A 60,458-nucleotide genomic window follows, 5' to 3' on the forward strand; every position below is an offset into this window, starting at 1 on the left:
TTTACACACTTCTTTATAATATAGATGATGGATGATTTTATACCATGAAACTGTTTTTGAGATATATGTACCTATGTTTGGAAAGATTATATTCAATGGTTTTGTGCGTAGCTAGTGGACACATATTGGCTTCGGGTGGGTGTTGTAGGAGCCTTTGACACGCCCCGATCCCGATATTCCTCGAATACCAAGATAGGCACGTGCTGGCCAACACCCAAGGGTGATAAAAGCCATTTATTGAGTGCAATTGCTGAAAACAAGGGATAGATAAGACTTATAAATATAAAAGAATAAGAAATATGCATTTAAGGAACGTGTTCAAAGCACACAACTAATCTAGAACACTAAAAGAATTAATATAAAATTGAATGAACAAAGGAATGAGTTTTACACCGAGAGGACTCAAAGATGCCGATGCGGAAGTGTCTTGACGCCGGGATTGTATGCCTCGATTCTAAGTCCTGAAGGGGGCACAAATCATAACTTGTATATATCATGGTAAAATAGGTTTTCCGAAACCTAGCATGTCGTGCAATGTCTCAAATCATAACTTGTATATATAATATTCACTAGTGAATTGTCTGATAACCCCTAGACCCCATGCCGGCTCCTCGTCTTTGAGTAGACATTCAGAGGAAAATACACTTCAGGCCTCATGCCGGCCCCCCGTCCCTATGCTAAATAGCCAGAGGAAACACACTCCAAGCCTTATGCCAACACCAAACCGTCACCTGGGACTAACCGAAATCTATTCCTACGTCCCGTGGCGGAAAGGACCACTAGGTAAGTACAAATCCATTGAACATAAAAATATTGAAAAGCAACTTCATAGTATAAATTCATCCATCATCTATACTATAAAGAGGTGTTCGAAACATGTTATAAATATCATATCGTCATCCATCAGATATTCTATAAGAACACGGGTTATAGGAAAAATAGTAGTAATTCAATATAGTCTCAGTAAGCATGTTATCTCGCAAAACGTTTCATAAAACATAATCATTAAATCATGTTTTTCATGTATGCATTTATACTATCAAAACATGCATTTTTAGAAGGGGCCCACTCACATATACTTAGCCGCTGAAGAGCCAAGCAAACTAGCGAACATGGAAACGTCATCAATAATTGCCCCTAAGCACATAAATGGTACATTTAGTTAAATTTTACTTAAACGATTGAATTTGGAAAAACGGATTTCAAAAACGGGTCCAAGACGTCGAAATTAGCCTAGGAGAGGTCCCGTACGAAAACTTGAAAAGTCAACGATCAAAGTCAACGTTGACTGTTAATCGGTCAAAGTCAAAGTCACCAGGTCATGGGTCTGGGCTTGGATCTGGGTTGGGCTTAGGTTTTAGGGTTAGGTCTAGTGGATTTGGGCTTAGTCCTAAGGCCCGCATGCCTGGCTTACTAAGGTTTAAGGTTTTAGGCAAATGGGCCGAAGGCCCTGGTTCTCATATGGCCCGAAGGCCTGCCTGAAAGGGCTTGAAGCCCTGGGTTACTCACACGAGCCTGGGTTCACAACGTTTCACAATTGGGCTGGGCTTTTAAGCCTAGCTTGATTGTATTTGGGTTTTAAGTAAATAAAACAATATATCTTAAAAAGGGTTTTGGGTTGGGTTTTCAAACAGGCTTAAGGCTCGAGTTCTAAACAACCTAAACGGCCTGGTTTGCTTAATCTCGCCGGGGAAGGAGGCCGGAGCCTCTCGAGCTCCGGTCGACAGTAACTAGTAACCTAGGGATGCGATCTAGGTATGAAAACAAAGTACAAGATGAAAGGAAGAGGTTTATACCCACGATTCACCGTGAAGAAGATTAGGGTGACCAAAAACTGGGCTTGCACACCCACGGCTCGCCTAAAAATGGGTTTAACACATCCGAACTGATTTCAAGTCCAACCTTCACCACAACAGGTATACAAACTCAGAAATTCGTACTAACATCCAACTTAAGATAGGGTAATATGATTATGAGGCCCACCTACTCGGAAATGGTGGAGTTCGCCGGAGTTTTCCATTGCACCCTTTCGGTGCTTGTCATGGCAAAGGGAAGAGAGAGAGAGAGAGTGAGAGAAACTTCAACGTGTTGATGATCTTAATGAGGGAGTCTCGAGGGTGATGGGTTCATCAGGGCTATAAAGGGTCGATGGTCTGCGTGCATGCGTGTTCGACGAGAAAAAGAGAGAACAAAGATAAAGACTAGGGGGAAAAAGAGGAAAATGAAGAGAGAGAAAGAGAGAGAGAGAGGGAGGGAAAGAGTGAGACCAAGAGAGAGATGAAAGGCTTGGACCCAGGGGATAACAAACAAAGGTAGGCCCCTTGGCACACCTATTAAGACCCAAAAACAATTTTTTAAAAGGAAAAATATCCCCAAACTTAGTGAAAATACAAAATTACCTTTTTTGTTCCGTAAATCCCGGGAAGGGTTGTTACAGCCTTCGAGTGATTGATACTATATATGCCTTCGGGTGGGTATTGTAGGAGCCTGCGGGTGATTGACACTTGTGAAGGAAGTTTCTGAAGGAAGAGTTCTATATGCCTTCGGACAACACTGATACTACTAGTTAGCACACTATATACGAGATATGTTTCATGAGAAGTTTTATGGCATGCTAAGGTTTTCGGAAAACCTGTTACTTATTATGCTATTAGTTTCCATAAAACTTTGGGGGTTAGTATGTTGATAACTGTTTTATTTTATATATATATATATATATCAACTTGGTCCACTCATGTTTGTTTTACGCCCCTTAGGACTTAGATTCGAAACGTACCCGGCGTCAAGACACTTCCGCATTGGTATCTTCAAGTCCTTTCGGTGTAGGACTCATCCTCTTATTCATTCAATTTTATATTATTCTTTTTAGTATTCTAGATTAATTAGTACATCAATTTAGACAATTGTTGGAAGTTTTTTATTTTTATTTTTTTATCTACACTAAAGGAGTGTGGGAATAGACCTTGTGAAATTAATTCCTACTTTTTTCAGATCGCATTGGGTGGGCCAATTTTTTGCTTACATGGGCACAATTTTGAATTCACCTTGAGCATTTTTCATTTCCATATATCTATTTGGATTATGAAATGACATAATTAATACATGATGAAAAGGTTATAGCTGAATCATTTGGTGTCGCGTTTGATTGCTATTGGAGTTGGCGAAACTAAGTGCCATTAACCAACAAAAATAGTAACCCTATTGAGTGCGCGACTGGTTTAGGTACAAAATCCTATCATGACGGACATGAGATCCAACTGACTCGACCACAAACGTTGGTTTTTCCTTCGTCAATTTATTAAATCTTGGACTTTTGACATCCAAGTCTAGCTTGCATACTCTGCCAATTCCTTCTACCATGAGGTTGATCGGCCGCTGCTACTCCGCAAGAAAGAGTTGGTTAGACAAAGTGTGGTTGTTAAACAAATGTCCGTTTTTAGCAGGGTGCAGATTAAGCCAAAAACACAATTTTTTTCGGAGTTACCAAACGAGGGGTAGGAGCGTAAACGAAAATACCCATCAGCACAATCACCTTGCTTCCCACTCAAACTCGAGCAATGTAACGAAACAAGCTAGCTGAATTTTGCACGACTTGTTCACTTCTTTGCGTGTTCATACAAACTTTTGAGCCACGAATGGGTTTATTCACAAAAGCAAATATTTCTAAAACTTAAAGTACTTCTTCAGCACATCTTGTAGGACGGCCCAGATTCCAACAGAGCCACAATTTTGTAATGTCAAGGTAGCCTGCCTCACGATCAAGTTTTCAGATTTTAAAGAGCTATCTGCAAACCTCTGCTTATGAGGTTCCATTTCATCCACGGCAGTTTCTAGATTCGCCATTGCCTCAGCTCGTTCCGTCTTTACTTGCGCCAGTTGGGCATTAACTCGCGCCAGTTCAGCCTCAAGTTCTGTAACCTTGGCATCATAATTGGCCACAATGTCTTTTCTCTCTTGGCATATCTGCATGGCCAGTCCCATTTTAACTTTTATATCTTCGTGTTCGACTGCAAAATTTTCAGCTTGGGCAAGCTCTTTTACTGCAGCCACATACTTCGGCATTTCACCCTCCAAAGACGAAAGAAGATCCTTGAGCATGGAAGTGATCGTTGAATGGATCATCCCTTGTTCAGTCAAGAGTTTCACGGCTGCTTTGAACTCCTCATATGCCCCATTCGTGCTGAGAGTGTCTAGGCTGCTCCTTGCATAGCGGCTCACAGTGTCTAATGCAGCCAAAGTCTCTACTGATGGTTCTCTGGCTGAAGTGGACTTCAATAGATCCTCTGCAGCAGAAAGTCTTCTCAGAGTTCGATCAACTGCTGGAGAAGCAGGGCCATCCAGGTCACCATTTTGCATTTCTCTGCTAGCTGTAACATTGCCGACATTAGACGCCATGGACTCTAAGGTTTCTTGGGCAGCCTGCATTAGAGTCCAGAGATCAGTACGAAGATTAAATTTAAAAAAAAATGAATGTGGGCTCGGTCGGATTCTTACGTCTTCTTGTGGAGTTGGCTCTGCCTGGCAAATAGAGGTCGGAAAAGAAATATTTACAACAGCACTTACTTGATTTGCTGCGTGAGCCCTCTTAGGAGCTTTATCAGAGTGCTCCAACCCAAGGTACTGCTCCCATGCACCATAAACATCTCTTCTCTGAAGAAAACAAAATTTCAAATGTTGGAAGTTAAAAAAGAAATCCACCTAGGCAATACCCATAAACATGGTTTAGATTGGCCTGCAGACATAATGTAAAAGAAAGGGGGACATGAGTTGCGATAGACCGTAGATACACCTGAAATCGGCTGGAAACAATGTCAGAATCCCGCAGGTACTCTGGACGACCAAGTGACAAGAATGCAAACTTCCACTGCACAACAAATGGGGAAATCGACAAGGAAGCAAAATAAAAGATCATTTATACTAGCGAAGGAACACTCTTTTTCCTCAAGTACCTTTGAGAACTCCTCATCCGGGACTTGCAATTTATTTTGTATCCTTATTTTAACTTCAGCTAAAGTTTCCCCTCCATGGATGACCAAGACGAAGGGTTTCCCAAAATTTTTTACTTGCTGTAAAATGTACAAATAATAAGAATATAAGACCGATTCGAAAAATGAACAGTATTTGGGTGAAACCTCTAACAGTAGTCAAATAGTTTACTTCTACCGTCTGGTTCAATACAGTGACTTTCGTGAAGTGGTAAACATGAATCAAGATATCATCGAGACCCAAGTTTTTCTCTTCTTCTGGAATCTGATACACAAGAAAGAAAGAAAAAAGGACAGCTGCATGAACAACAGAGGTACAATATGAATCCAATTCAATCCTGTACAATATAAGGGATGTTAATCCAGAACTGGAAAACAAAAAAACAACAACCAAGCCTTACACACTTAGCGGGGTCGGCTGGGAAAGGGAAAACAAACAAAATTACAAATCTTGCCCATAAAACTATATAAATTTTTTTCAACAGAATAAAACTAGAAACTCTTCAAAATAAAACTAAATAAAGAAGAGGCAAAAGGACTTGCCTCCTCTCCACGAATAGTCCAGTACTGGTCATTAATATTCTCAAATTTCTCACTGTTTGAGAAGATCTGAAATAGAACACAAGGAATTATGAGTGCTACATCAGACAAAATTACATCAGTCGTATACAGTATAAGGGATTCCGATACAATAAGATCCTTATGGAAAATATGCAAAAGCATCATGATACGAATCAGCATCACAAATGGGCCAGGCTACAATCACTTGAGACCAGAAAAAAAATAGCTAACATGCTGATACGTCAGGCATACCAGTAGTAATTACCTTGTAGATCTTGTGATCGAAAACCTCAAGCAGTCGGAGTTCTGCATTTGGATGAGACAGCTCTACCTGTTTCAGGTACACCACACTTTGAGAAATATCCGTTATAAGAAACTGTTTAAGAGGAGGCGATAACAATTTCTACCAATTTTGTCAAGTTATGATCACCACTGTAAGTTGAGTGTATCCATTATTGGCAACTATAAGAGACAGAAAGTACAAAAACCAGTAGAAGGGAGGGAAAAGACTAGTTTTCAATTAAAGGTCACATATTTTTACAAGCTCTGCAGCGCTAAAGTAATGTATCATAGCATCATTAGCATTCCTGAACAAACAATGAAAAACTGAAAACGCACAGAGGACTTCTCATACGATTGGCAGAAACTTTTAGATGGGAAGTGATGGATAATACATGGAATGCATAGATAGAGAGAAACTTCACCTTCGTTTTAAGTACATTAATCACATCCCCAACATTGCTCTGTTTGGGCAATATAATACTGTAAATCCCCACCTGTAAACAAATTACACAAGATTATGATGTGCACAATCGTCCATAAGCATAAGATGCCGACCAAATATTCACACGGACCTCATCTTTTGTAGCATGATGAAAAGCAATTTTTAGAGTTTTTAGGCCTAGCCTTTCCAATTCTGGCAGGGGAATGTCCAAGACTTCATAGTACAAAATATCAGAGCTCTATAGAAGGAAAAGCGTAATTAGCACCCCCGGGCCACGAAACAGGACGCTTATGAGAGTGAGAGTAAAACAACAGAGGAAGCTCAGTACGATGCCACTTACTTGGTTGTAATGAGTCAACATTTCTGTTAAATGCTCTACTCCCTGATATTTTATTGGTTGGGGCATAGGTTGTTGAGAATAGCAGTTATGTGCAGTGAGTCTGATTTTGGTGGGACTTTCCAAACCAATGTGGTGAGCTAATTTCTCCACCACATCATCGTAAGTGTGTAGCTTTGACCTAGAAAACAACAAAGAAAAAAAAAACAGTTATAGCATTAGCACCAAATAATAAAACAAAGATGGGCAGTCCAACTATGAGGGACAATGATTAAGTACTAACAATTCTAAACAAAAACCCTCCTCCATCGGTTTCTCCAAAGTATGGAAATGAACAAGCTGTATAGCATCAAATCATTCAATATCGTTAGGTTTAACATTTAACAAAATACAATTATAAAAATAAAATAAAAAAACACTGACAACGAAGTAAAAGGAGGTGAAAAACCACTGATGGAATAATGAAATCTAATTTAAACTAAAACAGAAAAGGTCGTACCCAGTGCACAAGGCTCCCGCTTTACGCAGGGTCTGGGAGAGGTGAATGTCGGCTAGCCTTACCCCCATTTATGGAGAGGCTGCTCCCAAGTCTCAAACCCGAGACCTACCGCTCATGGGCGAAGGCACTTGCCATCGCACCAAGTGCGACATCTAATTTAAACTAAAACAGAAAAAGAAAAAAAAATTCCGCAGCCTGTACCCGGCGATTGTGCACATAGTTCAAAAATGAAGGAACATCAGGGTATATGGCCATTTCAAGCGGAGTAGATTTCTGAAAGCATATAATGTCCCCATCTCCAATCTGGAAAAGCAAAGCAACAGATTAACTACCCACAAACCTATAAAAGCGTAAACCTTAAACACATATTTACAACATACCAAGCATGCAATATAGCAACAATTACCAGGTTCGACTGAAACGAGGACATCTTAACAATGCGATAGCACATGACAACAGGCTCAAATTTTACTTCCTGAATGTAGGACAAACACATACATTAGTTTTTGTATAAGAATGGTAAAGCGAAGCATGCAGCAAATTATAAACTTACATATACATTCTACATGTACGTATATATATTAAGTTAAAGACACAGCTGATGCTACGAAATTAATGTGAAACAACCTCATAAATTTCAAGTTCTTCATCAAGGGGAAAACCAGCAAATTGATTCAACTTTGCTAAAATATCTACTGGCTGTGAAGATTTCTTCACAAAAAGCCTGCCAACAAAACTGGAAACAGAAAAGAAACTTAAATCAGCAAACATGAGTCAAAGGAGAACTATTTGGCTGAGCAGAAAGAGCCATACCGTATTTCTTGTTTCTCAGGATCATAAAGCTTAAAAAAAAGCAGGATATCTTCGTTGGTTTTTTCAGGAGGAGGAATAGGATGTAGATTCTGGAGAGTTTATACAAGCAAGAAAATGTAAGAAATGATGTCTTTCATAAAGCAATTGGAACCACAATAAGCCTCAGAACACAGGCAATAACAAGAATATAGTAAGACTGGATTACCGGCCCAAACTCTACTTCCAAAAACAACTCTAGCATGTTATTTGATACCTTGCTACATTGTCCAACCTGTAAAACACAGGGGTCATCATTAGCTCTTCTTGGCACCGATGTACAGCTTAAACACTATCAATCATTTCAAAATCTGAGAGCAAATGTTTATCACTGCCCATCAACCTTTTCTGTACTATAACAACTTCATTTAAAATGCCTCGTCTAATACTGGAAGCATAATGAGCATCGGAATATGCATTAAGAACTTTTTAAAATCCAATTTTGCCAGAGAAATTGACAGTTATAAGTTATAACCGTACATCATTAGTTCATAAACTTGAAAACTTCAGTGTTGGACATAAGCGTACATCATTAGTTCATAAACTTGAAAAGTTCAGAGTCGGACGCAGCAAAGCAAAAATTCAGACAAAATGAGATTTATGAATTACGAAGGAACAAGGAGCAGTGCCTCCGAGTTTAAGGGGGCTTAATCAGTGAAGTACATACTAATTGTAATACATCCAAGTTCATGAATTACGAAAGGAACAAGGAGCAGTGGCATAATCAGTGAAGTACATACTGATTGCGATTCTTCCTGAGGTGTCAATGGTCGACTGGGGCGATATGTGTGGTTTTGTCTCTTGGCCCAAATCCAGAGACGCTGAAACTGCACTGGTATGCCAAACTCTTTTGCAACCTCCTCCTGTTAGCCATTTCCAAATTAGAAATTCTAATAATCAATAAAGCAGAATTCATAATTTTTTTTCCCTCAAAAGTCAGCCTGTACTAGTGTACCTTGAAAAGATTAAAGGGCATTTGTTTGTGAATACGGAATTTACGAACTTTGTCATGATCAACAAGGTCAAAATATATATCCCTTCCAATTTGTTCTGCCAGGTCCTTATCTCGAGCAACCTAAACATATCACTAAACACCAAATGACTGTACTAGCTCATCCGAACAAGCAATGGTGAAAACAGGATACTAGAAAGCTTTACCTTTATAATAGTGTAGTGGAGTGCTTCGTCCTCTTGCTGCTGGAAAGACAAACAGAATCAGAGCTCTGATCGACAAAAAACCTAACCCTAACCCAGTAACCCTAATCTACTGAATCATAACCCTAGCAAATCAACTACTGTAAACAAGTGAATTTTCAAAATTCAAGCAGGCTTGAAAATGCCGGGTAGAACAAGGAACCCTCGGCGATAAAAAACGAAGAATGAAGCAGAAATTTAATGAAAAAACGAGACAGAAAAAGTAGAGGAGGAGTCGGTACGTACATATGACGTTGCAGGAGTATTGATCGCCATTGCTGTCGAGCAGTAAGCAATCGTATCAGTGGAGCTGAGAGACGAGTGAAACGGTGAAAGAGGACAGCGAGAGAGAAGGAGAGTTAGAGGAGTCTTTGTCAAAATCAACTGAATTAGGATTTGACGTTGTAATCTCGTTATGAAGTTTATCTCTCACTCTTAGAATGAGATACTTACTTGTACACCAAGTACATATGACGTTGCAGGAGTATTGATCGCCATTGCTGTCGAGCAGTAAGCAATCGTATCAGTGGAGCTGAGAGACGAGTGAAACAGTGAAAGAGAAGGACAGCGAGAGAGAAGGAGTGTTAGAGGAGTCTTTGTCAAAATCAACTGTATTAGGATTTGACGTTGTAATCTCGTTATGAAGTTTATCTCTCACTCTTAGAATGAGATACTTACTTGTACACCAAGTACATATGACGTTGCAGGAGTATTGATCGCCATTGCTGTCGAGCAGTAAGCAATCGTATCAGTGGAGCTGAGAGACGAGTGAAACAGTGAAAGAGAAGGACAGCGAGAGAGAAGGAGTGTTAGAGGAGTCTTTGTCAAAATCAACTGTATTAGGATTTGACGTTGTAATCTCGTTATGAAGTTTATCTCTCACTCTTAGAATGAGATACTTACTTGTACACCAAGTACATATGACGTTGCAGGAGTATTGATCGCCATTGCTGTCGAGCAGTAAGCAATCGTATCAGTGGAGCTAAGAGACGAGTGAAACAGTGAAAGAGAAGGACAGCGAGAGAGAAGGAGTGTTAGAGGAGTCTTTGTCAAAATCAACTGTATTAGGATTTGACGTTGTAATCTCGTTATGAAGTTTATCTCTCACTCTTAGAATGAGATACTTACTTGTACACCAAGCATACGCATTGTATAAATATAAGCATACGTACATATGACGTTGCAGGAGTATTGATCGCCATTGCTGTCGAGCAGTAAGCAATCGTATCAGTGGAGCTGAGAGACGAGTGAAACAGTGAAAGAGAAGGACAGCGAGATAGGAGTGTTAGAGGAGTCTTTGTCAAAATCAACTGTATTAGGATTTGACGTTGTAATCTCGTTATGAAGTTTATATCTCACTCTTAGAATGAGATACTTACTTGTACACCAAGCATATGCATTGTATAAATATAAGCATTTGTATTTTTAGCACCCCTCACTCTTAGTGTAGATAATATCGTTTGTTAAAAAAAAAAAATCATTTAACAACTAATTGAATCACATTATTATGCTTATTCAAAAGAACTTTTTTAGAACCGGCACTACCCGCCTCTTAAAATGTTTTGAACGTGTTTAAAAATAGAGAAAATAATATTTAATAAACAACTAATTGAATTACATTATTTGTAGCTTATTGTGAGGTACTAATTAAAAAAATTAAAAAAAAACTGTACAAAAAAAAAAAAAAAATTAAAAAACACTGTTTATATGACGAAAATACCCCTACATTATTTCGGTTCCTTTTGAACTTTTTTGTTTGGGGGGGGGCATTTTTGTCCAAAACTTTTTGATAAAGCCCATGACCCCAAAATGTAACACCCACCCCCTAGTTATAAAAATATTGATGTAATTTAACCCCTCAACGTTTTTAATATATCAATTTGGTTCTCTTTGACTGCCCTATCAGGATCTAAGCTTTGGATTCTTTTTATTTTTCAAGCTGCCATGTGGCAGCACCCCAAGCAATTTCTTTCTTCTCTCTCTGTCCCCCCCTGTGAACTCTTCCTTCTTTCTTCTTCTTTTCTGTTTTCTTGTATGTCCTGTCTCTCTCTCCATCTCGGCTCTCTCTCATCTCTCACTTCTCTCCCTCTTCTCTGCACCGCACACGCATGCACACACCCATCGCACCTGGGTGAGGAAGAAGCATCACTCATCATCACCATCTCGTTCTTCTCTCTCCCTCTGTCCCGTGCTGCGAACCCAGAAACCTGGAAAGGAACTCCAGCGAGTTTCTATTTTTCCCGGTGAGGTAAGCTCCAAGCCTTCCATTTTTCGTCCTAGAATATGGTGAATGAGTTTTAAATGAGTGTATTTCGTGATTTTGGGAGGTTGTAGGACGAATTCAAGGCGGGTGTAAGCACACCCATCTCTGGCGAACTCGGGAGTATCGAGGGATTTTTCGGCCATCTCCGGCCGTTCCACGACGAAAGGAAGGTATAAAAACACTCCCCTCGTCTTGCTTTTCGTTTTGGTACCTAGATCGGGGTCTAAAACCCCTGTTTGCAGTCGATCGAAGCTGTTGAAGCTCCGGTGTTCGTTTCCAGCGAGGCCTGGCCCTCCATGCTGTTTCAGGGACAAACGGGCCTTAGGCCCGTGTGGTGAGGCCAGCCCAGGTCCTAACCCAGTTTCATTTTAATTGTTTTAGTAATTGTTAGTTGTTTTAGGACCAAAGGCCTTTGGGCCACTATATTTCAGGGCTCGACGCCCGTGACCAAAACCCAAAACCTTTTTAGGTTTTATTTATTTTCTCTTATAGAAATAAGGCCTTGGGCCATTTTCTATTTATGGCAGTAGGCCCGTGTGTGTTTAGCCCAAACAGATTAGGCCTTGGGCCAATCTGAATTGGGTTTTCAGCCCATTCCCAAACCCATTAGCCTTAGTTTAAAACCCAAAACCCTTAAGGCCTTTCGGCCCAACCCAAAACCCTAAGCCCAATCTGACTTTGACCTTGACCAGTTGACTCTGACTGTTGACTCGGTCAACTGTCAGAGTTGCCTTTGACTTTGACCGGTAAACGGTCAATGTTGACTTTTTGAGTTGACTTTTCGGGATTTCGTTCAGGACCTCTCCTAGGCTAATTTCGATGTCCTGAACTCGTTTTTGAAGTTCGTTTTCCCTAATTCAATCGTTTGAATAGAGTTTGACTAAAGGTACTCCTTTATGTGAATAGGTAAAATTATTAACGGTGATTCCGTTATACCTTTTTGGTAAAGCTTTGCACCATCGGTGTACAGTGAGTGGACCCCTTCAAAAGCATGTTTTAATAATAGAAATGCATACATGAAAAGCATGATTTAATATTTATGTTTTATAAAGTACTTTATGAGATAATATGCTTACTGAGGCTAGTTTGAATTATTACTATTTTTCCTATAACCCATGTTCTTATAGAATATCCGATGGATGACGATATGATATTTAGAACATATTTAGAACACCTCTTTGTAGTATAGATGATGGATGACTTTATACTACGAAGTTGTTTTTCAATATAAATATGTTCAGTGGTTTTTGGTGAAGCCCGTGACCCTAAAAGGGGTTGTTGACTTTATATATAAAGATATGCATTTTTATATGGTATCATGGTGCCCCACTCTACGACATCTTCTTTCTATGGCCTTCGCAACCGCTTCGTTCTCATCCTCTGTTCCCTTTCTTTCTATTGGACCAATGTGTCAACTATATTTCAATGAGGAAATTAAAATTACTAAGTAATTTTAAAATGACGGAAATTGAAATGACGAAATTTAATTTTTCAGAATTTATGAATTTCTTTTCTAATTATGAATTTTCTTATTTGGTTAACCTAAAAAACAATGGAATTTGAATACGTAATTTTTACTTTTAAACTTTCACTTTTTAAGGAAAAATTACACTTAGAGAATAATTTCAATACTTAATTATATATTGAGATTACACTTTTTAAATATTTCAAGGAGGGACATTTTTTTAAACCAGTGTAAGATGACATCATGTCCTATTTTTCCGTTAGAAACGGAATTACATATTTACCTTTCCCTTTTTTGTTAAACGTGATCGGCGGAGATTGACGGAAATATAGCTTTAGATTTACTCTCTTCTATTCGAATCATTCAATTTCTTTTTTTGTTTCTCTGCTATTTTTGGTCCTCTCTGAAGTTTATCTCTCAAGTTTGTTCGAAGGTAAGTTGTTCTTTTGGTTTTATATTTAAATTTTCTTTGGCATTAGTTTTACATAATCATAAAGAATCACTTTGTTACACCCACCCCTAATTTAAATTGTATTTTCACTAAATTTGAGTTTATCTTGTTTTTAAAATTGTTTTTGGGTCTTAATAGGTGTGCCAAGGGGCCCACTTTTGTTTGTTGTCCCCCGGGTCCAAGCCTTCCATCTCTCTCTCTCTCGGTCTCACTCTTTCTCTCCTTCTCTCTTTCCCTCTTTCTTCTCTCAACTCTCTCTGCACTCTTTCTTTCCTTCTACCCGAGCGCCACACACACACAAACATATGTACACCTAGACAGCAACCACTCACCACCATCATCTCTGGAACTTTCTTCTCTCTCTCCCCATCTCGGCGAAGCTCCGGGACACCCAGAAAACACCCATGTCTCCCCCGACGACTCCGGCGACTTTCAAGGAAATTTTCGGCCAAACCAAGGCAATTTGGTCAGCGTGCAAGATATCAATCTCTTCGTCTCATTGAGTACTACAACTTTCCTTTTTGTTTCACCCAATTTCGTTGAGTATTTAAGAAGTTATATCCGTTTGAATCTTACCCAGTTTTCGGCGACCTACGCGGCGTTCGAGGCATTTTTCGGCCAAACCACGATGAGATAGATGTTGTACAAGGTACTATTCTCTTTGTCTCTTCGAGGGCTACAACATTCATTTTTGTTTCACTCGATTTTGTTGAGTATTGACAAAGTTATTGATGTTTAAAGTTACCCAGAAATTCTGGCGGAAAGCCCAGTTTTCTCGGCGAACCCGTGCCTTCCAGGCCATTTTCCAGCCAACTCTAGCCACGATGACGGGAACCAAGGGTATATTTCGATTCCTTACCTTCGGGGCTTCAATTTTGGTATATTGAATGACATGTTTTGGTTGAGTTTTGAGCTCCATCGGAGCTTGGGAATTCTCCGGCTGAAATCCAGCCTTCTCCTCCCTTTGAATCCGGCGACCCACCAACCTAAGGCCTTTGGGCCTTTTCTGCCGAGCCTAACCCAAAACCCATTTCAGTTTTTATTATTTATTTTATTAATTGTTTTAAGTTAAAGGCCTTTGGGCCAAATTTAGCTAAGACCCTAAGCCTTTTTATCTAAAAACCCAAAACCCTTAAGCTGAAGGCCTTCGGGCCTTTTGAACCAGGGCCCTAAGCTCTCTCCTCTAAACCTAGCCCACCTAATTAGCTAAACCCAAACCCTTTATGTGGAATATTCTGCCAGGGAATATTCTCTGGAATATTCTAGGGATATTCTGTTGACATTTTACGAAATTTATCCAAGACCCTTCTTAACGTAATTCGACATTTTGAATCCGTTTCCAACGTCCGTTTTCCCAAATTCAATCGTTTGAGTAGAGTTTGACTAAATGTACCATTTATGTGCTTATGGGCAATTATAGTGGCATTTCTATCTTCGTCAGTTGCGTGGCTCTTCGACGGCGAAGTACTGTGAGTGGACCCCTTCTAAAAATGAATGTTTTGATAATAGAAATGCATAAATGAGAAGCATGATTTGATGACTACGTTTTATGAAACGTTTTATGAGATAACATGCTTACTGAGGCTAGTTTGAATTATTACTATTTTTCCTATAACTCATGTTCTTATAGAATATCTGATGGATGACGATATGATATTTAGAACATGTTTAGAACACCTCTTTATAATATAGATGATGGATGACTTTATACTATGAAGTTGCTTTTCAATATATATATGTTCAATGGTTTTGTACTTACCTAATGGTCTTTTCCACTACGGGAAGTAAGGATAGATTCCGGTCCGTCCCAGGTGACAGTTTGGTGTTGGCATAGGGCCTGGAGTGTGTTTCCTCTGGCTATTTAGCATAGGGACGGGGAGCCGGCATGGGGTCTGAAGTGTATTTTCCTCTGACTGTCTGCTCAGAGACGGGGAGCCGGCATGGGGCCTGGGGGTTATCAGACAATTCACTGGTGATTATTATATATACAAGTTATGATTTGAGACACTGCACATCAAGCTAGGTTTCGGAAAACCTATGTTTATCATTATATTTGTGTTTTCATAAAACTTGGGGGTTAGTACGTTGATAACTGTTTTATTATATATATATATATATATTTTAAATTGGTCCACTCATGTTTGTTTTGCGCCCCCTTCAAGGCTTAGAATCGAAGCATACAATCCTGACGTCAAGGCACTTCCGCATCGGCGTCTTCGAGTTCTTTTGGTGTGGGACCCATTCTTTTATTCATTCAATTTTATATTATTCTTTTAATGTTCTAGATTAGATGTGTGCTCTGAACACGTTTCTTAAATGCATATTCTTTACTCTTTTATATTTATAAACCTTATCAATTCCTTGTTTTCAGCATTTGCACTCAATAAATGGCTTTTGTCACTCTCGGGTGTCGGCCAGCACGTGCCTATCCTGGTATTCAGGGAATTATCGGGATCGGGGCGTGTCAGATTGGTATCAGAGTGAGGTTTTGTTCAGAGCATACTTAGGATCTTCTCTTACTCTAGTAGCGTGTCGGTTTTGACGTCATTTAGATGTCAAGACTTTCGAAGTTTATGCCATTCGGCGCAATTGTGCAAACCTTTCTCTGTTTGAATTGTCACATTCTGGTTGAAATACAAGAAATTCATGTCGGGATTGTGCCTCATCGGTGACGTGTGTGATTTGTTGGACGACTTTCAACATCAGATCGATACTCTGCGGCATGCATTCACTGGGAATGGTGTGCAAAGTCGGTGTTAATTAGAAGCGACGTGTTTTAGAAATCTCAGTTTGAGGAAGTCTAGTCAAGACCAACTGAAGATCCGAAATGGCGATGCCACTCTGCAACATGCGTTCCCTAGGAATTGCAGGCAGAGTCGGCTCTACATCGAAATCTTGGAAAACGGAAAATCTTGACGGTACAAGCTGGTTAAGACCAACTAGAAACCTGAAATGGTGATATCACTTTGCGACATGCGTTCCCTAGGAATGGCGGGCATAGTTGTATCTTTTGGAAATTACTCGAAACTTTCAAAGTGTGTGTTAGAGAAAGCGAGTAAGTGCTAGTTGTGATGACGGTTAGTAAGTGGTAGTTGGTGGGAGCAAATCAATGTTCTCAAACTCATTACCACTGAAGAAATTCGTGTGGATTTTTAGAACAATTCTCGGCGATTGTTCTATCGATTGCCTTCTTGCTTACTCCAACTACGAAGTCAAGCTCCCTAACCTTTGACCGTCAGCTTCACGTCAAATTCTTTGAGTGTTGACTTTGTTTACATTAATTATTTTTCTTGGGAAACTCCTCGGTAGCAGACGCTATTCTCACCAATTTCCAAACGGAGTTGCAATTTTTGTTGTTGTTGTAGTTGGATTTGGATGATGAAGATCCAGTCTGGGTTGGATAAACAGACTCCTTGAATTTCACCTGGGTTTGGTACTAGGTGTGTAATGGCTTGAGATTCCACCATATTCATCATTGTACGAAGATCGAGCTTTGCTCTGAATTTCTTTGGACTCATTGAGCTTTGGTTTGCTCAGAGGTATCACTTTAAGGTAGCTAATCGTGCCACTGCATGCATGCGCAAACTGCTTCATATCTTTGTTCTTCGTCATTCTATTGATTCATAGGTTCTATGTTTAATTTTTTAATGTTGAAACAGCTCTCACAAAGTATTGTGAATTTTCGAAATGTCTTTGGCCTCGTTAAATCTTATTGACAGTTCTTAACTATTCTTGAGCTTAGACCTATTTCCTTTTGGCTAAGAAATCAGTTGATCTTACTATGATGATTTACCAAATAATCAGAAACAGTGACTTCTATTTTTGTATCTTTACCTTCCTTCGCTTGTTTGTTTCTCAATGTAACTAGATCTTGCCGGAACAAAAAAAAAAATAAAAAAAAAAAATAAAAAAATGTTTGTTCTCGTCATGGTTTCTAGTTCAAATCTCGATATCTTGTACCCTAGATTTTAATATACTTGTTTTGACCCTCAAATTTTTTAGTGTTCTTTTAGCCTTCTCGACATGGTTTCTCTTTCAATCAGTGAGGAATTCATAATCTATCGATTCAGTGGAAGTGTGCGCCCAATTCTTATTGTTCGAATAGGAATATTTGGGGCATAACCTCTTCACAAGTTTACCATATTTACCAGTATGAGTTCCATGTGGGTATGATATTCAAACCGTCTTTTGGTAAGAGACTGGTGAAGATTGTAGTGCAAGTGATCAGCAGATTGTATCACTATCTTCACGCTGATTTGAATGGTTACCATTCATTATCCTGCTGCAATTCATCACCATCATATCGTACTATAATAGACCTTTTCAATGAAGTGATGTGTTCGCCTCAACGCAGCTTTCCATTACCTCGCACCAGGATCCTTTGGTTCGCGAGCATATGAGCTTGAGGTTTGAGCTGTCTTTTAGTAAGAGTTGGATGAAGGTTTTAGTACAGAAGGTCAGTGGATTGTATCACCATCTTACTATAATTCATAGGCATCACATCGGTCTTTTTCTAACGATATGTGCTCGTCTCAACGCATCTTTCCACTGCTTCACTTCTGAACTTTATTGTTGTGAGTATGTGGATGTTGAAATGCTTCTAGCAGATCTGTTTGGTGCACTCTGGAATGGCACCACAACGTAGTTGAGGTGAGAATCGGAAGATCTTTACACTTTTCTCGAATGGTGTGTGCTCTCATGGGGTGTTTAGGTTGATTACCGCGAGTCATTCTTCTTTCCACCAACATTGATCTTGTTTGACTAGAAATCTGCAACTAAGCAAAAATGGAAAGGTGGATTGAGCATTGCAACAACTTCTTAAGAAATACTGCTTGTTGGGAAAGGTGACTTCTCGTTTTCTGCTTGCCTGATTTGAGCTTTTAGTCTATTACTAACATGGTAGCCACGTCTCTTGAATCCCAAGGTACAGTTTTCAAACGGGTTCTTTGTTGGCATAACTCTGGAGTAGTTGGTTGAATTTGGAAGAATTGAGGAGGATAGTGTGTTTGGTGCTAGATGGAATCATTAAGACAACAGTTTTTGGTTTTGTTCGATTTGGGTATGGCACTTTTGTGACATGGTACGAGAGTTTCTACTTACAACACTAGTTGGCAGGGGAGTATTGTGAACTGGTATTCGGAGGATCGAATTTATGACGTGTGGAAATGTGCATCCTCAGGAAATTATTACTTGCTTATCGAGACAACAAATGTGTGGTCGATATTGTGGGCTGCAGACTGTGATATCGATAGCGTATTTGTTGGGTTCATTAAGCAAGTGGGCAGGAAGACCTGTCTTCAGCAGTGGTTACATATTTATTATCGTTGGGGCTCGACCCAAAGACGCATCTATTCTCGGGGTACGTGAGGTTACGAATTCTTGGGCGAGACCCACTCTCATCTTTCAGTTTTGATTTTCAATATAAGTACTTTAACTTCTTTTAATTTAGTTATTTGTTTTTTGTCGTTACAATGTTTTGAGGAAAGTGTTTTCCGTTTTCAATTTTAAGTTCAGCACGAATTTTCAACCTATATGTTAGTACATATCTATTTTGACGTTATCGTATTTTGTATACTTACTATCAACCTTAAGCTATTTTATGTTTTTGACTTTATATCTTATTAAAGTATGTTTTCTACTTTTACATTGATGGGGAAGAAAGTAAGAGCTTTGAGGCATAATAGAGGATTTTGCAACCCGCTTGCGACGGTGTGGCATATTCTCTTTGATGCACCCACTCTGACTTGATATCTCTTTATACATATATTCTTCTTACTATTTTCGAGTATTTCAATTTAGTAGGTGATTTTAAATTTCGGGGACGAAATTCTTTTAAGGGGGGTAGATTGTTACACCCACCCCTAATTTAAATTGTATTTTCAAAAAGTTTGAGTTTATCTTGCTTTTAAAATTGTTTTTGGGGCTTAATAGGTGTGCCAAGGGGCCCACTTTTGTTTGTTGTCCCCCGGGTCCAAGCCTTCCATCTCTCTCTCTCAGTCTCACTCTTTCTCTCCTTCTCTTTTTCCCTCTTTCTTCTCTCAACTCTCTCTCTGTACTCTCTCCTTCCATCTGCCCGAGCGCCACACACACACATACATATGTACACCCAAGCAGCAACCACTCACCACCATCACCTCTGGAACTTTCTTCTCTCTCCCCCATCTCGGCGAAGCTCCGGGACACCCAGAGAACACCCATGTCTCCCCCGACGACTCCGGCGACTTTCGAGGAAATATTCGGCTAAACCAAGGTGAGTTGGCCGGGGTGCAAGGTAGCAATCTCTTTGCCTCGTTGAGTACTACAACTTTCCTTTTTTTTTCCACCCAATTTCGTTGAGTATTGAAGAAGTTATATCCGTTTGAATCTTACCCAGTTTCCGACGACCTCCGCGGCTCTTGAGGCGTTGTCCGGCCAAACCACGGCGAGTTAGACATCATACAAGGTACCATTCTCTTCGTCTCTTCGAGGGCTACAACTTTTGTTTTTGTTTCACTCGATTTCGTTGAGTATTGACAAAGTTATGGATGTTTAAAGGTTGCCCAGAAATTCTGGCGGAAAGCCCAGTTTTCTCGGCGAACCCGTGCCTTCCAGGCCATTTTCCAGCCAACTCCAGCCATGATGATGAGAACCAAGGGTATATTTCGATTCCATACCTTCGGGGCTTCAATTTGGTATATTGAATGACATGTTTTGGTTGAGTTTTGAGCTCCATCGGAGCTTGGGAATTCTCCGGCCGAAATCCGGCCATCTCCTCCCTTTGAATCCAGCGACCCACCAACAAAAGGCCTTTGGGCCTTTCCTGCCGAACCCAACCCAAAACCCATTTCAGTTTTTATTATTTATTTTATTAATTGTTTTAAGTTAAAGGCCTTTGGGCCAAATTTAGCTAAGGCCCTAAGCCTTTTTATCTAAAAACCCAAAACCCTTAAGCTGAAGGCCTTCGGGCCTTTTGAACCAGGGCCCTAAGCTCTCTCCTCTAAACTTAGCTCACCTAATTAGCTAAACTCAAACCCTTTATGTGGAATATTCCACCAGGAAATATTCTCTGGAATATTCTAGGGATATTCTGTTGACATTTTACGAAATTTATCCAAGACCTTTCTTAGCATAATTCGACGTTCTGAATCCGTTTCCAACGTCCGTTTTTCCAAATTCAATCGTTTGAGTAGAGTTTGACTAAATGTACCATTTATGTGCTTAGGGGCAATTATAGTGGCATTTCTGTCTTCGTCAATTACGTGGCTCTTCGACGGCGAAGTACTGTGAGTGGACCCCTTCTAAAAATGCATGTTTTGATAATAGAAATGCATACATGAGAAGCATGATTTGATGACTACGTTTTATGAGATAACATGCTTACTGAGGCTAGTTTGAATTATTACTATTTTTCCTATAACCCGTGTTCTTATAGAATATCTGATGGATGACGATATGATATTTAGAACATGTTTAGAACACCTCTTTATAGTATAGATGATGGATGACTTTATACTATGAAGTTGCTTTTCAATATATATATGTTCAATGGTTTTGTACTTACCTAGTGGTCCTTTCCGCTACAGGACGTAGGGATAGATTCCTGTCCGTCCCGAGCGACGGTTTGGTGTTGGCATAGGGCCTAAAGTGTGTTTCCTCTGGCTATTTAGCACAGGGATGGGGAGCCAGCATGGGACCTGAAGTGTATTTTCCTCCAACTGTAAGCTAAGAGATGGGGAGCCGGCATGGGGCCTGGGGGTTATCGGACAATTCACTAGTAATTATTATATATACAAGTTATGATTTGAGACACTGTACGACATGCTAGGTTTCGAAAAACCTATGTTTATCATTATATTTGTGTTTTCATAAAACCTGGGGGTTAGTACGTTGATAATTGCTTTATTATATATATATATATATATATATATATATATATATATATCAAATTGGTCCACTCATATTTGTTTTGCGCCCCCTTCAGGACTTAGAATTGAGGCATACAATCCCGACGTCAAGGCACTTACGCATCGGCGTCTTCGGGTTCTTTTGGTGTGGGACCTATTTTTTTATTCATTCAATTTTATATTGTTCTTTTAGTGTTCTAGATTAGATGTGTGCTTTGAACACGTTCCTTAAATGCATACTCTTTACTCTTTTATATTTATAAACCTTATCAATTCGTTGTTTTCAGCATTTGCACTCAATAAATGGCTTTCGTCACCCTCGGGTGTCGGCCAGCACATGCCTATCCTGGTATTCGGGGAATTATCGGGATCGGGGCGTGTCACACTTGGCATTAGTTTATTAAATGAACAATGAATTAGCAACCAGTTAATGGATTATTAATCATTTTGGCATTTTGTGCAGCATCAATGTTACAAAATATTTGTACAGCATCAATTTTACAGAATTTTTGTACAACATCAATTTTACAGATTTTTCTTAAGTTTATCATTGTGAAACCTTTGTGCAACATCCGTTTTTATTGATGATTAGATTTACATTTTGAAATGAATGTATATATCTAATTATTTATGTGCTGCATCAGTTTAATTTTATGTTTTTGTTTTTTTTTGGTGGATCATGTTCATTGTTAAGGTGTTGAAGTGTGTATGAAAATTGTGCAGTAGTTGTGTCGCTTTATTTGCACTCTAGTTATGGGGATTTGTGTGGATAATTAACTTTTAGGCTTCCAAGTTTGTCATCATGAGACTTTTTGTTGAAATACTCATTATTCAGAGGCGAACCAAACTGTTTATTAGAATGCAACGAAGATATTCAGACGCTTCTATTGGTGAATAATTTGATTTCAAATCCAGTTGTTGATGTTTATATTCATGCTAAGAATGAGATGTTTGTTGTTCCTACTAGTAGTATGTCATATGTTTGTCTAAGTGAAACTACTAGTAATTGAGATGAGAACCAATATTTAGGTAAGTGTGGCTCTCATGGACCTCACCATTATGCAACAAATGAGTGGCACAATTATATTTCTTATGAGGGTCAAAGTTATGAAGATGGTGCAGTTAAGTTTCGAAGAAAACTTACACAATACTCTATTGAGGTTGGTTTTGTTTTCAAGTACACTATTCATATCTTTTGGAGCTTGTGTTAAAGGATTCTGATGGTGTAGACCAATGTTGTTCCTTGATGGTACTTTTTTGAAGGGAAGATATACCGGTACTCTTCTTGGTTGTTGTGCTAAAAATGCAAATAATGGTAAGTTTTTTTAATTGTTATAAATTAAATATTTGTGATATTGTTTTGAATTTCAATATTTATTTATTTTGGAGAATTAAGTTATTCTTTTTGTATGGATTTTGTTTATTAAAGTGCAACATCAGTTTATTAATGTGTAGCATCAGTTATTAATGTACAATGGATTATGAATCAATTTATGGGTTGGGGGAACCCCCATATACGTTTAAGAATTTCTACTTTTTTATTATCATTTGTGCAACATCTGTTTTACAAAGAACTATTAATGACTCAGTTTATTCTTTCTCTATAGATTTGTTATTAAAGTGCAACATGAGTTTATTAATATGCATAATCAATTATGTTTATTTGCAGAACTTGTTTTGTGATATAATTATTATTTTTTTTATATAGAGATTTTTCCTGTGTTATGGTATTGTTGACATAGAAAATGAAGACAATTGGACGCAGTTTGTTAAACATTTGGCTTGAATATTAAATTACCAAAGGAGGAAGATCACATTCATTAATGACCGACATCATGGGATTTGAATGCAATTCCAAAGTACTTTCCTACTACTTCTCATGGTTTCTGCATTATACATTTGAGGGAAAATTTAGAGAGACAATGCGCATGTAATAAGTTTTTGAAGGATCAGTTATGTGAGTATTTCAAAAATTGTGCATATGCATATAGTGTTGAAGATTTTGATAAGAATATTGAGAAAATGAGAAGTGTTAGCAGATATATTTCTAATTCATTTTTAGATGATCTTCCTAAAGAGCATTGTTCTATTTTACATTTTTTGATAAATCGGTGGGGCAAAATGAGTAATGGAACTGCATAATCATTTAACGCAATGATTTCGAAGAGCATCACATGCCTATTCTTAAGTTGATGGTCATGATGTCCGATAGGAGGCGTGTTTCAGAAAAGTGGTTTTCTTTCTTATGTTCAAAAAATAAAATTGATCTTAGAGGTATTGTTAGTAGGTCATATGATGATGTATTTGAGGTTCGGGGAATATGAACTTTTTGTTGTTATGTTGGATCAACATCAGTGTTCATGTGTTCAATGGAAGCATAAAGGATTTCCTTGTGCTCATGCTTTGCAAGTTATTCTGCATGATCATCATGATATTGAGGATTTTATGGATGACTACTGAAAAGTTTCTTCTTATAAGCTAAGCTATCAGTTTCATATCGTTCCAGTTTCTGACTTGAACAAGCTCACTTTTGATCTAATAAATGCTCCTGTTAAGCCCCCTCTTACAAGGAAACAAGGTGGTAAACCACAAATTCATTATTATAAGTCTAAAAATGAGACAAGATGTGTAGTGTAAGATGCAATCATTGTCATTAGACTTCACACACAACAAGCAGACATGTCAGGCTTTAATTTGATTTTTGTATTTATTTTAGTTTTGGATAATTTGTATTTTTTTTTTTGAATTTTGTTATTAGATCAATTTTTGTTATTTTTGTGCAAAATCAATTTTTGATTTTTATGCAGAATCAGGTTATTGTTTTGTATACAGCATCACTTTTTGTATTTTAACAATTTTTGGTTTCCCAATTTATGAAGAATCATTTTAAGCATTGAATTCATGTTTTTGTAACAAGGAGTTATTGAAAAAGGCAGTAAGAAACTTGCTATTCCCAATTTCGCAAATTTTCTATAATGGAGAAAATGAATAAATAAATTGAAAAAGCTATGTAACATTTTGCAATGAATAGTTTCAAAAAGAAATGTAACATTCAAAAAACATTTGTAATATCACAAAAGTGAATTATAATAATGTAATTTTAAACATCAAGGTTCATAACAATTTAAATGTTAGAAGTCCAGCTCAAACTTCATCCATCTCAAAAGTTGCATTTGTAAGGCTTATTCGCATGTAGTCATTTGTTGTTTTTTCTCTTTCATTCAATGGCAAATGGAATAACCTGTATCTATTGTTGTACCATTCTTTAATCATTTGGACCTTCATACAGATTAAGCATAGGTTTGAAAACTTTATAGGAAAGTATTGAAAAAATAAGCGATACTGAATTTAGACTTACCACTTTATATGCATTGTCATTGTGCATGTTTGTTTCACCTTCTTGAAGGTTTTTTTTTTAGAGTTGTAAAAATTGAAATGCATCTTCTCTGTGTCGAATACAAGTATTGTGTAGTGTTTGTGATTTAGAAAAGGTATAAAGATTTTTCGCGTAACTCACGTTTGTTCATTTGATTTTTCGCGCAACTCACGTTGCTTTTATATAAGAATTAGTATCCAACATCAGTTATAAAAGAATTAGCATGCATCATTTACTTATATCAGATTTAACATGCAACATCAGTTATACCAGAATTAGATGCAACATCATTTATACCATAATCAACATGCAGCATCAATTACACCACAATCATTCAGTTGATGACATTTAATATTTTATGCAAACTCATCAGTTTATATAAAACATACACATAAAAATCAAGCAGAATTAGTTTTTGTTTTTGGATTTACCATTTTGTCTGTTTGGTCTTCGTTGATTTTGGAACTTCTCTTGGCTTTGCGTTTTTATCTTCCATGCAACTAGTGTCATTTGTACATCCTCATCATTGTTTGATCATCAACTTTTTCCGGAACATCTGAAACTATTCTTTCATCATCTTCTTCTTGTTGTTGAACGTCATCATCATTTTCATTTTGAGCATTAATTTTTGCCATCCCATTTGATATGGTTCTTTCATCATCATCAGCATCTTGTTTTTTTTTTTCAACAACTTGATCATCTTATGGAGGTTATGCATGTCCCCTTACATTTTGATCTTCTTCAGGTTCTTCATGTTCAAGCACCAAATTTTTTCCTGCTTTATCTTTCTTGGCTACTTGCTTAGACCCTAGTACAGTTTGATCTTCTTCAGGTTCTGCATGTTCAAGCACTAATATTTTTTTTTCTGCTTTAGCTTTCTTAGCTTTTGGCTCCTTCTTGGCTACTTATTTTTCTAATCTCCTCTTTTCTGATGCAGGTGGAGGATCGACAAAGTCATCATCATCATCATCATCATTTTTTATCCTTGTTCAACTGAATCCTCAATTGGTTTTGCATTGTCCATCTGTGAAAGTTTTAAGAGTTAGTTTTTTGATACTTTGTTTGAAAACAACACACAATAGGTACATGTAGAATCACACATGTATAACCAGTTTTACACAAATATAAACTATATTTTTACTCCTTTTTTATGATTTTTGTTGATACTGTTTGTTTTTTATACTTTTTTGTTTTTCCTAAAAAAATGCAGAATCATGTTTTACACAAAAGTACATGCAATATCAGTTTTATCTCCAAATTTTCATTTGCTTCCTTATAGATTTTTTCAGGGTAAATTATATTTTACCTCATCAGGTTTGAGTGCAACTGCAACCTCATACAACATCTTTAAAACTATCTCATACATTACTTATTATTTTATTTCAATTTTATATAACCATTAAAAAATTTGTTAAGTTGACCGTTAAGTGATGACGTGACAAATGAAGGGCCTATTTTTTATTGACGTGGCAATCTACCTAAATAAAAATTAGTTATAAAGTAAATTAAAAAAATTGGGCCCTCGTCTCCTTCGTTCACCCATCTCTCATTTCTCTCCCATTCACCCATCATTTTCCCAAATTTAATTGGGTTATTCGTGCCAGTGCAGTGTGTATTTGAAGAAATCAAGACTCATCGACCCCCACATCAGGACTCCTTGTTGGGTTCGTGTACATCACACTAATTTCTCCAATTTCCAGTTTTCTGGCGCCACCAGAAGACCCCCTTCATCATCGGTGGACTCTATAGCCACAATCCCAACAACAACCACCCTTGCAATTATGGCTCATCAAGTACGGACACACAATCTAGAATATTTTTTTCCCATTCTACCCACCGCCATTTTTCCCATTACCCATAATTTCTCCCCTCTATATGTTTTCCACTTTCTTTCCCTTGCTCAGACCTGTTTGTGAATTGGGTTTTCTTCTCCGGGTCCGATAGTATGGACCATGCTTTTTTAACGAGACATAAAGTCTCTTAAGAGAAAGCAAACTGGTTATTTCCAGGTTCCAAAAGGGTCCTGAGTTTCTCAAACTGGGCCAGTATGAGTCGGGTTTGTGGAGCTAGGTCGGGCCATTTAGAGAACGAAGTACCAATCAGGTGGGATTTGGTGGATGGTGGCGAGGAGGTCGTCAACAAGTTTGGGGTGCTAAATCAGGTGTGGAGAAGATCGCCAAGGACAAGCCCTCCTCAAATGGGTCGATTATATCTAATCTGATGGCCGCGTACAATAATCAAGATGAAGGGAGATGTGGGTGAGGATGGGCATGTTGCGCTGTTCTCTTAAACTCCTTCCGCCTTTCAATTTCCATCACCACGAGTTCTGCTTCTGAAAAATAGATTGCTAGTTTTTTAAAATGGAGGAGCAAATGAGTGGAGAGACCGAAGAGAGAAAAAGAAAGACTGGAGAGAGAAAAAGCAGAGGGAAAGAAAAAATGGGTGAGACCCACTTTGTTTTAATTCAGTTTTTAAGCAATTTATTTAATATTTAATTATATTTATTGCAGGTAGTTTAATACATGCCACTTCATCACTTAACGGTCAAATTAACGGATTAACTAACAGATGTTTGAAATTGCAATGAAATAATAATTAAAGTATGAGATTGAAATGTTTTAAAGATGTTGTAAGAAGTTGAAACTACACCCAAACTTGAGGGGTTAAGTGTAATTTACCCTTTTTTTCAAGAAGAACTGACAAATCTCACTTAACTGTTGTTGGCAAGCGTTTCTCCTTTTCTTATATTGGTTTGATGATTTGGTTGTGATCACAAATCCAATATCGTAGACAGAATAAAATTTTTTTTTTATTAGAGATTTTGTAAAAGGGTACTGCTATTTGACCCTTTGAACTATTACTCCTGTTGAAATTGATCCCCTGAACTATTTTTTTTTTTGGTAAATTAACTCCTGAACTATTTGAAATTAGCCAACTAACCCCTTGTCGGTAGATTCCATCCACTATTTCATTAAATTGAAGGGCAAATTAGTCTTTTCATCATTAATTCTTACTTGTCAACTATAACCGCCAATAAAATTATGACATATGGATACAAAATAATGTGTAATGACAATGAGAAATGTATGTAAACGCTCGATTTTTTTATGTTTTCTTAATATGCTATATGTTTTACACATTATGTTGTGTCAATTTGTTATAATTTTATTGGTAGTTATCATTAATAAGTAAGAATTGATGATGACATGACTAATTTGCCCTTGAATTTGATGGAATGATAAATGGAATCTTACGTCAAGGGGTTAATTGGCTGATTTTAAATAGTTCAGGGGGTAAATTTACTAAAAAAAAATAGTTCAGGGGGTCAATTTCAACTGGGTAGTAGTTCAGGGGTTAAATCGCATTTTACCCCTTGTAAAATAACACAAAAAAGTTTTTTTTTTTAATTAGTTTTTGTTTACTTACCATGAAAAGTACAATAGCGCCACTGATGGTTGGTTGTTTATCTCTTTTACTCTTCTGTGCTCTATCAATTGATTCCATCAAGTATCTTGCTGTTTCTTTGGCCCAGTTGTATTGTTTTATGTTATCAATGGAGGTACAATTCTTGGCCAAACTTCAAGGGAGTTTGCCTGCTGAGCTCCCAAGCATATTTGTGTTGAGCAAAAATAGAATTATAAGACAGGCTGCATCTTCATTTCCTTCTTTTGTCCCAATGTCAAATGCAACTTTAATTGTGCGTGCAATTTCTTTTCTACCGATTCTTGCCAATTTTAGAAGTATTTATCAACAAATCTGTTTTCTTTTGGCTTCAGGATTCTTATGTCTCTTGTTGACGGAGGGGCTTCTCTATCTCGATTTGGAATCTCAAATATGTGTTGGACATCATCAGCATTTACTTGGCTATATCCATTTTTGAATTTAAACATTCATTTTTCAATGTCATACCAGTTCACAATATATAGGACATCCCAGTCTGATTTCTTCATTTGTAATTCACCCTTTACATTTGCTTTCATAAGTTTCCCAAAAGATGACTTATATATGAATGCCAAGACTTCTGGTTTTTCATCAAAATTTGGCTTGAGCTCTTGTATTAATTCTGTAAAGGCCATGATATTCAGTCTTATTTGAGCATAGTTCTCATCTATTGCCCGAAGCTTTGCAACATGAGGTTTTTGAGCTGATTTCTTTTTGGTTGATGAATGTTTTTCTTTTGGCGGCATTTTCATAAAAAAAACGATAATGAGTATAATTTTTAATAAAATAATATGAAGTCATATAAATGACAAATTAGATGCAAAAGGAAGATGTAGCATCACTTAACACACAAGGTAGATGCAACATCACTTAGCAAACAAGGTAGATGCAACATCACTTAGCAAAAAAGGTAGATGCATAATTGGTTGTTAACGACAAGGTAGATGCATAATTATTTTTAACACACAAGGTAGATGCATATTCCTTTTTTTTTTTTTTAACATAACATATTTATGTGCAGAATTAATTTACAAACAAAAAATAGTTCCATAATTAATTTACAGACAATAGGCAGGTGCAACATCAATTCACATACAAAATGCAGCATTAGTGACAAAGTGCATCATCAAGCTAGACGGTTAATGTTTTTACTCACAAAATTTAGACGGATAATCATTTTTTTTTACAGATGTTGTTGAAGAATCAGTATACATATAAACTAAAAAAAAACGAAACAGAACATCTAAAACATCAAAATTGTTTTTTCTCGAACTCGAACACTGAAAGTTTTGTAAAATCAAGTGCAAAAACACTTGATAACATGTGTTTTTTTTATAGTTTTCGAAAGTGTCTTTTGCAAAAACAAGTGCAAAAACACTTAATAATGCATCCAAAACTTGATAATGCATTCCTTTTTGTCAGAATTCAAAAGACAATAATGCAAATGAACGATTTGGAGTAGTAGAATACCTTTGAAACACTGATCTTCTGGAAATTCGGCCGAACCTGTGTACCGCTTACTAAAAATTCGTTTTGAAAGTATCGAAAGCTATGGAGATTTTAGGGTTTTTTCTGGGGAAGTTTTTTTGTGTGAGAGAGTTTTTGAAATGATTGTTTTGGGGGAAGATGAAAGAAAGAAAAAACCATTAGTTCGCGGTATTGAATAGGGCATACAATCCGTTTTTATGATTTTTTGTCGTGTAGTGGTTAATGTGGCCGTTTATTAACGGTTATAGACAAGGGGCATAGGCCGTAATTTACTCAGTCCGTTTCTTTTTGGATTGGGCTTGGTTTTGTGTTGTTTTGGGTTTTTTGTCCCTCCTTGAAATGTTTTAAAAGGTGTGGAGTTGTGTGAAATATGGTATATATATTTTCTCTATAAGTAAGGCTCCCTCATAAAAATTGAAATTAACCTATTTACATGAAATTTAAACTTGGGAATTCGAGGCTCTAAATTCCAAACTTTTTTTCCACGTCGAAATTCTAAATTTATATGTTTATAAATTCAAATAAGGGAATTTGAGCATATCTATTTATAAATTCTAACTATTGTTAAAATTTCAAGTTTATTTCCCTCATCTATACATAGTGCGCTAAAAATTAAAAATTAAGGAAAATTAATAAAAAGAGTTTTAAAACTTTGAATCTTCAAAAAAAAAAAAAAAACCATCTGCTAAAATTTTATTTAATGGTGAAGACAAATTCAACGCCAAACCAGCCCAATAAAACTGGCCCACTAGTGAGTTTTCGATTACACCCCGACTACAATACGTTCCCCCATTTCTTTAGTCTGTTTTCCTTTTATCTCTGCTATTTTCTCATTTTATAAGCCCGATATGATCGTGGATGACGGCGAGGGCTCTGTTGGAAATATGCCCTGAAAGTCAATCTTTGGAAGAAACCTTTCAGGACAATTGAATCGATGTATGGATGACTCTTATACATCAAATGGCAAAGATACTAATTAGGACTATCTCAATAAACGATATATGTCCTAAATAGTGTATCCATGGACAATGGATCGATTGAAGAAGTAATATAATGATGTTAGACTACAGAGACCTTCTTCACATAACCAAATGTCCAAAAAGGTTCCTGGTCATTGGATTGTCGGAGGGATACTGGCAATGCTTAGACCGGTACATACTGTGTCTGCTTCAAATGGAAGGATGGAAAGTCTCATCCCATTCGTGTTGTGACACTAAGACAAGTATGTAGGTGCTCATTAAGGGAATGAGTTCACTGAACACAATCGAACGAGAGTACTTGCATGGAGGTCTACTCACATGTCAAGCAAGTAACTCTAATGGTTGGAATAATGTAAGTAGTCCTTTGACCTGAGGCATCGTCGTTGTCTTGTGGTTAAGTACTTGATCTTTGATTATGTCAAAAGTCACTCTATCAGAATGTCAACGGCATAGTTGGGGTTAAGCCACTTAGTCATGAAGGCAAGTGTATGCGCAACAAGGAATCTCTAATCCTCGATAAGAGAGGAAGAATACTCTAAGATATAATTCGGGAATCTTCGGCCGAAGTATCGAGCGTAATATAGGAAAGCGTTCCTATACGACTCAATTGAATCATATAAGAAGGAATAATCACATTAGGGGTTTGACATAATATATCCATACCCTAATAATGTGATTGAGAGTATTGTTTTAGAGAATGATCGAATTACATTGTAATTCCAACTGAATAGGTTCTCCGAATAAACTTCTACATTAGCTTGGGTAGCTATGACATATGGTTAGATGTCACTCATAGCTTGTGAGTTCTTCTAGATGATTAAATGTAGTCGTTAAAGAAGAAAGGTGAATTAAAATGAAGTTTTAATTCACTAAGTGATTGAATTAAATATAATCAATTGGATTGATGCCAATCACCTCACTGCCTTGCTAATTAGAACCTAAAAGGTTGTTCACCAATACACTATTGTAGTGAGTAATTAATGGATGATGGAAACAATTAATTGGATTAATTAAGTGTTGTGATTAATTTAGAAAGTCTAAAGAAATCATAAAAGCGATAAAGATCGTTTTGGGCTTAAAGAAACGTTCGGGTTTAATTGGGCCCATTGGGCCTAAACCCATTGGGCTTTTATTCAAGCATTGGATGACTTGAAATAATAAAAGCCCAAAGCCCAAACAAACAACAAAGAGGCCGGCCATATACAAGTGGAGAGGAGAGATATTTAGTCAAGTAGTTGACTAGGTTTCTTTTGTCTATTTAAGGAACTTTATAGAGATATTGTTCAATAGGGGTTTTTTGTGAGTTTTGAACAACAAAGAGGCAAAAGAAAATAGCTCTCTTAAACCACAAAGGCCGGCCACCTTAGGGGTGTTTTTACTAACATATCTTACACCCTTTTGGTTATTCCTTCATCCTTCTCACTACTCTAGTGGGTGAGGATCTTTAGAGGTTTCCTACTTTGGAAACTTGAAGAGAACCTAGGAGCACTCATTCTATCAAAGTGGAGGAGGCAAGGAGGGAAGCTAGGCTCAAGGAGTTCAAGGAACAAAGGGCTTGGAGGTGGTCCATCCTTGGTCTCAAGTCTAGATCAAGAGGTATAAGACTAAACCTTCACTTTGTTCTTTTCTCTAAATTTTTATTTGATGCATTATATATAAACCTATGAACCTTGAAGGGGATTTGCATGACTATAGCTTTGATAATTTGTTATAATTGCTTCCGCTGCTTTCGTATATTAAATTTGATTTGTATATGCATGATAGTCATTATGAAATCCCATCCATGAATCTTATAGATTTCCCTTCAGGCGCCACCCTCGTGATCCACAAGGAAGTCAAGGACGAGGAAGAGTTCGAGAAGTTCGGAACGATCCCAACCAGTCTTCCACCGATAACCAGGAGTTCTAGATGGTTCTGACCATCATGAGAAATGGCTTTGAGAAGTTCGGGATGACGATCACAACCAGTCTTCCACCAATAACTAGGAGTTCCAGATGGTTCTTAAAGACTCTAGTAGTAATTGTATAGTTGAAGTTAGTTAGACAAGGGTAAATGCGTAAGTAGTTGCTGTATGTTGAGGTCAATTATGTCCATAGAATTGTATCTATATATACTGATGTAAATGTATTGTTGAGTAAGGAAGTGAAATGAGAAGAAGATATATTTTATATCTCTGAGTTATCTGAAAGTTAAGTTTCAATATGGTATCAATCGCCACCGCCTCACGGCCTTGGTGAATCTTTGATCGCTCTCGTCACTGTTGTCAACGCCTTACTGCTACGTTGCCACCGCCTCACGGCATTGGTGACTCTTTGATCCTCACGGCTTATCCGCTCCGATCTCTGGTCCGATTCGATCTCTGGTGATTCTTCTCTGTAATTTGTGTGGTTATTTGGTTGAATCTTGATCTTTTCATCCACCATGGCGTCCGATTCGTCATCTTCTCTCCCAAATTCCTCTTCTCCAAACCCTAATTTGGTGCAAAGCTATACCTCTCTCACGATTCAGAACATTGGAAGTATGGTTCCAATCAAGCTTAAGAGCTCGAATTATCTTCCATGGCGAGCACTCTTTGCCCCAATTCTTCGTCGCTACAAACTTCTTGGTGTGATTGATGGTTTTGAACCTTGTCCCTCTCCTCTCTTGTCTGATCGCTCAGTCAATCCTGCGTTTGAACAGTGGTACAAAAAAGATCAAAATCTATTGATTTGGTTGAATTCTACACTCTCAGAGGAGATTATTCCTTTCATAGTTGGGGTTTCTTCTTCTCGTGATCTATGGCTCAAATTGGAACAGAGGTTTGGTGGCATCTCCGATGCTCATATTCATCAGCTTCTATCTCGTCTTCAATCTCTTCAGAAAGGCTCTCAATCGATCTCTGAGTATCTCCAGCAAATTAAAGCAATTTCTGATTCTTTAACAGCTGATGGTGCCTCTGTGTCCGATCATGACTTGATTGCTGCTACATTGCATGGTTTACCAGAGGAATTTGACTCATTTGTTGATTCTATTACTCTTTGCCTCTCATATACTACTTTGGATAAACTGCATGGTCTTCTTCTTACTAAAGAATTGTCAACGGCTCGTCGAAAGAAATTAGTTGCTACTGAACCGGTTCATGCTTATGCTGCTCAGAATCAACCACCTCTCCTTCCTACACCACATTCTTCTCAAGCTTATGCAGCTCAACATCAACCTATGCAGAATTCTTCTCGCTACAACTCTAATCGTGGCCGGAACAATAATCGCTTTCCTAACAACAGAGGCAATCGAAACTATCATGGCAACAATAGGGGCTCTCACTCTAATTCTGGTTTCCAAAGGTACAACAATCCCGGCTTTCGTTCTTCTAGTAATCCTGGAGTTCGTAACAATTGTCAAATCTGTGGATCATCAAGTCATGAAGCTATTGATTGCTATGATCGAATGAATCCAAATATCTTTGGGAAAGTACCCCCTACTAAACTTGCTGCCATGTATACTCATTATGCTTCCAAACCCTTTCCTTCATGGATTTTAGATTCTAGTGCTACCTCTCATATCACCCATGACATCTCCAATATCTCTTCTCCTACTCCTTACACTGGTGAAGATAAGGTGTATATCGGCGATGGTAAAGGTTTGTCCATTCATCATACTGGCAGTACATTGTTAAATACTGCTCATGCTTCTTTTAAATTGAACAATGTGTTACATGTTCCGCAAATGAAGCACAATTTACTCTCTGCATATCAATTTCTCAAGGATAATTCCTGCTCTTTGACTTTGCATTCCAATGGCTCAGTTGTTAAGGATCATTCTACGGGGAAGATGCTTTTACAGGGACCGGTTAACAATGGTTTCTATACTCTTCAAGGTATCCCTGCTTCTTTCTCTCCATCTTGTTCATCCCCTCATGCTTTAGTAGGTACTAAAGCACCTGTGAATATTTGGCACAGTCGCTTGGGGCATCCTTCTTCTGCCATCTTCAGGCGAGTTCTATCTGCAAATAAGCTTGCACTGCAGGGAAAACACTATGTTGATTTCTTCTGCTCGAACTGTGAAATTGCTAAGAATCACAAGCTACCGTTTCATCCATCTAGTTCTATTTCTACTACTAGTTTAAGTTTGTTACATTGTGATGTTTAGGGTCCTACTCCCGTCATTTCTGCCTGTGGTTATTAGTACTATCTTTTAATAGTGGATGATTACAGCAAGTACTCTTGGTTCTTTCCTTTAAAGGCCAAATCTGATGTATATTCTACTTTTGTTGTATTCAAGACCTATGTTGAGAATTTTGTTGGTAATAAAATCAAATGTTTGAGGTCCAATTCAGGGGGCGAATTTACTAGTAACAAGTTTAAATCTTTTCTTCAAGATCATGGTATATCTCATCAGCTCAGCTGTCCCCACACACCTGAACAGAATGGCTATGTTGAAAGAAAACACAAACATTTAGTTGAGACAGCAAGGACTCTATTAGTTGCCTCTAAAGTTCCTCATTTGTATTGGGTTGAATCATTCTCTACTGCAGTCTATCTGATCAATCGCCTGCCTATTTCCAGCTTGAATAAGTCTCTATAGGAAATTTTATTCAACTCTATCCCCAATTACTCCAAGTTGAAGGTTTTTGGTTGCTCATGTTATCCCTGGTTAAAGCCATATGTTCACTCCAAGTTAGACAGGAAGAGTACATAATGTGTATTTTTGGGCTATAGTTTGCAGTACAAGGGCTATCGGTGTCTTCATCCTACTACTCAGAGAATATATATCTCCCGCCATGTCCAATTCAATGAAAACCAGTTTCCATTTCTTAATTCTTCATCTGTGGCAGTTTCTCCAGACTCTCAACCTCCACCTTCACCTATTGATTTGCACTTCTCTATTCCACAAAGACCTCCTCCAGTTCGATCCACTGCCCCTTCCACTGAGCATGTTTCTTCCCCACCATCATCTTCAAATTCTGTATCACATTCTACAGCTCTTAATACCCATCCTATGCTTACTCGCTCAAAGGCTGGTATCTTTAAACCAAAAGCCTATTCTGCCACAAAACATCCTTTACCTGTTGATGTTAATTTTGTTCCTTCCACATACTTACAAGCCTCCAAGTATGCACACTGGAGACAAGCTATGCAGGAAGAGTTTAATGCTCTTCAACTCATTGGTACTTGGCATTTGGTACCCCACTCTCCGTCTCAGAACATTGTTGGCTGTAAATGGGTGTTCAAAATTAAGAGAAAACCTGATGGTACAATGGACAGGTTTAAGGCTCGGTTAGTGGCCAAAGGATTTCGTAAAAAAAAGGGTGTTGACTATCAAGATACTTTTAGTCCAGTAGCTAAGCCAGTCACCATTCGTGTTTTATTAACCTTGGTTGTTCAATATGACTGGTTTCTCTATCAATTGGACATTAACAATGCCTTTTTACATGGAGATCTCAAGGAAGCTGTTTTTATGACTCAGCCCCCTGGTTTCATTGACTCCAATCTTCATAGTCATGTCTGCCAACTCAAGAAATCTCTGTATGGTTTAAAACAAGCCCCCAGGGCTTGGTTTGATAAACTGTTCCAAGTCTTGTGCACACTTGGGTTTAAGCAGTCCTCCTCTGATGTTTCTCTCTTTGTTCTTCAAGCTTCAGCTCATGTTCTTGTTTTGGTCTATGTCGATGACATTCTTGTCACCGAACCAAATGCCATTCTCTGCCAACAATTCATTCACAAACTTAGCCAAGCATTTCCTGTTAAGGATTTGGGACCTTTTCCTTATTTTTTGGGTTTGGAGGTACAACGCAATTCTGAAGGCCTCTTCATGCATCAAAGTAAATACTCTCTTGATCTTCTTAACAAGGCAAATATGGCAGGTGCCAAGCCTTGTGTCACTCCTCTTGGTACCACTAAACTTGATCACAGTGGTCCTTTACTCTCTAATCCCACTGAATATAGATCTATAGTGGGTGGTTTACAGTATCTAACTTGGACCAGGCCTGATCTATCCTTTGCTGTAAACCAAGTTTGTCAGTTCATGCATTCACCACGGGAACAACACCTGCAAACTGTCAAACGAATTCTCCGGTTTCTCAAAGGCACTCTTACACAAGGTCTTTGGTTTAAAAGGGGTTATCTTGCCCTCACTGCTTATTCTGATGCTGACTGGGCCGGTTGTACTTTTGATAGAAGATCTACTACTGGCTTCTGTGTTTTTCTGGGTCCCAATCTGATCAGTTGGAATGCTAAAAAGTAACCCACTGTTGCCCGGTCCTCCACAGAGGCTGAATATCGAGCTTTAGCACATACTGCAGTTGAAATCACCTGGATTTGCAAAGTGTTTTCTGATATCAACTTTCCTCTGTGTAACGTTCCAACTCTTTGGTGTGATAACATTTCCGCAATTTCTCTTGCCTCCATTCCTGTGTTTCATGCTCGGACAAAGCATGTAGAAGTGGATTATCATTACATTCGGGGGTTAGTATTAGCACATTTGATTAAAGTTCTTTATGTCTGCAGCCAAGATCAATTAGCTGATATTCACACCAAATCCCTTTCAAAACACAGATTCCGTTTTCTGAAATCCAAGCTTCCTCTTGGCACTTTTCCTGTCCCAAGTCTCAGCTTGAGGGGGTGTAAAGACTCTAGTAGTAATTGTATAGTTGGAGTTAGTTAGACAAGGGTAAATGTGTAATTAGTTGCTGTATGTTGAGGTCAATTATGTCCATAGAATTGTATCTATATATACTGATGTAAATGTATTGTTGAGTAAGGAAGTGAAATGAGAAGAAGATATTTTTTATATCTCTAAGTTCTCTGAAAGTTAAGTTTCAATAGTTCTAACCATTATCAGAGATGGCTTGAAGATCGATTGCAAGAGGTACTAGAAGATGGACAAAATTTGGGGTTTTGTCATCAAATCTCTTATATTATTTAGAATTGAGTTTTTTGTGATCTTGGATTTATAGAATCAAATTAACCGAGATTTGTATGAATGGCTGTGTTCTTGTTTGAGGTTAATAGGAGGCTGAGGTGTTGCTGATTGCTGATTTCCTTAAATTAGAAGCTTTTTATTAAGTTTTTGTTGATTAATTTTTCATTCTTTTCAATTTTTCTTGCATTTTTTTTGTCTCTCTGCTGAGTGATTCAGTTGGACATAGGGACACCATAAAGGACAAAGAGCAGAACCCAAGTGCCATCTCTCTCTCTTTCTCTTTTTCTCTCTCTGCTTTGTTTCATTTTTTACTCTAATTTTATTGTTTATTGTTCATATAGTTGTCGAGGAAGTTATGCAATTGTATATTTAATGAACAATTTGTATATTCTAGTAGTTATGTAAATTATTGTTTTCTTTTGTTATTATTGAATAATTTTCTTAGGGAAATTTAGTTCCTGGTGGAATTGATTGAATGAATTGATGACCTATGAAAGAAATCACAATTTTTGCAAACTTAACTACTGTCTAATTTATGTGAAAATAATAATTGTGGTTGTTAACTTGAGCAGCAGGGCTTGCTCAATTCATAATTTAGGGTCAGCAAGATGATGGGGCAGAGCCCGCTAAGGAAAGTTCTACATCGTCGGTGTTTGTGAATTCTGAACCAATGGGGGAGGAACGAGTGCAAAATGCTGTGAAATTCCTTTCGCACCAAAAAGTTAGGGGCTCTCTTGTTGTTTAAAGACGGTCTTTTCTCAAAAAGAAGGGTCTCATAAAAAAAAAGATTGACAAAGCGTTTCAGCGTGTGCCTGTAACTGAATTGATTATTGGTGTTCAAGCTAATTGTTAATTTAATTCTCAACGTTTTCGTGTTTGACATTGTTTGTTTGTAAATTGCAGGACCCAACTGGTATTTTGGATTTGAAGTGAGTTTTTTTTTCTTTTTTTGCATCGTGTGGAGTTTCATGTTCAGGTGCACACTTGTGTATATCATTGAGCCATTTAGGCATTTCATTTGGTTTAGGAGAGAAATCGATTACTTGGAGTTGAATTGTGAAAACCCATTTTATACATTTTTGTAGAACATGTTTTAGTCTGACCTTGATTCAGGTAGCAGGTTGACTAAAGAGTTCATGTGGGTATGAAATTTTGATTAGGTTGAAGATCTTGTACACCGTATCATATTAATAGGGAACATAATATCAGTAGACATTGAAAGTTATTAATAGAGCACGGGTACAAACCCTCCATGTGGTAACCTACGAAAAAGTATTTTCTCTTCATCCACATAAAATAAGTATCGAAATTATTCCAATTCTTAACTTTCATGTGCTTGTGAATACATTTGTGCACATAATGGATCTCTAATCTAATAAGAAATCATATCAAATAAGGGGGCATTGATATGAAAATTGAACCAAAATTGTGAATCTGAGTCAAAATAATCTACACTATTTTTGGAACTACAACAAAGTTACACGCTATTTCTGAAAACCGAACCAAAATAACTCTCAATATCTGGAAGGGAACAAAAAAAAACATTGTTTCTGGAACTACAACAAAATAACCACACTATTTATGAATCTGAACCAAAATAATCTACATTATTTCTGGAAGTATTGTAAAATAACCACACTGTAAAATAGTGGTCTAGTTCTTGGTCCACTTCATAAATAGTGCTTAGTTTTTTGTCTAGTTTCATAAATAGTGTATGACAATTGGTATAGTTTCATAAATAGTGTATGACAATTGGTATAGTTTCATAAATAGTGTATCTTTCTTGGTCTAGTTTCATAAGTAGTGTTTCTTTCTTGGTCTAATTTCATTAATAGTTTCTACCTATTGGTTTAGTTTTAGAAATAGTGTCTCATTCTTGATCTGGTTTCATAAATAGTGTCTACTTATTGGTTCCGTTTGATAAATAGAGTCTCCTTATTGGTCCAGTTTTATAAATAGTACCTAATTCTTAGTCCACTTTCATAAATAGTGGCCTAATTTTTCGTCTAGTTTCATAAATAGTGTATAACAATTGATACATTTTCATAAATAGTCTTTTTTTTTGTCTAGTTTCATAAATAGTATTTCTTTCTTGGTCTAATTTCATAAATAGTTTTCACCTATTGGTTTAGTTTTAGAAATAGTGTCTCATTCTTGATTTGATTTCATAAATAGTATCTACTTATTGGTCAAGTTTCATAAATAGTATCTCCTTATTGGTCATTTTTCATAAATAGTGTCTTACACTATTTCTGAAACTACTATTTATGAAACTGAACGAACATAACTCACACTATTTATGAAAATGAGCAAAATAAACATTGTTTCTAAAACTATAACAAAATAACAAACATTATTCTTGAAACTAAACCAAAATAAACCATAATATTTCTGGAATTATAGCAAAATTTTCCACACTATTTTTGGAATGGAACAAAATAAAAATTATTTCTGGAACTATAGCAAAATAACTCACACTATTTCTAGAACTATAGCAAAATAACCATACTTTCTGGAACTATAGCAAAAGAACTCACACTATTTTTGAAACTAAACTAAAATAATTCACACTATTTATGAAACTACACTAAAATAACTCACACTATTTATGAAATAATCAAAATAACTCACACTATTTCTGAAACTACAACAAAATTACACACAATTTTTTAAATTGAACCAAAATAATTCACACTATTTTTGAAACTAAATCAATATAACTCACATTACACCAAAATAACCCACATTATTTCTGAAACTGAACTAAGTAATCCATATTATTTTTGGAAGTGAACAAAAAAAATCCACACTTTTTTTAGAAGTGAACAAAATAAACATTATTTCTAGAAATACAACAAAATAATCCACACTATTTAAGAAATAGATAAGGTACCTGTGTTCAGTTCTAGAAATAGTAATTGTTCAGTTTACGAAATAATGATAGTTCCATTGTCTAGTCCTAGGAATAATTAGTATTCAATTCCAGAAATAATGCGAATGGAAGGCTAAGGACCATTGGAACCGGAGGCAGATTCTCTGCCCTCCAACTTCCCATGCCCTCCTGTTTGTGTGGTCACGGTTAAGCCACGTCAACATTTTATATTATTATTCATTTTTGTCTTATTATCTCTATAAAAAAATAATATAAAATGTTGACGTGACTTAACCATGACCACACCATGACCACACAAAACAAGAGGGCACAGGAAGTGGGAGGGCAGAGAATCTGCCTCTATTGGAACCATATCAAAGAGATTTGCGGAGTTGACCGGACACATAAGGGAGAAGTGAAAGCTATTGTCACATCTGTCATTGGAAGTTGTAGATCCTTAAATGGTAAATTTATTTTTTGTACGAGCATAACTTAGACTCCATAAACAAGGCCCCACTGCAAGGCCAGAGGAAAAGTTATTTGAGTAAGCGATATGATATCTTGAGTTGGTGGTATGTCATTTCTTACATTTAGTAGTTATGCATGTAATTGTTAACTGTAAGTGATCTATATTATAGACTGGCTTTGGTTTAAAATTTTAAAAGGGGAAACATTGCTCCAATAGCTTTGAAGTGATGCAACACTTTTGGATAAAAGTACGGTGTATGTAAAAGTTTTCCAATTGTCAAATAAGAAATGGTTGCTTGCAACCATAATGGTCTTTTGTGTTAGAAATGGTTGGAATTGATCTTGTGGTTGCAAATTGCAGGAAGTATCTGCACTTCATAGTTCTTTTGCATAAAACTTGTGTGGATGTCATTTAATTTGCTATGCTTTTTTGGCTACTGTTGAATATGTAAATTGTCTCTGAAAAATATCATTGAAATTAATCATTTGAATACTTTTAAGCTATTGAGTTATTACGAAATATATATTTTTTTTTGTTGGGTAAATATTTGGAAGAAAAAACATAGCAATTTTTATTCCTAAAGAATGTTAAACACGACTTGTAAATAAAAAAAGTTAAAAAAAAAAAACTATGGAAGTTAGGATCTAGTGAATGATTACTTTGGTCTAGTTATTTTCAAGAACAAAAGTGGGTTGCCTGCTTTAAAGCGAATATTAAAATAATATTATCAAATTGGGAATAAAAATTGTGTAATGATACGAAGTCTAGGCAAAGAAAGAATGGGATGTACATAGCTATGAAGTCTAGGCAATCGAATTAGTCAGGCTTCTTAGTTAGAATCAGAGTAAGCTATTCCAAAAGGATGACTAGTAAGAGGAGTATTCAGAGAGTCATTCCGTAATCTGTATTAATTGTTTCCAAAGCAAAAATATTTTCAATTCAATCAAGTCTGCCCAAATGCTTGTATTACATCATAATTTAAGGGAAATAAAGATAAGCATAGCATAAAAGTTGCAACTTCCTAAAAAACTCATCATAATCTAAATGGACTTAACTAATGTCTCATATGGTGTAATCATTATTCAATCAATGAGAAGAATAGTTTTTCCCGACACTTCATTTCCTTTCATTCCGGAAGAGTTGGCTTTGCCTGGCTCAGTGGTTGGTAAAGATAGATTTAAGGCCGGAATCTCACCTACCTTGCCTGCATTCCCGGCAGGTCCTTGGGGCTGAGAACTCCCCGTGATCGCTGGAACGACATCGGTAGAGATTGGAACGGGATAGGGCACTTGTCCCCCCTTTCGACCCTCTTTTCTCCTTTTGCTGGGTACAGCAGCACTTGCTTCAGTTACTGCATAAGCCCTCTTAGGAACTTTATCAGAGTGCTCCAACCCGAGGTACTGCTCCCATGGAGGCAATGATTCATTTCTCTGGGGAAAACAAAATTCAAATGTTAGAATTTAAAAGAAAAATCACCTACGCAAGACATCATATCGCACCGGAAGCTATTAAGAGAAGAAACTAAGGAAACGTAGATATATCCTATCGAGAAGGACCTAGAAACTCAAGGAGAAGAGAAAACAAAGAAAGATACGAAAACTCTCTGAATTTGTAGCCGAAAATATGATGATCTGAATTCAAGGCTACAAAAATGAAATCGACCCACCTGAATTCAAGGCTGCAAAGTAGACAGGGCTCTAACGTGAGGGGCTGAATTGGCTAATGATGAGTCGATATTATAATATGCTAGCATATGAACATACACAAAGCGTGTGAGAATTTTTTTTTTAATTTTTGTTTTTGAAATAGAAGGAGAGAGGAAGAGAGTGATAGATAATGTGGGAGTGGGAACGTGGGAAGATGTAGGCAGTTGAAGAGGCTTTTGGCGAGAGAGCTGCAAAGAGAATTCCAGGAGAGTTTATGAGAGAGAAACAGGAACCAAGAGAAATTTTAAATAAAATCTGTTAGTATTACATGGCTGTGATGCTCAACTAAAAAACTTTTTGAAATAGAAGGAGAGAAGGAGAGAGGAAGAGAGTGATAGAGACTGTGGGGAGTGGGAATTATTTTTTTTAATTAGAGATATATTAGGATTACATGTAGATGAAGCTTTGAAAAAAACAACAAAATTTGGTTAAGTGAAATTACATTTATGCCCCATATTTCTTATTCATGTTCTGTTTTAGAGGGTTAAATTGGTAATTTTATAGGGTTTTGGTTGACAATGAGTGTTTTATTAATTAGTAAATATATTTTACCCTAATCTTAGTATTAATTTATTGGTTATTTTGTGTGAACTTTTGATACTTTGTTATGTATTTTCAATGTAGGACATCCGACTTCCTCTGAAGCAAAACATGATGAAACAGACGAATTTTGGAGTCATTCAAATTGGAGGACGTTCATGTGTCTGTTAACTTGTTGGTGTCAAAGTTTCATAATTTTCTACTAAGCAGTTTATTTATGGCGATGAAAGAAAGGAGCAGCGTGCAGTGCTGTCAACCTGATGTTTTGGGCTTATTTGGGCTTTTTGACGTTCAAGATGATGTCTTTTGGGTTCGAGGCCTTTTGCAATTATATTCAAGACATCTCAAACTTTAATTTAAGTCATTTTGGGCATCTTTGGAGCCTTGGAAGTCCAAAAACGTGGCTGATTTGTGGCTGGGCAGATTTCCCATATTTGATTAGGATTATGTTTCCTAATTTATTTTAATTTATTTGGTTTCCTAGTATTATTCTAAGACCTTTTCTAGGTAGGGTTTTATTTTCTAGTAGTATAAATAAGGCTTTTCAGCCATTATGATTAAAAAAAATAAAAAAAATAAAAAATAAAAAGGGAAAGACAGAGGGGGGAAAGAGGAGAGAACACATGCACTACTTAGAGAGCTTTTGGATTCAAGTTTATTTTCAAGGTGTTTTCTATCCTTGTTTTTAATAATATTTTGTTTACGATTGTTAGTAACTAATTTCCGTTTGCTAGGGCTATGCCATGAGCCTTAGCAAGAATATGTAATTTCTTTTCAATTTACTTATGATATTATGCATGTAGGTTTGAATTATTAATCACCGGTTTAAACTATCTAATTGTCTTAATGCTTAACTACCATTAGGATCTTTAGAAAAGTAATTTGATGCAATTTTGCTCGGAGGTCGGTCCCTGAAATTGACAAAGGCTTCTTGTGGTTAATATGTGCAAGTTCACTTAAGATGAATATCACGTCTTAAGGGTTGTATGATTTTTCAAAAGGTTTCACAAAGCTTAATGAGTCATGCATGTTTAAATTTGATCTGAATACTACAGACGGGTTGCATGTTTGATATACACTCTATGTTGAGAGTCCAAGTATGCATATATTAGGAAAACCTAACCTTCAAAATATGCATGTGTAATTCATAAGTAATTGGAAAAACTACATAACATTGTTAAGGTAACAGCAGAACCCTAGGCTTTTACAATTTAATTTTAAACCACTTTTACAATTTAATTTTAAAAACCGTTTTCTTTTAGTTTATTTTATTTTGTCACTTTATTTAATTATTTTCTATTAAATTCGTTTTTATTATTTGAAATCACAAAATCAACATTTTCTCAAACTTTGTTTTAAGTAATTAATTAAGATTTGGTTTGATATAAATTATTCATTCAATCTCGGTGAAGAGCAACCTTGCTAGAGCTATATATACTACAATTACCTTGTACTCTTGCAAGTATTTAAAGTGTTTTTATCCCTACTTTTGCAGGTGGTAAAAATCTCTATCAACTAATTTTCAAAAGTTTACCAAAAAAATAGTTTAAGGGGCCAATTTCAGCTAGTGTTCTTGTTCAGAGGGTAAAGAGACAGTTTACTAAAATGAAATATGTAAATACTAGTTGATCGACTACATGCATCGATTGAGTGAATGTATGCACTAATAGTGGATACATTTTCATTATTATGTACTAATAGTAGACGCATGAACCTATTGTTCTGCGTCACATAAAATTTGAAAGAAGGGGAACATCAGACATCAATAGCGATAAATCATATACACACCTGAAATCGGCTGAAAACAATGTCGGAATCCTGCAAGTAATCTGGATGACCACGTGACAAAAATGCAAAGTTCCACTGCACAACAAAAGTGGAAATAGATGAGGAAGCAAAATAAAGAACCAATAATAATAGCGACAGAACACTCTTTTCCTCTAGTGACCCCTTCCAATGAAAATAAGGTATGGCTCTAGTACCTTTGAGAACTCCTCATCGGGAACCCGCAATTTCTTTTGTATCCGTGTTTTAACTTCAGCTAGACCTTCACCTTCATGGATGACCAAGACAAAAGGTTCCCCAAAAGTTTGTACATGCTGTAAAATGTTCAAACAATAAGATCGATTCTAAAAATCACAAAGTATCTGGGTAAAACCTTCTTTGACTGAAAGTCTAAAACAGCAATGAAATAGTTTGCTTCTACCATGTCTTTCAGTACAGTGACTTTTGTGAAGTGGTAAACATGAATCAAGCGATCACGTTGACCCAACTTTTTCTCTTCTTCTGGAATCTGATAACAAGAAGAAAAAAAAAATACATTCAGCTGACAAATAACACTGGTACAAAATATCAATCCAATTCAGTCCGATGCAGTCGTAGGGATGCTGTTTTAGAAAGGGAAAAGAAACTAAATTACGAATCTTGCCCATAAAACTATATCCGTAATCTACATATTTTGAACTGAAAAATAAAAATAGAAACATCTCAAAATAAAACTAAATAAGGAAAAGGGGGCAAAAGGAACTTGCCTCCTCTACACGCAAAGTCCGGTACTGTTTATGAATATTCCTAATTTTTTCTGAGTGTGGAAAGATCTGCAATAGAACACGATGAATCATGAGTGATTAAATCATATAAATTAAATAGAAGGAAGAAAATTTCTGATGCAATAAGATCCATAACGAACATGCAAATACATACGATACATTATCAGCTTAACAAATGGAGCAACCTACAATCACTTATGACCAGAAAAAATACCTCAAATTCAGATAAAGAAGACATACAAGTAGTATTACCTTGTAGATCTTGTGATATAAAATGCCAAGCACTCGGAGTTCTACATTTGGATGAGATAGCTCTACCTGTTTCAGGTACACCGTACAGTGAGAAAATTCCATGGCAATTGTGGTGGTGATAAATTTTTATTGAGCATCTACCAATTTTGTCTAAGTTATGAATATCACTGCAAGTTGAGTGAAATCCAAAAAAAGAGAAGAGAAAAATAAAAAACACACATATAGGACAGTGTATACGATTGCCAGAAATATTTAGATGAGAAGTGATGGCTAGTAAATTAAAGCATATGGAATGCACAGAAAAGGGAAACCCTGTTGAATAGTAATCTTGTCTTAGGCCCAAGACAAGTGATCCAACCCAAAGCCAATATGTGTGCAAATGCTAGAAAATTCTAGCAATCTGTGTAGGTAGTAGTAGCTGGAAAATTCCAGCTATGTAAGTCGGTGGGATGTGCATGAATCATGCACTTGAAAGTTCTAGAAAATTATGAGGACATTATGAAAAACAATGTCGGTGTGCATGCTAGAAATGTCTAGCTAATTGTAAACTTGTGTGTGTATAATATGCTAGAAAATTCTAGCATCATTGAAGTCGGCAAAGTATGCCTATAAATAGGTGTATGTGTGTGAGTTGTGAAGCAAGAACTAAGAAGAAGTGAGAGCAAGTAAGAGAGCAAGAAGTGTGAGAGTGTTTGAGTGTTTCCTCTTGTACTAAGTTTGTGTGAGAATAAAAAAATTTTGTATAACACTTTGAGTGTTCTTTCTCTTGCCTATCAATTCCGCTGCATTTCATTCTTCTTTGTGAGATAAACATCTCCAAAGTAGTGAAGCCTTTTTAAGTCCCAACAAAGTGGTATCAGAGCTATGGCTAGCAACGCTATGGCAGCCTTCCAAGTTCCAGTGCTCGACAACAACAACTTCGATAATTGGAGTATCAAAATGAAGGCCCTTTTGGGAGCACATGATGTCTGGGAAGTCGTGGAGAAAGGCTACACTGAGCCAGAAGATGAAGCTACTCTGTCCCAACCCCAGAAGGAGAGTTTGAAAGATTCAAGAAAGAGAGACAAGAAGGCTCTCTACCTCATCTACCAAGCATTAGATGACAATGGCTTTGAGAAAGTCTCGAGTGCAACCTCTGCCAAGCAAGCATGGGAGAAGCTTCAAACCTCTTACAAAGGAGCCGAACAAGTGAAAAAGGTTCGTCTTCAAGTACTAAGAGGTGAGTTCGAATCTCTACAAATGAAAGGGTCTGAATCAATCTCTGATTATTTTTCAAAAGTCTTAGCCGTTTCCAATCAATTAAAAAGAAACGGAGAAAAGTTAGAAGATGTTAGAATTATGGAGAAGATACTACGCTCGTTGGACCCCAAGTTCGAGCACATTGTCGTGACGATTGAAGAAACAAAGAACTTGGAAGAAATTAGTATAGAGCAATTAATGGGTTCGCTACAAGCATATGAAGAGAAACATAAGAAGAGGCAAGGGAATGATGAGCAGCTCCTCAAGACACATGTTCAGCCAAAGAAGAAAGAAGGAAGCTTCGACAACGAGAGAAGCCAATACGAAAGAAGTCGTGGCCAAGGTCGCGGACGTGGGCGTGGATATGGACGTGGACGTGGTTGGAACTTCAACAACCAAAGCAACTACGATAGAGGAGAAAGCTCAACAAAAGGTCGTGGAAGAGGGCGCTCAAATTTGAGGTATGAAAAATCTCAAGTTCAATGCTACAATTGTCAAAAGTTTGGGCATTTTGCTTGGGAATGTAGAGCTCCAAGCAACAGGCTTGATGAGAAGGTCAATTATGTGAAAGAAGAGAAAGAAGATAATGGCGTTGTGCTACTAGCATACCAGAACAATGATGGAGACCAAGACTATACATGGTATCTTGACACCGGCGCCAGCAACCACATGTGTGGAAGAAGAAGCGTGTTCGTAGAGCTCAATGAATCAGTGAGTGGCAACGTTTCTTTTGGAGACGAATCCAAAATACCTGTAAAAGGAAAAGGTAACATCCTTATTCCCTTGAAAAATGGCGGTCACCAATTAATTTCAAATGTCTACTACGTGCCCAATATGAAAAGCAACATTTTGAGTTTGGGTCAACTCTTAGAAAAAGGTTATGATTTTCATACGAAAAATTATATCCTTTTTCTTAGAGATGACAAAGGAAGATTAATGGCCAAGGCGAAAATGTCAAAGAATAGGATGTTTCCCATGAACATTCAAAACGATGTTGCAAAGTGTCTTAAGATATGTTACAAAGACATATCTTGGCTTTGGCATCTTCGTTTTGGGCATCTTAACTTTGGGGGATTGGAGTTATTATCTAAGAAGGAGATGGTGAGAGGCTTACCGTGCATCAGCCACCCTGATCAAGTTTGCGAAGGATGTTTACTTGGGAAACAGTTCAGGAAAAGCTTTCCAAAGGAGTCGACCACAAGAGCCCAGAAGCCACTTGAGCTCATTCACACCGATGTGTGCGGCCCAATAAAACCAAGCTCTTTGGGTAAAAATAATTATTTCCTTCTCTTCATTGATGATTTTTCAAGGAAAACCTGGGTGTATTTCTTGAAGCAGAAATCAGAAGTCTTTGGAGCATTCAAGAAGTTCAAAGCCGCTGTAGAAAAAGAAAGTGGTTGCAAGATCAAAGCCATGAGATCTGATCGAGGAGGAGAATTCACTTCGAAGGAATTTCAAGAGTTTTGTGAAGCAAATGGAATTCGTCGACCTTTGACAGTTCCAAGATCCCCTCAACAAAATGGTGTGGCGGAAAGAAAAAATCGAACTATCCTCGACATGGCTCGAAGTATGCTCAAAAGTAAGAGATTACCTAAAGAGTTATGGGCAGAAGCTGTAGCATGTGCTGTCTACCTATCCAATCGTTCTCCAACAAGAAGTGTGTGGGGAAAGACTCCACAAGAAGCATGGAGTGGAAGAAAGCCAGGTATTTCCCATCTAAGAGTTTTTGGAAGCATAGCCCATGTTCATGTACCAGACGAGAGGAGAACCAAACTCGACGACAAAAGTGAGAAGTTCATTTTCATCGGCTATGACTCAAATTCAAAAGGCTACAAGTTGTATAATCCAAACAAAGACGGTGATCAGTCGAGATGTGACGTTCGATGAAGAAGGAGAATGGGATTTTTGCTCTCATGCAGGTGATCTTCACTTCTTTCCTCAGTTTGAAGAAGATAATGAACAAGGGATGATGGAGCAAGCAAGAGAAGTTCAACAAGAATCCACTACTCCACCTGCTTCACCAACATCAACCAATCATGGTAATTCACCAGCATCAGCATCATCAAGTGGGAGTCTAAATGAAAGAGAAGTACCACGCACAAGAAGTCTACGAGATCTTTATGAGGTAGCTGAGAGACTCGATAATCCTACATTTTTCTGTCTCTTTGCTGATTGTGAACCAGTTGACTTCCAAGAAGCAGTGCAAGATACTAAGTGGAGGAAAGCAATGGATGAAGAAATTGAAGCAATCCAGAAGAATGATACATGGGAACTCGCTATTCTTCCGAAAGAACACAAAGCCATCGGAGTCAAGTGGGTGTATAAGACAAAGAAGAATGCCAACGGAGAGGTCGAAAGATACAAGGCGAGATTAGTGGCGAAGGGCTATAGTCAAAGAGCCGGAATCGACTATGATGAGGTATTTGCACCCGTTGCTCGGTTGGAAACTATACGATTACTAATTTCGTTGGCAGCTCAAAACAAATGGAAGATTCAACAAATGGATGTGAAGTCCGCTTTCCTAAATGGAGTCCTTGAAGAAGAAGTCTACATTCAGCAACCATCAGGCTATGAAATCAAAGGGCATGAAGACAAAGTTCTAAAGTTGAAGAAAGCCCTCTATGGGTTAAAACAAGCGCCACGAGCATGGAATAGTCGCATTGACAAGTACTTCCAGGAGAACAACTTCACCAAGTGCCCTCATGAACATGCTCTCTACGTCAAAGTCAAAGATGAAGATATTTTGATTGTGTGCTTATATGTGGATGATCTAATCTTCACCGGAAGTAATCCAAGCATGTTTGAAGAGTTCAAGAGAGTGATGACCAAAGAATTCGAGATGACGGACATCGGGTTGATGGCATACTACCTAGGCATTGAAGTCAAGCAGAACGAAGAAGGTATTTTCATCTCCCAAGAAAGCTACACAAAGGAGATACTGAAAAAGTTCAAAATGGACGACTGCAAGCCCATAAGCACGCCAGTGGAGTGCGGAGTCAAACTAACCAAGCATGACGAAGGAGAAAGTGTAGATCCAACATTTTTCAAGAGTTTAGTTGGAAGCTTGCGTTACTTGACTTGCACAAGACCAGATATTCTCTATGCCGTCGGATTAGTCAGTCGCTACATGGAGAATCCCACAACTACACATTTGAAGACAGCCAAAAGAATTCTTCGATACCTTAAAGATTCCGATGATAGAAAAAGCACTACTGGATTTGTGTTCTTCATGGGAGACACTGCATTCACATGGATGTCGAAGAAGCAACCGATTGTCACTCTCTCTACCTGCGAAGCTGAATACGTAGCTGCTACCTCATGTGTCTGTCATGCAATTTGGCTGAGAAACTTGCTAAAAGAATTAAGCATGCCACAAGAAGAACCAACAGAGATCTATGTCGACAACAAGTCTGCAATAGCCCTAGCAAAGAATCCAGTATTCCATGACAGAAGCAAGCACATAGATACTCGTTATCACTACATAAGAGAGTGCATTGCAAGAAAGGATGTGCAAGTGGAATACGTGAAGTCACAAGACCAAGTCGCCGACATATTTACCAAACCACTTAGGCAAGAAGACTTTGTCAGACTGAGAAACTCAATCGGCGTCACAAGACAAGATTAAGGGGGGATGTTGAATAGTAATCTTGTCTTAGGCCCAAGACAAGTGATCCAACCCAAAGCCAATATGTGTGCAAATGCTAGAAAATTCTAGCAATCTGTGTAGGTAGTAGTAGCTGGAAAATTCCAGCTATGTAAGTCGGTGGGATGTGCATGAATCATGCACTTGAAAGTTCTAGAAAATTATGAGGACATTATGAAAAACAATGTCGGTGTGCATGCTAGAAATGTCTAGCTAATTGTAAACTTGTGTGTGTATAATATGCTAGAAAATTCTAGCATCATTGAAGTCGGCAAAGTATGCCTATAAATAGGTGTATGTGTGTGAGTTGTGAAGCAAGAACTAAGAAGAAGTGAGAGCAAGTAAGAGAGCAAGAAGTGTGAGAGTGTTTGAGTGTTTCCTCTTGTACTAAGTTTGTGTGAGAATAAAAAAATTTTGTATAACACTTTGAGTGTTCTTTCTCTTGCCTATCAATTCCGCTGCATTTCATTCTTCTTTGTGAGATAAACATCTCCAAAGTAGTGAAGCCTTTTTAAGTCCCAACAAACCCTACCTTCGTTTGAAGTACATTAATCAAATCCCCAACAGTTTTCCATTTGGGAAAGCTAATAGTATGAATCACCACCTGTACATAAATTATACAAGATTAGGATGTGCACAATGATGTAATCACCGTCCATAAGCAGATGTTGCGGTATATTTCACGGACCTCGTCTTTTGTAGCATGATGAAAAGCAATTTTTAGAGTTTTCAGGCCTTCCAACTCTGGCAGGGGAATGCCCAAGACTTCATAGTACAAAATATCAGAGCTCTATAGAAGGAAAAGCATAATTAGTAGCCACGCCACATGGTGCTTATGAGAGTGAGAGTAAAACAACGGAGGAAGCTCAATACAATGCCACTCACATGATTGTAATGAGTTAACATTTCTGTTAAATGCTCTGCTCCCTGGTATTTGATAGGTCGGGGCCTAGGTTGTTGAGATAAGCAGTTATGTGCAGTGAGTCTGATTTTGGTGGCATTTTCCAAACCAATTAGGCGAGCCAAATTCTCCACAACATCATCATAAGTGTGAAGCTTTGACCTAAAAAACAAGAGAAAAAAGTTAAAGCACTGAAATAAAACAATGATGGACAGTCCAAGTCCAACTGTAAAGAACAATTATTGACCCTAAAATTAAACCATGAGGAACAAGGGTTCAGGAAGTACTTACAATTCTAAACTGAAATCATCCTCATTCGGTTTCTCCAGCGAACGGAAACGAACAATCTGTAAAGCCTCCAATCATTCAACATGGTAGGTATAAAATTCAACAAAATACAGCTATAAAAAAACACTAAAAACAAAGTAAAAGGAGGTGCAAAAGCAATCCACTGTTTAAGTCTACTTATTGTATAACAACATCTAATTTAAACTACAAATAAAGTAAAAATTTCCACAGCCAGTACCTGACGATAGTGTAGGTATTTGAAAAATGAAGGAACGTTAGGATATTTACATACTTCACTTCCATGAGGAGTAGATTTCTGAAAGCATATTATATCCCCATCTTGAATCTGGAAAAGGAAAGCAATAGACGGTTAACCAGAAATATACCTATAAAAGCATCAAAACATTAATTTCCAGAGCAGACACAAATTAAGAATATACCAAGCTCGCAATATAGTGATAGCTACCTGACTGAATCGAAATGGGATCTTCTTGTCAAGCTGCTCCCACATGATACAAGGCTCAGAACTTATTTCCTAAATGTAGCGCAAAAACATATTATAGAATTTGCTTAAGATGCTATAGCAAAGCATGCATCAAATTATTAACACAAATGATGCGACAAATAATGTGAAACACACCGGATAGAGTTCAATTTCTTCATCAGGGGAAAAACCAGCAAGCTGATTCAATTTTGCTAAAATCTCTACTGGCCTACTACAACTCTTCACAAAAAGCCGACCAACAAAACTGGAAACAGAAAAGAAACTTAAATAAGCAAACATAAGTCAAATGCAAAAAATGTTCAGCTAAGCAGAAAGAGCTGGCGTACTGTAGTTCTCGTTTCTCAGGTTCATAAAGCTTAAAGAAAACAAGGATATCTTTCTTGGTTTTGGCAGGCGGAGGAATAAGACATAGATCCTGGAGCATTAATGAGAGAAATAAATGTAAGAAAATATATCTTTCAACCAACAATTGGAACTGCAATAACCCTCACACCATAGGTCATAACAAGAATAGAGTAACACTGGATTACCGGCCCGAACTCTACTTCCAAAAACAACTTTAGCTCTCCATTGTGTATTGTATTTGATCCATCTCTCAATCGTCCAACCTGGAAAATGCAAGTGGTCTTCATTAGTTGCACAAGGCACCAAACAACCTCTTCTGGGCATTGATGTGCAACTAAAAACACTATCAATCATTTCAAAATCTGAGATAAAATGTTTATCACTGACCAACAGACTTTTTTATATACTATTATAAGTTAATAACTTCATTTAAAATGCCTCAACAAGTACTAAGAAGCTAATGATTATCCAAACTCCAACAAATCTATGCATTAAGCAGTTTTCAAATTCCAATTTCGCAAAAGAAATTGACATTTATAATCACCCATCATAAAATCATGAACTTAAAACTTCGGTGTCAGATGCAACAAAGTAAATTTGGACACAATCAGAAATATGGATTACGCAAAGAACCAGCTATAAACCCAGAGATACAGCACATATGCAAGGAGCACTGTCTCCAAGTTTATGCTTGAAAATCCTTTCAAAGGTAGGAAGTGTGAAGTCATACTGCTTTTGATTCTTCACAACTTGTCAATGGTCGTTTGGGGCGATATGTATGGTTTTTTCTCATGGACCAAATCCAGAAACGCTGAAACTGCACTGGTATGCCAAACTCATTTGCAACCTCCTTCTGTTAACCATTTCCGAATTAGGAATTCTCATAATTAATAAAATTGAATTCAGAATACTTTGCACTCAAGGTCGCCAATCTTCCATAAGCCAAAAATGAAGAAAAGATAAGACATAAATGAACTTCAGCCTGTACTGGTGTACCTTGAAAAGATTAAAGGGTGTTAGATTCAGAATACGGAACCTATGAACTTTGTTATGGTCGACAAGGCCAAAATATACATCCCTTCCAATTTGTTCTGCCAGGTCGTTATCTCGAGAAACCTAAACATATCCATAAATTTCGCAATAATATTTTAGTGTATGCCAAATGCCTGTACTAGCTCATCCGAACAAGCAAGGGTGAAAACCGGTTACTGGAAATCTTTACCTTAATAGTAGTGTAGAGGTGTGCTTGTGCATTACATCTTTCAACCTCTTTCTTTTCTTGTCCTTTCTTCGACCTTATCTGAAATGAATCAACGAAAGTTGGTTCAGCCTCTTAGTTGGACAATTAAATGCAGGAACTATGCTTGATGTACCATTACCCTTAGATGTTCGGCTATGTCTTTCTCATCCACGTTACACATTATTTTCTCCTTATCACTTTCCCGTATATACACAAGCATGTATGCATTTGAGTATTTTGTAAGGCTGAAGGAAGTACGATTAAAGTGAGAATTGGTCCGTGGTAACTGTTGGGATTAGAAGACAACAATAAGTCAGTTTAGAATTAAGCAACTTTAAAATTAAGGATGACTGGAGCAGTTGGGAAACAGCCACAACAATAAACTACCTCTTTCTCACCACCATACTGCTCTTCTAAAGCCCTTTTCACATCCTCTTTCGTCACACGTTCATTGTCAAACTTGTACCTAAAACACGAGAGGACAAATTGCATCAACGGACAAGTTATCGACATAGATGAAATGCATGCACAATAACACTGATAGTCATGCATAAAAATCCAAATAAATAAATACTCAACACCAAGTAATAAATAAAAAAGGCATATAACTAATTAAACATGTGCTTTCTTTACAGTTGTCAATTAGGCAGTCAGGTAAACCGAATTGTGTTCTATGCGAAAGGCAATGTGAGAAATATAAATCACAAGATTCACAACAAAACCGACTCATTTGAACCACAACGATGAACAAAAAAGTAAGAAGCAAAGTAAAAGAGGACCGAGCTTTGATTCCAGGAGATCCATATACCACTGGTCAGAGAGGGTTGGCCTTATGAAAGCACAGTAACGTCCATCATGCGCCCCACCAATATGAACCAAGACACTGCAACAGTAATTAAGTATCATAGTAAGTAGCATGTTGTTAGGAATTTTTTAACACTATCGTTAAAGTTAGCGCGCTTTTTTAATCATCCAACCCAATCAACTACTATTATTATGGTTACCTATGAAGAGTGTAGAGGTTGCGGACACTCCTATCTGATTCAGGTGATAGGTACATTCCATTCTCCCTATCAAGGTCAAGTTGAATAGGAAATTCATAGCGATCATTTACCTGCCAAAAACAAATAATACAATATTCTTACCATGATAGTTTATTTGCTTTCCATCTATGAAATATCATTTTCACACCGAACAAACAATTGCAGCCCAAGAAATAAAAACGAATTTAATTAGTTTATATAATTTCAAATAAAGATAATGCACTAGATAGAGGCAGTTCAATTTAACTAGTATGAAGAAAAAATGGTTCACGCTGCAGACATTTTGAAAAAAAAAAAAAAAAACACCATTCAAATAGGGTTATATCCATCTCTCAGAATGCAATAGTGAAACAAAAATTAAACTAAGAGTTGGATGAAACCATAAGGTGAGCTCAAGTCCTTCACTTGGATCAATAAATAATTTGAAGAAACATATCTTTGCATACATTAGCGACTAAGATGCATGCTACATCTTCAACAAAGAATCACAGATTCAATGCTTCATGTAAGCATAGATGAAGCTGAAGCATGTAGATTAGTTCCGTTACAGACCTTAACCACAGTGTCCCGCACAAAATCATACTCAAATCGCTTTAGCTGAAGTTGAAGAACAGGAGGGAAGTCAATAAACAGAACACCCTTCTTAGCAACCTGGAATAAGCAGACAACATAATCCTTGAGAATAATATTTATAAAATTCACTATCGAGGAAAATGTGTAAGAATAGTGGCTTCAGCAAGTGGTTTAATGGAAGGAAAAACTGTGGACATCATTCAATCAGAAAGTAAAACATAACATGCACGACCCCACAAATGTTTTAAGAACCATACATTAAAAATCTCACTGGCTTAGGAAATAATGTAAAACCACTATTTCCATAAAGTGGTTTGTGGAAGGAAGCAACTAAGAGCAAACTCAGATTAGAGTTACTGTATAAATGCAGTCAACAATAGAAATTCAGTAATATAACCTGCAAACCATATTGTCCCGCACGGTATTTATTGTCACCCTCAAGATGTTCAACTGTCACATACTTATCGAAAGAATCATAGACATCCCGACAGCCTTTGACATCAAGCTGGAGGTCTGCAAAGCAATAAGAAGAAACCAGTAGCATGCACTGACATTCATGAAATACTTCCAACTCATAATAAATGAAGATTGTGACAAGAAACGTTACCATAAAATGACTCTTTTCTTTCAGATTTGTAGTGCACATTGATGCAGTCAGTGTAGTTCATGTAATGTCCTTCAAATAACTGCAGTATTGTACCCTCCACAACAGTTCCCTGAACCAACATAACAATTATAAAAATTGTAGGTGAAATGAAAATTAAACTCATGGTCAAAATGAAACATTCCCATACCTTCATTTTATCTTCAAGCTTTTGACTAAGAAATTTATTAAATTCATGGACGTCATGTTTCATAAACAAATAATGTGTATCCCACCCAAAAGACTTGGTCAATTCTTTAGTTGAAACAATGCTGTCACTGTATTGAAGCTTATAGAATAAACGTTTTAGTGTCAAAGGGATGCTTCCTGAAGGCATGTCATTCTCAGTTGTTGGCATATGATGAACAGCCTGGTAAGTAACTCCAAAATTAAGATTTTTCATAAAAAATTCACAAGACAATTCATGTTTGGCTTACAATGACAACAGGATATCATGTAAACTACCTTTCTAAAGTATGGTATATGGTAAATCGTCTGGAGTAGAGAATTCATATAACCACTTTGCCGCTGATTCTCAAGCCCAACATAACCAGTTTCCTTTTTTGAGTCATATGACTGGTAGTTAAGAACCTTACGGACAGTAACTTTCGCTTCAACCACAACTGTATCGCTCACCAGATATCCCCTACTTGGGTCATAAAGATCACCAAGAGGCATGAATGAAGTGAATCCCCAGTCACTTTCTCTTGCATTGAACTGGTGTTGTGTGTCTGCAACATCATACAACAATCAAAATGATTAAAGATTGTTAGTTTTTTGTTAAACGCATTAATTCAAATTATTGTTCTGCAGCATGAAACTTGGGAAGAGACTCTAAGAAAAGACTTGAGTACTTGGATCTAACAGAGGATATGACACAGAACCGAGTGCAATGGCGTTCATATAGCCGACCCCACTTAGTGGGAAAAGGCTTTGTTGTTGTTGTTGTATTGTTCTACAGCATGAGCCACACCAACAAAATAGAATCCATTGCCAGCCCCACTACATTTGGTTCTGGCCTAGAATATTTGTACTTCACAACTCTAATTTTAAAAACGTCGCAAGTCCCACTTCAAGCTCATCACTTAATAAATTGAAACCCTTGATTTAGTATATTCAGCCTTTTCATTACCCAGAATTCAATCTGCCCATTATTTTTTATTGCAAGTTTTACCGTTAATTTATTTAACATCTAGATGACTATAGAAGAACAAATCTATTGTATTTGAATTAATTTCTATCATCTGTTAGTACGTTTTACTCCACAATTTTTCTCAATCTTTTTTGTCAAATTTAAAAAAAATTCCAAAACAATGTCACGATGGGCAGATGGGTATGCCATGGTGCGCGTTGCTGCTGTTGGCCAAGATGTTAGAGAGGAAGGGATGGAAGAAGTTTTACTTTATTGTTTTTATTTTTCTGGGAGTAAAATTGGAATTAAAATCTGATAATAAAAGAGATTAGGGTGATTACTTATAGATTGATTGCGTTCAAATGGCATCGCCCAAGAACTACGAAGTTGAAAGCTAGTACGTTCACCCCGAGAATAATAAGTTCTAAATGAAACCCTTAGGTTTAAATGACAATAGGACGACAACCAAGAGAAGCTAGTATTGAAATTAGGAAAAGAAAACGGAAAACGACAACCAAGCAAAAGCACAACTTGAATTCGAAAAAGAAATAAGACTAATAATTAAAGAAATATACCCTTTTCTACTGAGTACTTGGTATCGATCTGATTAACTACAGCCAAGCTAAAGTGCGCAAATCTTCTCCACCCATATGGCAATGTCCCAGAATCTGCTGCATCCAAATACATTGATAACGCGTCCACTTGGTTTCCCTTGGGAAACATTATTATCCGCCTGATCAAACAAAGCAAAGCAATATAAAACCCAATTAGCGAGATACAATTATAAACCAACTAAGGGCGTACGTGCAAAATCGACTTTGACATGTGGTTGACAAGGAAAATACCATTTAAAGCCGCCAACAACGAAGATGTCAGAGTAGTGGTTCTTGTTGTCCAACCTAGTAAAGTTCTCAATTGTCCAAGTGAATTTCATCTTTTGAGGATCCTCAAATGCATTAGTCTGCTCCACTTGAGCTACTCCCACCACATCAAATACCATAAATTTCAAAACAAGATTATCAAAACCCGGAAGAAAATTAAATGACTTGCACACTAATCATGTACACAACATAACACACACAAAAATTAATTCTTTAAGCTCAATTATGCAACATGCAAAGCTTCAAAACCACACTGTAAACGCAAACTTATGAAATTCAAACAACGGATCATCGAAAACCACAAAAAAATACGAAACCTTCCATGCCCCGAGAGCTTCCAGCCAAATTCGAAAGCGGCACATGCATCTCCTCGTCCTCTTGCTGCTGGAAAGATAAACAGAATTAGAGCTCTGATCTACAAAACCGTAACCCTATCCTGCTGAATCATATCCCTAGCAAATCAAAAACTGTAAGCAGGTGACATTTCACAATTAAATCCAGCTGGCAGGAAACCTAGGCGATCAGAAACGAAAAACGTAGCCGAAACTATGTGAAAAAAAATACCAAAGCAAAAAATGTAAAGGAAGAGTCGGTACGTACATCTGACGATGCAGGCGCAAAGATCGTAGTTTCTGTCACGCGATGAGCCGTCCGTTCAAGGAAGGTGAGAGACGAGTGAAAACAGTGCAGGAGAGCAAGAGAGAGTGGAGGCGGAGAGGGGAGAGAGAGAGGATGAAGGATAGAAGCGGGGCTTCCTTTTTTGAATGAAGAGCTTAAGTACCTCTTGCATATTTATAGTTGAAATATTAATTCTTTTTTTTTTTTTACATTTATTTCCCCTCGTCCTCATCGATGTTAACGATATACGTGTTGCGCAAGAGCATTTTCGATTACAGAGCCTTTAGGACAATAAAAGTAAATATTAATGTCTGCAATTTAAATAGTTTCCAAAAAAAAAAATGTCTGCAATTTAAATTTCTTTTTTTTTTTCCTTCTGGGAAAATAAAACATCTGCATCTCTCTATCGCAATGTTTGGGGATAGACATTGTATATTTTTATTCATATTTCTTTTAAGTAATTAAATAGATATTTGTGAGCTTTGTTCAACATCTTATTGTGATTGTTTCGCTAATTAAAAATACATGCATGAGGAATTGAAAGGGCGCCAATAATGTTTTAAAGACTATTCTTTAAAATTTTGTGTGAATACCATGGAATCTGTCAACTTCACTAAAAATAGTGTTGCAGCACGCTATTATCAAATGGACTCATTAAGAGAGAACAACAAAAAATATACTACATTAGACATATGTGCAATATACTCTTTTTTCTCTTTGACTAAAGTTTTATTATATTAAATTATTTTCTAACAAAATTTTAACGAAGTAACATTATACACGTTCAACATGATATTAATAATCTAAACAAGAGTTATACTCTTTTTTTAGCCTAGATTTTTTTCATAAACTTTTTATGAGACAACTAATTATTTATTCCAATTTTTTAAAAGACGCTAGGCGCTAGTCGGGCGGTAAGCTGGGGCCTAGCACCTAGGTGGTTATGCGGGGTCTAGGCGGGCGCCTAGGGGAACTAGACAAATTTAAGTAAATCTATTATATTTCGTGTAAATAAATATTTTTTTATACTTAAAATATATATTTTTCATCATAAACTACAAAATAGAATAATATATATATATATATATATATATATATAGAGAGAGAGAGAGAGAGAGAGAGAGAGAGAGAGGGTGTGTGGTGTTAAGCCACCCCATTGTCTTATCACTCCACCTACTTTAAATGTAAATTCCAATGACAAATATCTCCTCTTATAAAATGACATTTAAGGACTTAAACAATAACCATTAACATTTTACCACATCAGCATCAGCTGAAATAGCAAACAAGAAAAAAGAAAAAAATAATTTAAAAATCCACCCTATACAAACCCAACCAGTCCACACCCACACGGCGACGTCGATGACAGCTCCTCCCTCTTCAAATTCCATCTATTGTGTATGTAGAACTCGTCGTGCTGTTATCTGAGTCTATTCGGTCGAAGCCATTGACAACGACCATGTGTGAGAAAAAGATTATTCTAATCATTTTGCACCCGTACCTGCAAAACCCTTTTCCTGCCTGATCTCTTGTACAGTAGCCAAACTAACTGTGTCAATGATGTAACATCCCACATCGCCCAGGGGAATGATCCTTAAATGTATATTCTCATCCCTACCTCAC

At 37.1% G+C, this 60,458-nt stretch overlaps 1 protein-coding gene across 1 annotated transcript; it reads right to left on the reverse strand.

The window, feature by feature from the left end:
* Positions 1-3,560: 3,560 nt before the first annotated feature.
* LOC126594359 (ubiquitin C-terminal hydrolase 13-like) lies at positions 3,561-59,037 on the reverse strand. Its single transcript, XM_050260650.1, has 32 exons — positions 58,818-59,037; positions 58,535-58,601; positions 58,182-58,311; positions 57,912-58,069; positions 56,670-56,935; positions 56,356-56,574; positions 56,169-56,277; positions 55,959-56,074; positions 55,541-55,639; positions 54,950-55,059; positions 54,754-54,828; positions 54,333-54,411; positions 54,085-54,231; positions 53,928-54,005; positions 53,702-53,821; positions 53,436-53,558; positions 52,891-52,968; positions 52,687-52,775; positions 52,496-52,604; positions 52,322-52,390; positions 52,094-52,201; positions 51,859-51,914; positions 51,552-51,729; positions 6,401-6,508; positions 6,251-6,322; positions 5,812-5,877; positions 5,529-5,594; positions 5,158-5,250; positions 4,950-5,066; positions 4,790-4,864; positions 4,564-4,650; positions 3,561-4,419 (listed from the first exon to the last, which is right to left on the reverse strand). The coding sequence occupies exons 2-32, from the start codon at positions 58,581-58,583 to the stop codon at positions 3,664-3,666; spliced, it is 4,005 nt and encodes a 1,334-aa protein (XP_050116607.1). The 5' UTR covers positions 58,584-58,601; positions 58,818-59,037; the 3' UTR covers positions 3,561-3,663.
* Positions 59,038-60,458: the final 1,421 nt, after the last annotated feature.

This window comes from Malus sylvestris, chromosome 12 (genome assembly GCF_916048215.2).
Source record: "Malus sylvestris chromosome 12, drMalSylv7.2, whole genome shotgun sequence".
Lineage (NCBI taxonomy): Eukaryota > Viridiplantae > Streptophyta > Magnoliopsida > Rosales > Rosaceae > Malus > Malus sylvestris.

Excerpts from the sequence above, each read along its gene's own strand:
- LOC126594359 (XM_050260650.1), bottom strand. The coding sequence starts at position 58,583 with ATGCATGTGCCGCTTTCGAATTTGGCTGGAAGCTCTCGGGGCATGGAA. Across the intron at positions 53,822-53,927 it reads ACCTCTACACTACTATTAAG|GTTTCTCGAGATAACGACCT; the intron begins GTAAAGATTTCC and ends GGATATGTTTAG. Across the intron at positions 51,915-52,093 it reads AATACCTACACTATCGTCAG|ATTGTTCGTTTCCGTTCGCT; the intron begins GTACTGGCTGTG and ends GAGGCTTTACAG.